This window comes from Megascapheus bottae, chromosome 16 (genome assembly GCF_031878675.1).
Source record: "Megascapheus bottae isolate mThoBot1 chromosome 16, mThoBot2.hap1, whole genome shotgun sequence".
Lineage (NCBI taxonomy): Eukaryota > Metazoa > Chordata > Mammalia > Rodentia > Geomyidae > Megascapheus > Megascapheus bottae.
In genome coordinates this window covers 11319903-11391991 of record NC_143524.1, presented here as the reverse complement: position 1 = coordinate 11391991, position 72089 = coordinate 11319903, and the positions used below count along the sequence as shown (strand labels likewise).

At 35.9% G+C, this 72089-nt stretch overlaps 8 protein-coding genes across 8 annotated transcripts; 7 read left to right on the top strand and 1 right to left on the bottom strand.

Annotated features, from left to right (window-relative positions):
* Positions 1–8184: 8184 nt before the first annotated feature.
* On the top strand, positions 8185–9117 carry LOC150052828 (olfactory receptor 4C11-like). Its single transcript, XM_090348881.1, has one exon. It carries the CDS (start codon positions 8185–8187, stop codon positions 9115–9117), a length of 933 nt encoding a protein of 310 aa, XP_090205007.1.
* An 8447-nt stretch (positions 9118–17564) lies between these two features.
* Positions 17565–20034, top strand: LOC150052827 (olfactory receptor 4C13-like). The gene is made up of 2 exons (XM_090349232.1): positions 17565–18465; positions 20003–20034. Exons 1-2 carry the CDS (start codon positions 17565–17567, stop codon positions 20032–20034), a joined length of 933 nt encoding a protein of 310 aa, XP_090205358.1.
* Positions 20035–23382: 3348 nt separating this feature from the next.
* On the top strand, positions 23383–24312 carry LOC150052826 (olfactory receptor 4C46-like). The gene has a single exon (XM_090348880.1). It carries the CDS (start codon positions 23383–23385, stop codon positions 24310–24312), a length of 930 nt encoding a protein of 309 aa, XP_090205006.1.
* Positions 24313–32229: 7917 nt separating this feature from the next.
* Positions 32230–33153, top strand: LOC150052825 (olfactory receptor 4C11-like). The gene has a single exon (XM_090349231.1). It carries the CDS (start codon positions 32230–32232, stop codon positions 33151–33153), a length of 924 nt encoding a protein of 307 aa, XP_090205357.1.
* Positions 33154–37911: 4758 nt separating this feature from the next.
* LOC150052824 (olfactory receptor 4P4-like) lies at positions 37912–38874 on the bottom strand. Its single transcript, XM_090349230.1, has one exon. The coding sequence runs from the start codon at positions 38872–38874 to the stop codon at positions 37912–37914; it is 963 nt and encodes a 320-aa protein (XP_090205356.1).
* A 12407-nt stretch (positions 38875–51281) lies between these two features.
* On the top strand, positions 51282–52217 carry LOC150052823 (olfactory receptor 4C13-like). The gene has a single exon (XM_090347676.1). The coding sequence runs from the start codon at positions 51288–51290 to the stop codon at positions 52215–52217; it is 930 nt and encodes a 309-aa protein (XP_090203802.1). The 5' UTR covers positions 51282–51287.
* A 6064-nt stretch (positions 52218–58281) lies between these two features.
* LOC150052822 (olfactory receptor 4C11-like) lies at positions 58282–59205 on the top strand. Its single transcript, XM_090348878.1, has one exon. It carries the CDS (start codon positions 58282–58284, stop codon positions 59203–59205), a length of 924 nt encoding a protein of 307 aa, XP_090205004.1.
* A 7588-nt stretch (positions 59206–66793) lies between these two features.
* On the top strand, positions 66794–67726 carry LOC150052821 (olfactory receptor 4C16-like). Its single transcript, XM_090348877.1, has one exon. The coding sequence runs from the start codon at positions 66794–66796 to the stop codon at positions 67724–67726; it is 933 nt and encodes a 310-aa protein (XP_090205003.1).
* Positions 67727–72089: the final 4363 nt, after the last annotated feature.

The window sequence follows — 72089 nt, the reverse complement described above, 5'->3', positions numbered from 1 at the left end:
TTATTCTCCCATCTTATGAAAAACATATAGAAGAGAATTGGTTTTAAAGTTTTCACTTTTAGTGAAGGCAAGATATGGAATGAATAAGTATTAGAATGAAATTTTTTGTTTTTTTGTTTGAAGTCAACAAATATTAACCACCAAGGATATGAAAAGTCATCATTGTTAAGTCAAAAGAGAAGAATGCATTTCATATACAGCACTGTCAAAATTTCTTGAGATGAAATTGAGTAGAAAAACTCTCAAATGCCTTTCATGTAGGTCATCTTGGCAGGAGAAGTCTCATGGAGAGCTCTTGGTAAGAGATTATGTATGAGAAACAGTGAGAGAAAAGGTTAATGGAAACTAATGACTTTGGCAAATCCTATGAAGGATACCAGATTTTTTTTCATCTCCAGCTAAAAAGAATCCGAAAAGCTATTCATCCCAATTTGTGCCAATAACAACATAGAAATACAAAGAATATGAAAAAGAATTGCCATATGGCTCCTCCAAAAGTTCATAATATGTCAGAAACTAAATCTAAAAATACTGATATAGTCAAGTACCAGACGAAAACTTAAAAAGTGTGCTTGTGCAAATCAGTGATTTTTTTTACCAGGTTCTACATACTCATGACAATAATGCTACTTCTGAGGACAATTTGAAGGAAAGCCAGGCAGAAAAAAATATCCATGAGTCTCTCATCTCCAATTGACTACCCCAAACTTGGAAGTGTAGATTCAAGTGATAGAATGCTATCCTTAAGCATAAAAACCTAAGGACCTGAGATCAAACCTATTACCAGCACACACTCACCTATAAAATAAATGAATTTAATAGGCTGGAAGCCAATAGTTAAATGAAGGAAGACATTTAATTCAAGATATATCAGCAATATGGAGGAGAAATTCATGAAAAATATTGAGGTCTAAGGAAATCTCAGAAATAGTGGAAATAAAAAACTCAATGAAACAAATTAAGAAAATCCTAGATGTTACAGTATATGTGTTTAATCCCAGTTATTCAGAAGACAAAGATGAAGCAGGAGGCAGGAGGTCTTTCCTCTAGGCTAGTTCAAATACACGTGGGCAAAAGCCAGCTGGGAGTGTTATTAGGAGCTTTATTCTAATGATAGGACTACTTAGATGGGGGAGGGGAAAGGGAGGAAGAGGGTGTGTAATATTGGAATACACTAAAATTATGCATGAAGACAGAATCTAAATGAAGTTTACCAATAAGGGTGGAGCAGAGAAAGAAAAAAATATAGAAGGTTATTCTGAGCAAAACATAATGCATAGATAAAGTATAGTAAAAGCCCTTTGGCTGGTTCAAATAAACACTAAAAAATGAATGACAGGAATCGGAAAGAATCTATGCTGGGTGGGGTGGGTGAATGCATTCAGGAGTGGGATGGGATAAGAAGGGTAGTGAATGATGCTAAGTATGTTTGTCAATATAAAAGTAGAATAATGAAACACGCATGATTACCCAGAAGTGAGCAGTTTAAAGTGCTGATGTTCATAGGCAGTAATTATAATAAAGGTGATGTACAAAGGAGTCATGGTTAAATAAAGCATCTCCCATTCTGTGGACCATTTCTCTTATTCGCCATTTCCTTTGCCAAGAGTACATTTCTCTTTGAACAATCCCACACCTTCCCTGACTCTCCCAAAGTTCCTTCCCATCCCCACTCACAAGATGTATAGATCATTTTCAACATCCTGTTTAGTGAGTATCACTGGTGCATTTGTTCTTTTGTCCTTCCACTTCTGAGCCCTTTCCTCAAACAAATAATTGAACAAATAAGACAAAAGGAAAAGAAAACAAAACAAGAAACAAAAAAATTCTCTTGTTTCCATTTCATGGAATTCATTTTGAGAAATATTATTTTGTATGATCAGACAAACATAGAAAGTATGATACCTCTATACCCCTCTCCTAAGAATATCCCTCCTTTGGCTTCCCTCTGTGTCAATGCCTAGAGATCTTTACACTCATGTCCCACTTTATTTTTCCTTTACAATCCAGTGTGTTTCTTGTCCACTGAGGGAATGTGGGTTGATTCCTTGATTATGGCAAACAATTTCGATAATGAATATGGTTGTCCTGGTGGCTTTAGTGTGGCTTGGTTTGTTTTTTACTAGAAAAATGCTGAGTGGAATTGCTAGGTCATGGGAAGTTCTATGTTTAGTCTTTTGAGGAACTTCCATACTGTTTTCCAGAGTGGTTGAACAAGTTTATATTCTCATCAACCAAATTCTCTTTTGGCTATATCCCCTTCAAGACTATTGTTAGTGTTCCTGATAATGGACATTCTAACTGGGGGTGAGGTGGAGTCTCAAAGTTATTTTGATTTGTATTTACTTTATGTCCAAAGGTGTTGACCATTTTTCATGTGTCTATTGGCCATTTTGAGAAACCTCTCTTTAAGTCTTTAGTCCATTTTTCAATTAATTGGGTTGTTTCTTTGGGGATTTTTTTTCTGATCTCTAAGTACATTTTTAAATAAGAGGCCCTTTTCTGATGTGTAGCTAGTAAAAATCTTCTCCCATTCTTTGGGCTTTCAGGTTGTCTTGTAGGCTATTTCCTTTCCCATGCAGAAACACTTCAGTTTGATGCAGTTCTACCTATCCAATATTTATTTGATTGACTGTGCTTCTGTATCTTTTCTTAGGATGTTTCAACTTGCATGGAGGAGCCCTAGTGTCTCCTAGTTTATTTCTAGTTGGTAAACTAAATATTTTTCCACATTTTTGTCCAATAAATTTTAATAATCTTTTGAATGCAGATAGTTACAAAAATAATTGAAATAATTTTATTCCAATTCTCACATTATATATTGGTGATTAAACATATGCATGGCATATGCTATTTTAGTAAAGTTTCATATTTGCTGACTAACTTAAGTTAGAAAGAGAAATTCAACAAATTTGAAAAATCTCATAGAGTTTAGAGCTTGCTTGGCTTCCATGTTATACCTGATATCACTTAGTAATTGCAAATCTTAGATTCAAGCAAATTACTTACCAATAATGTGGATAGCAAAATCTCTCCTTCTAGGATAGCGTACTGACTTTTCTGACTGGTATTCATAAATATATTACAAGAACCTGAAAAGCCTTCTTCAGAACACAGGGAGTGAAATGGCAGTTTAGTATACAGTGGAAGTAGAATTATTGCTTGATGATCCATTTTTTTCTGTCACCAATATTTTTTTCTGTTTTCCAAAAGGCTCTCCATTATACATATTACATATATATATATATATATATATATGTTTCTGGTATCTTTGATAGACCCTGAGGTACCTAATACATACTCACTCTTATTTCTGTCTGATCTCATCTATATGCATCATTATCTTGTTATTCTTATATGGACAACACCAAAAGATAACTTCCATGTAACCTCCAGGGCATTTCTTATTCTCTAAATGAAGGGAACTTTAGGGAATAATAATTTTTGGCATGTTAATATTTTACATCATGAAGTGTCACCAATTCCCTCTGGAATACAAATAGGACATTTCCCCTTGATTTTCATGGAAAGGTTGCATTCAAAAGGGATCCACATGGTAAGTGACAGATAATTTCTACTCTTGATTCCAGAGATTCACGAGTACAGGTAAACCCAATGTAATTTTTAATAGATTTCTATTTCTTTTAGCAATATCATTCTCTAATCCAATGATAAAGGCATGGGAAAGATAAATAATTCAATGTTTCTACCTTTATCTCTCCATAAAGCTTCCACTTTTGTTTAAGTAGTATTTGAAAAAATTAATTATAATACATTAATTTCATAACAGTTAAGGCATCCAGGTATCTAGGGCTTAAGTAATAGTATCAAGTTAGATGGAGACCTCAATTTCTTAGGCCAGTCTGCTTCCCAAGCTATTTCTTGACTAGATACTAGGAATTTTGGGATTGAGTTACAGATCAAGGAGCTTAAGGAAACTGGATTACATCTTGCTTTAATTTATTTGGGGGGAGATCAATTATTTTTAAAGTCTGTTTTCCTTTCCATGGAGAATAATAATTTCTATATAGATATAAAGTGAGTAAAGGTATTTTTTTCAAAGATATGTCTAATGTCTTTGAATTAGTGACACGTGGATTCTTTTCTTTTTAAACTCTGAGATTTTTTTTATTTTTATTTTGTTTTATTTTTCATTGTCAGGGTAATATATAGAAGGATTACAATTACATTTGCCAGATAGTAGGTGCATTACTTCTCACACATTGATATCCCTTCTCATGATGTTTTTGTCCCCATTTCCCTCCTTTCACCCCCTCCCAATCATCTTGTTTCCTCTTCCCCTTTCCTATTTCAAATTAGCAAATAAATGTATATATATATATATATATATATATATATATAACATACCAGGTAACAAAGTAAGATAGAGTAATGATATGAAATTAACCAAAGGACAACAATGGAGAAAAGAAAGTGCAGTACATTAAGAACAACAATCACACAAGATACAGCTCTTGTTTCCATATCCTGGAGGTCCTTTCATTTAGTCTCATCCTACTTGGCCTGATGTACCTAAGTTTACATGTGGATTTTTTAAAAGAGAGATTCGAAGGAGTAGTGATTCTTCTCACTGGGATCTCTATAATACAATGTAGAAGCACGGAAAGACCCACCTGATCCACTGTCATTGTCCTCTAATTGTGACCCTCCATGTAACTTTCATTCCATCCCTTCTCTCTTACCTCTTATGCCCAAAATAGTGTCTAGTTACTATTGTAAATTCTAACATTTCTTCATCTTCGAAGTTCAACCATTACTGAATGATGTTTTATATTCAGTATTCAGATCGTTGTAACCTATTTTTTGTATTTTTTTCTTTTTTTGATATTCGTTTGTTTTGACAGCCCAATGAAAGCTACAGCTATCCCAGGGAAGTGGAGAAATATATACGTAGACATCCACAAAACCATGCATCAGTAGTTGGAGGAAATGAAAAATGTCAAGGATGTCTTTGCAGTTCTTAATGGTCATGAGTCCCTGTAAAGCAACAAGTTCATACGGTGATCGTTTTGTAGGAATCAGACTCCAAAATTTTCATGACAATGCAGCACTATGTAGGGCAAATCTTTTACTCCAAGTCATGAAGCTGAGTCCCTAAGTTATTTAACTCTCAGATCTTTTGCTTACAATGAGAATCATATTTGTTTGTCTGCCATACCTAACACAGAGAAAGCTGCAGTAAATTAATACTGTGAATATGTTTTAATTAGAAGACTACTAAATAGCTATATAAATATTAGTTTATTTTTAAGGAAGAGAGAGAGCATTCACTTTAAAAATTCCTGACATATAGTACATTGGATGTAGTACAGTGGAGAATTATATACTTATAATTCATAGATTTAAAAGTCTTTTCCAGGAAAGAAACTGAGAAAAAGCATACTCATCATTGCATTTAAGCAATTGCACACAATAATTTAACAAAAGATATGAGGGAATTCCTTAAGGAATTGAAGAGATATTTTCTTTTTTAACAAGTATTTTGTGTTGTAATTAATAGAAGGTTTACATTATATTCGCCAGATAGAAGGCACATTAAGAAGAGATATTTTCTTTACCACAACACAATCACGTAAGGGCTTTTGGAGCAAGAGACCCTCTGCAGTTGATGCTTGAGTGGACGTGACTAGAAATAGAATTTCAAGGAGAATGAACCTATTAACTATGGATTAAAAGTGTTGATTAATGTTTGGTTTGAGAACTGTCAGTTTTACCAGGTTAATTAAATCACACATATTTATGACTCATTCATGTAAAAATATGTTTATAAGCAAAGATAAACAGGCCTTTTTCAACTTAATGGAAGTTTATATTATAACAATCAAAAGAATGACTGAAATAACCAAGTATTGAGATTCAAAGGTCTTCTGCATTATTATGTCACTACAAGTTTATAATATTCTTCTAATATGAATATTTTATGGTGGAAACAACAAAAAGGAAAGAATGAGATTTTTAAATGATTGCATTATCAACTAAGATTGCATGAGTTTAAGATTCTTGACAAATTGTGTCCGGGTAAAGGTGAATGTTAAACAATATTTTGATTTTGAGGAAAATAAAGGATTTTTCAATTCTATTGAGAAAAAAATTACCAAAATTAGGAAATATATATAAGGATAATTTTGTGCCTATTTTATCTATTTATCTTATTCTTTGACCAATTCACAACCTTGAACATAATATCCTGAAGATATGGGTGATACTTTGAAACAACAAAGTAAACTAAATAAGGCTTCCAGATTGCACTAAATCACACATCTGTTTGCATATTTACTTGCACTTATGTGGCTTCTAGAATCATTGTGATAAGAAGGATCTAAGTTTTGCTCTTGAAAATAAAACTCTTGATGATAGGATTGAACAAACTAGAAAATTGTTGATTAAAATAAATAAGTAAAAAATGAGTTAACATTGACTTTTTTGAGACAGTCACAAACAATGAAAAATGCATTTACTGTCTATTATTCCTCACTCCAAAACCACATCTCTTCCTTTCCTGAATTGCTACTCTGTCCCTAAATCCTGAGCTTTCCTGGTCCTCAGCTAACAAAACCACCTGTGGAGAGTACTGCAGTGGTCTGGTTCCATGTTAGCTGCCTGAGGACTTGCTGCCAAAGCAATCCAGTTCTAAGTCATGAAAACACAAAGAATTCAGTAGTAATAACCTCGCTGCCATTCAATTTAAAAGTAATCAAGGGATGCTAACTAGTGTAAAGAGTACTTCTATTAAAATTTAAAAAATTAGAGGGGCTGGGAATATGGCTTGGTGGTAGAGTGCTTGCCTAGCATGCACAAAGCCCTGGGTTCTATTCTTCAGTACCACATACACAGAAAGAGCCAGAAGTGGAGGCTGTGGCTCAAGTGGTAGAGTGTTAACCTTGAGCAAATGAAGCTCAGGGACAGTGCCCAGGCTCTGAGTTCAAAGCCTAGGACTAGCAAAAATAATTAGAAATGGTGATATTAACAATATTATCAGTACCAATTGCTTCTGTTCCTTTGTTTATGTTAAATACAAAATAAATTCATAGTACTATATGGCAAGCACAAATAATTTGGAGATTATAGTTTATTTTTTCCTTCTTTTCAAATTTGAATATCTTAGAGAAATTTTATGCAGCTTTATGTTTCTATAATCGTGCATGTAACTGCAGATATATATCATGAAAGCTCCAAAGTAGTAAGATAATTCTAAATATTGAATGATTTTGTAATCGAATTATTTATTGTTATGATAGAGGTGATGTGTAGAGGAGTTTCTGTTTCATAAATCAGGTAATGAGTAAGTACATATCTTTTTGGCCAATGCCACCTCTTCATTCTTTGATAAGTTTGTTTGTTTATTATTTTTTGCCCATCCTGGAGATTGAACTTCAGAGCCTGGACACTGTCCTTGAGCCTTTTAGTGCTAAGTGCTAGCACTTGAGCCACAGCTTCACTTCTGGCTTTTTCTGAGTTGTTTATTGGAGACAAGAGTCTTAACGACCTTTCTGGCTTGGCTGGCTTTAAACTATGATCCTCGATTCCCAGCCTCCTGAGTAGCTAGGATTACAGGCATGGGCCACCGGTGCCTGGCTTTGAGTGACATGTTTTTTAAGCATAATTTTTAATAATTGGTGAAGAAAAACATGAAGCTGCTATGAAAATATGTACAACTGCCAGGTTGTTGGTGGCTTATCTCTAATTAACCACCACAAATCCAGAAGCAGAGCTGCAGCTCCTGGGGTAGAGTGTTATGTATGAGCATAAAAACTGAGACAACACCTACCCAATGTCCTGAGTTCAGTCCTAGAAAAAGAAAGATACACATATTTTAATTTTCCATTTATTTATTTGGCAAAATTAAAGCAGAAAACAAAAAAGCTAAGAAAAGTTCGAATTTGAAGGGTGCTATTGGAAAGCATCATATTCTTAAGTATATCAGGGGCTCATGATAGCATAATGAATTAGTCATTAAAATTGAGCCACAGGGGTGAGGAGATTTATTAAGAAAGTAAACAGAAACACTTAATAGTCTCAAAATATCCCATAATAGGTCATGACCTACCATAAGTTAATTCCATTATTATTATTATTATTATTATCATCATTATCATGATTACTATTATTCTTATTTTGCAGATAGACGTTGCATACTTGTCCCCTCTCTTCTTTCATCTAAGGATGCAACTAAATAATAATGTGACTGAATTCATTCTGCTGGGGTTGACACAGGATCCACTTAGGAAGAAAATAGTGTTTGTTACTGTTTTGTTGTCGTATCTGGGGACGTTGCTGGGAAACTTGCTGATTATTACCACCATCAAGAGCAGCCAGACCCTTGGAAGTCCAATGTACTTCTTCCTTTTCTATTTATCCTTCTCAGATACCTGCTTCTGTACTTCCATAGCTCCTCGAATGATTGCGGATGCCCTTTTAAAGACGGCCATTATTTCTTTCAGTGAATGCATCATCCAAGTCTTTTCCTTCCATTTCTTTGGCTGCCTGGAGATCTTCATCCTCATCCTGATGGCTGCTGACCGCTATGTGGCCATCTGTAAGCCCCTGCACTATACAACCATCATGAGCCGCAGGGTCTGCGCTGTGTTGGTGGCTGTGGCCTGGGTGGGGTCCTGTGTGCATTCTCTAGCCCAGATTTTCCTGGCCTTGAGTTTGCCTTTCTGTGGTCCCAATGTGATCGATCACTATTTCTGTGACTTAGAGCCCTTGCTGAGCCTCGCCTGCTCAGATACTTATGTGGTCAATCTCCTTCTGGTGTCCAATAGTGGGGCCATTTGCACAGTGAGTTTTGTCATCCTGATGATTTCCTATGCCATCATCCTGTACTCCCTGCGGAACTACAGTGCGGAAGGCAGGAGAAAAGCCCTCTCCACCTGCATCTCCCACATCCTCGTGGTCATCTTATTTTTTGGACCGTGCATATTTATATACACGCGTCCTGCAACCACTTTCCCTATGGATAAGTTGATAGCTGTGTTTTATTCTCTTGGAACACCTCTGCTGAATCCTCTGATTTACACCCTGAGGAATGCAGAAGTGAAAAATGCCATGAAGAAGTTGTGGAGGAAGAAATTAGTCTCAGAGGCTCTAAGATGAATGTAGGCCTCCAGTCTATTATTCACCTCCAAGAAGTCATTATGGAACGCTCGATTTGGTTTTCACTCATTTGTTTTCATGAGATGGCATCGTAGGAACAATACCTCTCAGTTCTTTCAGGAAAACATTGTAAGCATATACACGAATTGAATTTGAGCCAGTTTTATGCAAAGAGAGTAAACAGGATTCTCTGAGCCCCTAATAGATATGGAAGACTTATTGGCATTGCTGTGGCTCATTGCGGCCTCTGTCTCTCTAGGCTGCCAAATGTGGTGTGATTCTTGTGCCTTTCTTCATGTTGGTACCTAGAGTTTTCTGATACTACTTGCCCATTTAATTAGCCACAGTTATATATCGAGAGGCCAAGGCTGGCATGCATCTCTCCTTCCAGTTTCTTTTGTTATGTACTCTGGTCTTATTGCAACTTATTATCAATTCAGCTGTTTTTCCTTATTCAGTGGGAGTTTCCAGATTCAAATCATTATAAAGCACAATGTACATATTTTAGGTCACTCCACTTCCAATTTTGATTTACTCTCTAAAATCTTATCATGTTTTCATTATCCAGATCTTTGAGAACAGCGATGGGACACAGAGAAAATTCAACCCATGCAAGTGTTTTCAGAGTTTACCAAATCCTTGACTACAAATGTAGTTCTGTAGCCATATTATGATTTTTGTGGGTGTAAAAAGTGCTTTTATTCTCCTAATTTAATCCATTCTTATATTTTAAGAATTTAAAACATACCTTTAATTATAGTGATTACAATTGTTTCTTTATAGTAAAATATAATTATGTTTGTAGTATATCCATCTCTAAAGTAGAAATAATTGTATGGGCTAGGAATGAGAACTCAGAAACCTAATAAATGTATTATAATTTGCCCACAAACAGCCAACTAGATTGAATAAAGGATATGGACAAAAATGGAAAATAATACAAAGCTATTTTTCTTTTCTTTTCTTTTTTGTTTGTCTGTAAGTCTTTGGGAGTGTAAGGGGAGGCACAGAAATGGAGGGACAGGCATTGGTACTCTAAACACTATGTTGAAAATCAACTCTACAATTTGCGTGTGGAATGTCAGAGAAAAATTGGGAGAGAGTGAGAGATGAGGTGGCACTGTGTAAAAGGAAATGTACTATTTGCCTGCCTTATGCAAACTGCAACTCTTCTATTGTTTAGCATTTCAAATAATAATAATAATAATGATAAATGAAAAGACAGTCTTTTGAAACAAATAGTGCAGGGAAAACAAGCAATCCATGTCTAGAAAATTCTAACTAGATCCCATTCATCACCATGTACAAAAACTAATTCCATACGATGAAAGTTCTCCATCTAAGACAACAACCTAATCTAGAAAAAAATTATCTTGTATGATTATCAAAGGGATATCATTTGGGTAGTGAGGTGGTAAAGCAAGGGAGGAAGAAGAAAGTGGTGGGAAGTGAATATAAGTAATTATATTTTTCTCTCTATCAATATAGATATCAATATTGATGTAGATTTTTTTGCATGTGAATTCACATGTATAATCTATATATCAATATAGATACTGATATATCTATATCAATATACAGATATTTGATTATTTTTTTGCCAGTCCTGGGGCTTGAACTCAGGGCTTGGGCCTTGACCCTGAAATTCTTTTGGTGAGGATAGTACTCTAACACTTGAGCCATAACACCATTTCTGGCTTTTTCTGTTTACATGGTACTGAGGACTCAAACCCAGGTAGGCAAGCACTCTATCATCAAGCCACATTCCAAGACCTTGAAAAATATTTTTGTATATGTGACCATAAAAAATTTGGCCTATACTTTTCTTTTTCTGCTGTGTTCTTATGCTCTTATCTGGTTTGTTTATTCATCAATTTCATGTTCCTGGAAATGAATTTGGAAGTATTTTTTATCTTTATCATATGAAACATCATAAGGAATTCCATGCTACTTCTTTAAAGTTCTGGTAGCATTCATCAGTGGATTCATCTGTTTGTTGTCAGACACTTTGTTACTGCTTCAACTCATTACTTATTGTATATCCAATTATATTATCTAAATCATTAGATAATAAAATTATCAGATGTCTTCTAATTACTATTATTTTCATTGGTATCTGTGTAATATTCTCCTTTTCAAATATAATTTTATTAATTTGAATCCTCCTATTCTTGCTTTTAGTTAGATCATCTAAGAGTCTGAAAATTTTACATATCTTTTAAAAAACCAATTCTTATTTCATTGATTATTTATATATTGGTCTTTAGTCTATTTATTTCAAATGTGTTCTTTATTATTTTTTAAAGTGAATTACCAAGTTATTTATTTGAAATCTGTCTAACTTTTTAAGTTGTAAACATTCATAGGACCTCTTTGTGTGCCTGTCCTGGGGCTTGAACTCAGGGCCTGGCAGCTGTCCTTGAGCTTTTTGCTGAAGGCTAGAATTCTACCACTTGAAGTGCAGTTTTACTTGCAGCCTTTTGAAGATTAATTGGGTCTCATGAATGCTCTGGCTCAGGCTTTGAGCCATGACCCCCGGATTTCAGCCTCCTGAGCAGATAGGATTACAAGCATAAGCTCTCCTGAACTGGCTCTACGTATGCTTTTGAGTTGTCCTTCTTGTACCTCACACATTATGGTCTTTACTGCTTTAAGTTCCATTTGTTTGTAGGAACTTAAACTTTTTCTCTTTAATTTCTTGTATGACCCACTGCACATTCAAATGTGTACTTTTCAATATCTACTTGTTTATATTATTTCTGCTATTATTTTTTGCTGGAGTTTTTCAAATATGATCTGGAAATATATAATAAATTATTTGCATTTTCTTGTATTTGCTAAGGATAAAATAAATGCATCAAACTATAAAATGGACACACATAGACTGGAAGGTTTGTTTTTGTGTGTGTATACATATATATTATATAATCAAAATACCTGTGTAAATATGTAAGGAGCTTTTAAGTCTCCAAATAAAAAAATCCAGAATAACTCCTTTTAAATTATGCTAAAATATATAATCAAAGATGAAACATTAGTAGGCAGTAAGATCATGAAAATTTCTCATCCTTGGCCATTGGAAAACATTAGATAAAAGGCACAATAATTTATGGTTTACTTTCTGAAATGTCTACATAGGATTGAGTAGCAATACCAAGTAACAGTTGTGGAGTGATTATAACTTGATGTGCTGTCCTTTAGTTGTTCTTGGTACTTTGAAACAAACTCTCACTATTTAATTCAGGCTGAATTCAACTCACCATAAAGCATAGGCTAGCCTCGAATTCATCACCCAAGTGCTGTGAAGTTATTCAACACTGTCCTTTTGAGTAATAATACTATTTTTTATTCCATATTGACCAGTCCACAAGTCTAAGAGGAAACTGTATTATGGAGATCTCTGGGGTTTCCAGTTGTGTTGTAAGTACTCTGAAATGTGTGCAAAGCTGCTTTTTGAATTAAATACATTAAAATGGCTCCCATTAATTTCATTCCTTCATTTATTTTATTCTTAGTCTTTTAGACATGGCTTTATATGGTGGGAGAAAAGAAGTTCCCACAGTGCTTACCTCATTGCACAGCATAAAAGTTACAAGACTATGCTATTTACATGAGATTTTAGTTTTTTTTCTCTTTTTTTATTAGAGAATTTATTAACGTTGATTTTTACATCATATGTTAAATGACAAGTTTGATAAACAAGTGTTCAAGGAGGGAATCTCTATTTACAATCACTGGCACTTAGTATTTAGAACTTAATCAAAATTAGGCTTAGGGTTTGTATGTCATAGACATCTTAATTTATGAAATAAAACATTATGTCTATAGAGTCATAGATTTTTATGTCTATATAGTTATGTTTATATTTCCATTACCATGTTCATAGCTTTGGGTATGCAGTTATTGAGTCCTCGCTCTTGTACTCTTTGGGTTTAATAGTCACATATTAAGGATACCATGTGCCTTTTGTTCCTTAGGTCTTGACTTGTCTCACTCAACATGATTTGCTCTAGATTCATCCACTTCCCTGCGAATGCCATTATTTTATCTTGTCTGTTGGCTATGGAAAATTCCATTGTGTATATATACCACATTTTCTGTATCCATTCATCTGCAGTAGGGCATCTGGATTGTTTCCATCGCCTGGCTATTGTGAATAGTGCAGAGATGAACATAGCTGAGTTGGTGTCCTTATATTATCCTGGATCATGATGTTCAGGATAGATGCCCAGAAGTGGTTTAGTTTTTTTTTCTTTTTTTTCCTTCCTTCCTTTCTTTCTTTGGGGGTGGGGCTTGAACTGAGGGCCTGGACACAGTACTTGAGCTCTTTTGCTCAAGGCTAGCACTCTACCACTTTGAGCCACATGCCACTGCCAGTTTTCTGGCGATTAATTAGGAGAGAAGAGTCTCAGGAGTTTCTTGGTAGGCTAGTTTGAATCTTGATCCTCAGATCTTGGCCTCCTGAGAAGCTAGGATTACATGCATGAGCTATTAGGGCCTGACAGCTTTTAGTGTTCTTAACAGCTAAATTCAGGAAGAGAAAAGAACTTTTACATGTTTGTATTTCAACTATAGGGAATACAATTCCCCGTTCAACAGTAGGATATTTTCAAACACAACTTTTGTAAAATGCCAAACACAATACATTTCCACCAAATGAGATAATGATTTACAGAAAAAGAGGAAATACAGTGGTTAAGCCAAGGTCCCTGTGTCTCTATTGAAACCTTTAAAAATCCTTGCAATTAGAAATGAAGGTATTTTGTGGTAGTTTACACATCCAGAGCATATCTTGAGCACAATGACAGTGGATTTCTTTAAGTCTTTTTCTTGCTTTGCAGTGTAAGAATCATGAATAGAAAACATTTTCCATAGTGCATAAATAGAAATCTATGCTAAATTCAAATTCCAGTTTTATTTTTAAAATATTTTAAGATTAGGAGAAGGAAACACTTCTACTTAGAAGATGCTGTTTTAAACAGGTGGGAGTAGATTTGTATTAAGTGGTCTGAAGAATCTTGTTGCGGTATACCCCAAGTTGCTTTTTCCTAGAGGGAGATATTATGAAGATGTGATTGACTTGAATACCCAAAACTGAATCATTCTTAAAGATTCTCTTTTAGAACACTAAAGTAAGTTTTATTTTTTTCAGCATCAATACTTGTTAAATAATGGACTATTTCATGTGTAGTTATTAGTATTCTCCAGTATGTATCTGTCATGTAAGTTTTTATTTTCATTTCAAGTTTTATTTTCAGTTCAAAAATACTTAGTATATATTAAGTTTTAATTTGTGCACTTGAGACTCAGAGGTAAAGCAATTTATGACACAGTTCTCTAGTAGCAGTAAACACAACACGGTAATAATATTGTTTAAATAAGTTAAATTGTTTTATTTTTGCTTGTGACTAAATCCAGCCAGGGCTTTGCATATGCTAGAAAAGCACTCTGTCACTTGAGCCATGCTCCAGTGGCTACAGTGATTTTAGATGCAGGCTAATTGAGTCACTTTGTGTTCAATATCTTCTATTGAAGGTACAAGTTAACGAGCCTGAGAAATGTTTGAACTACTCTGAAATGAAAGTTATTAAAATATTTTGTAAGTACACGTTAAGAATTATTCAGTTAAATATGAATATAGAGAAAGTAGTCTTATTATTAAAATGGCATATATATAGACTGATACCAATAGTTGATAGGTATTTTAGTTTTTAACATATATTTGAAAAGCCATAACTTACAAGATATATACATATATATATATTTATTATTACTTTTTTTTGCCAGTCTTGAGGCTTGAATTCAGGGCCTGGGCACTCTTAGATACTTTTGACTCAAGGCTAGTGCTCTGCCACTTGAACCACAGCACCTCTTCTTGCTATTTCTATGTATGTAGTACGGAGGAATTGAACCCAGGGCTTGGTGTGTACTAGGCAAGCCCTGTATCACTAGGCTATGTATCTAAGCCAAATATTCTATAATCAGACATGTTGTATTTCAACTTTATGAGTGCATAATATTTTTATACTAGGTGTGAAATTTGGAAGCTTGAAATCATTTATGATAGAGACATATTTATTTTCTAACACATCTAGTTTGATCAATAGTATATGTAAATAAAATTTTCTTGTAGTTTTTAAAAATAAAGATGGTTGGTTTTTGGAATGAAACTTAAATAACACTAATAACACAAGTTAATGAAAATAGTAAACAAGTAGTTACAAAATAAAACTATTGCTCAGAAGTTGGAAACAAAATTATTTAATAATTTAACAAAATTATTATAACTTGTTTTACATTGTCAACTAACCTGTTATGTTCCTGACTCAAGTAATAACTTCAGGAGAGTGAATAACCTGTTTAGTTTTTACCCTTCCTCAATTCTTTTATTTACCCCAGAATGGATGGCTAAGAATTGTTTGTTGATGGTTGTCTGTAAGTTCAAAGACCTTGACATATATAGTTTGTGAAGCATTAGATAGTTTAGCTGCACATTTGGGACTGAAATCATTCTAAATTGAAATCTATTTATACTAACATTTTGACTTGGCTAATCTGTGTTAAGAGAGAAAGCTTACTAAAAATGAATGTGTCCTACTGGTTTTAAAAAAAGAAAGAATGAGCTGGGCTCTGGTGGCTTATGCCATAGAAGTTTAAATCCAGCCTAACCAGAAAAGTTCATAAAACTCATATCCAATAAATTACTCAGTAAAAGCCAGAAGTTCCCCTGTAGATTGAGTGGTAGAGTGCTAGACTTGAGCAAAAAGAAGCTCAGAAAGCACCCAGCTCTGATTTCAGGTTCTAGGACTGACAAAAAAGTGGAGGATGAGGGAAGAGAGAGAGAGAAAAAGAGAGAGAGAGAGAGAGAGAGAGAGAGAGAGAGAGAGAGAGAGAGAGAGAGAGAGAGAGAGAGGTAGAGAGAGAAACCTTAATCTTTCTGTGATATATTACTGAAAAAATAACCTAGTAGAGCTAATGGATGGGTAAATACATATGCAAACACTGCGAACATTCTTTACTTCTGTAAAATTGATGAAATAATACAAATCCTCAGGTTATTTAAAGTGTTAAGAGGAGTTATAGTGTAAAGGTCATGATACCATGAAATTTACATAATACTTTAAAAGATTTCTTGTTCATTACAAAATTACATTTATTATTAAATATTACAAATTATATTAAAGTATCTCCTGTACATTTTCATTACATGTCCATCAGGACTAATCCGTCATCCATGTTTATTCTTCACATCAATAAATGACCAGATTCCTTTTTTTCTTTTCTTTTTTTTAATCTGTCATGGGGCTTGAACTCTGGGCCTGGATATTGTCCCTGAACTCTTCTTTCAGGTACTGCCCTATCCCTGGAGCCAAGTTCCACTTTGTTTTCTAGTGGCTGATTGGAGATAAGAGTCTCACAGACTTTAGTGCACGAACTGGCTTTGAATTGTGATCCTCAGATCTCAGCCTCCTGAGTAGCTAGCATTACAGGTATGAGCCACCATGCCCAGCCCTAAAGACTAGATTATTACTCTGGTTTCCATGGATTAACATAAATTTGCTTCATCCAAGACAAAGTCATTATTAATTAGCATCCTAGTTTCTACCTTATTCAAATTCTTTGTCATCCTTGAACTCAAAATATCAATATTTCATAGAAAAGGAGACAATGTTTAGTTTTCCACTGATTTTTGTTTCTCATTTCATTAGAATGAAAGACAAAATTATTTTGTTATCTCACATTTTTTTGTGCTTAACTGTCACCAGATCTGCAATTTACAAATTCTATTTAGTCTCTATGCCAGACTATTGATTACATTCAAATGGCTTCTGGGTTATGTGTATCCAAATTTTTCTCATGTGCACATTCTTGAACTCAGGGCCTGAGCATTGTCCTTGGGCTTTCTCAAGGCTAGAGCGCTACCACTTGAGCTACAGCACCACTTCAATTTTTTTCTATGTACATGGTACCAAGGAATTGAACTCAGGACCTTGTGCATGGTAGACAAGCACTCTACCACTAGGCCAAACTCTGGCCCCTCATGTACACATTCTTTACAAAACCTTCACCTAGGAAGAAAATTGACTAAACTTTACGAATCCATAGCACTTTTTTGTCAGTCATGGGACTTGAACTCAGGGCCTGAGCACTCTCCTTGGACTTTCTCAAGGCTAGAGCTCTACCACTTGAGCCACAGCACCACTTTGAGGAATCAAACCTGGGCCTTTGTGCATGCTAGGCAAGCACTCTACCAATAGGCTAAACTCCCAGCCCCTCCACAGCATTTTTAACATATATAATACTTCCCATGAACCTAACAGTACAACAGAATCTAGAAATTGATGACTGGAACAATTACTGCTAATAATAATGATTAGGAATAGTAATTAAATAATATCAATGTGCTATTTTTTTCAGGTGGCTTATTTGGCTTTCACTTGTAGTAGATGGAGCACAGGAGCAATGTTACAGAGTTTATTCTCCTGGGGCTCACCGAGGACCCGAAGCTGCAGAAAGTCATCTGTGTTTGCTTCGTGATAATCTACATCATCTCCATGACAGGAAATATACTCATCATGATCACTATCACCGGAAGCCCACTCTTGGGGTCTCCCATGTACTTTTTCCTAGACTATCTCTCCTTTATTGATGCATGCTACTCATCTGTCAATACCCCTAAACTGATCGCAGATTCACTGCGTGAAAAAAAGACCATTTTATTCAATGGATGTATGACCCAAGTCTTTGGTGAACATTTCTTTGGTGGTGCTGAGGTTATCTTGCTGACTGTGATGGCTTATGACCGCTATGTGGCTATCTGCAAGCCATTGCATTATGCAACCATCATGAATCGAAGAGTCTGTAGCTTATTAGTGGGTGTGTCCTGGGTGGGAGGTTTTCTGCATGGAACCATACAGATATTTTTTATCATTCCATTGCCCTTCTGTGGTCCTAATGTGATAGATCACTTTATGTGTGATCTGAATCCTTTGCTTGCTCTGGCCTGCACTGATACCTACACTTTAGGGCTCGTTGTTATTGCCAACAGTGGCTTCATCTGTATATTAAATTTCCTCCTTCTGCTGGGCTCTTATGTGGTCATCTTGCGCTCCCTGAAGAACCACAGCTCAGAGGCCAGGCGCAAAGCCCTCTCTACCTGTATCTCCCACATCACAGTAGTTGTGTTGTTCTTTGTGCCCTGTATAGTTGTGTATACGAGACCTCCTGTTACTTTTCCCATTGATAAAGCAGTTGCTGTCTTCTATACAATGTTAACTCCCATGTTAAATCCCTTAATCTATACTTTGAGAAATGATCAGATGAAGAAGGCCATTAGGAAAAGGTTTAGTAGGGAAGTGTTTATAGAAGGTTAATAAACAATGCATCAAATCCAGTATGGATTCAGCTGAAAAAACAGCAAAATCAGCCAATTACTGGGTAACAAACTTTCTTTTCTTCTTCCTTCCTTCGTTCCTTCCTTCGTTCCTTCCTTCATTCCTTTGTTCCTTCCTTCCTTCCTTCCTTCCTTCCTTCCTTCCTTCCTTCCTTCCTTCCTTCCTTTCTTCCTTCCTTCCTTCTTCCTTCCTAAGGCAGCAAGATCTTGTTTCCACATCTTGGCATTCGCATGCACACACACACACACACACACACACACACACACACAGACATACACACAAATTTTATATAAATATAGTCACATAGGCATTGGGCCTTTTTGATTTTCTCATAAAAATAGCCTCTTTTGGTCTCACTGTAGGTATAAGTTGTCATATTCCAGTGCATTTTAGTTCTAACTTTTACATATCAGTGAAAACATCCTTGGGTTGTCTCTCTGAGCTTGCCTTAGTCTCTCCCAGCTTCCCTTAATGTGATTTTTTTCTGGTTCTATACATTTCTCTGCAAATGACATTATTTTATTCTTTCTAATGGCTGTAAAAATACCATTGTATATCGGTACCACATGATTTTGATTCACTCATCTACTGGGGGGCATCTGGGTTGTTTCCATATCTTCGCTATTGTGAAAGGGCAGCAATGAACATGGCTTATCATATCCTGGCTTATTATGTTCATGGGAGATGTCTAGAGGTGGTATGGCTGGGTCATAGGGAAGGTCTATGTTTAGGTTTTTGAGGAACATCCAGACTGCTCTCCAGAGGGGTTATACTAGCTTATATTCCCACCAGCAGTGCAGTAGGGTTCATTTTCCCCCACATCCCCATTGACATTTGTTATTATTTGAATTTAAAATCTTGACCAATCTTCCTGGGGTGATATGGAATCTCAAATTGTTTTGATTTGTATATCCTTTATGGTCAGAGATGATGAGCATTTCCTTATGGGTTTCTTTGCCATTTTTTACCACTTCTGAGAAGTGTCTTCTTAACTCCCTTGCCCAATAAGTGAATGGTTTATTAGGTTTGGGAGGGATTAATTTCTTGAGTTCCTTGTATATATGGGATATTAGTCCTTTGATATATTGCTGATAATGGTCTTTCCCCAGTTTGTTGGCTTTCTAGTTTAGTAATTATGTCTTTAGCTATGCAGAAACTTTTAATTTTGTTGTAGTCCTACTTGTCAAGTCTCTCTTCTGTTTTCCCCTGGGGCCCTATTCAAGAACTATCTGCCTATAAGTTCTAAGGTTTCTCCTGCCTCTTGTTGTAGTTTCAAAGTTTTGGGTATGACATTGAGGTCTTTGATTCACTTTGAAATAAATTATTTGGGGAGAAAGAGTAGCTACAGACGATTTCCTCGAATCTTTCTGGAAAGTTTTTAAGATGCAAATGTTATTTTGTGAAATTTAGCATATTCAGAACAGATTCATTGTGAATGGACTGACCATTTATATGTATTTGCTGCAAACTTCCTACTTCCTGCCTTGTAGGAAAAAAAATCATGTCAAAGATAATTCCCTAAGTGAATCAAGATACACTTTTAAATTCAAATCTCAGTTCCTATAGAAACACTTTTTAAGCTTTAGAAAAGAAGGAAAAGAGATACACGGATGAAGATACAACCTTACCAACTGCTGATTTTGTATTGAGTTACCTTAGTAACCTTGTATGTGTATTATCACTTACATATGGAAATCTGTTTTTCTTATGCTGAAGATTGTATTGAAACAAATACGCATAGCCATCATCAAGATAATCTAAGAAAATAAGGTAAGCACTAGTTCAGTTCTGCTAGTTAAGAAGGATTATTTTCATGCACAGTAACTGTTACTATTCAATATCAGATATGGTCTTATAGTATTTCATCCTCATCCCCACTTTTCAAAAAAATAGTTGGTAAATATCTTAAACAAATGTATCCTTGGGCATTATGGAACTCATAAAAAGTGATGCAATATTTAAGATCCAGCTCTACTGATTAATTACCTAGAGATAACAATTTTAATATTTATGACTAATCATGGGGATGAAACCCAAATAAAAGTACATTTTAGGCACACAAATGACCTAAAAGTGAACAGTAGATGATATAAATGATTAGCTTTCTAGGATCAAGAGCTACTGATCATATAAACCACTGTTAATTTTTAAAGGATAAATATTGGGGAGGATTCTTTCTGCATTTAGTGCATAATTGAAGGTTCCTCTGTATGATTGCTCAAACTTTAGATGCTGAATGCATGCACAAGTACAAAAGCAAATGAATGTCTTATATGTGCTCACAGCACTGAAGTCCATAGTACTGATGAGTTTATATAATAATGGTCTCTCTGGTCGACACATACAGTGTTCTCACTTTATGAATAAATGACTTTGGTACCTGGTGTATTGTATATACATTTAGTTGTTTATTTGGAATAGGAAAGGACGGGGAAAAATAAGATGATTAGGAAGGTGTAGGGAAGGGAAAGTGGGAGCAAAACATGGGAAGGGATATCAAGTTCAAGTTCAAGAAGTAATGTACTCAATACCTGATACATCACCCTGACAATAAAATACAATAAAAATGTGCCAGAAATATACCCCAAATAAGAGCAGTTTTGAGCTGAACAAACAAGAAACAAATCAGAAGTTTCTGATTCTTAAGCCTCTACATCTAGCTATTGTTGTAGGTACTTTCAACAGTTTCAGTAGAGTCCAGGAGCTCAATAGATTCTAATCATTTTCCTCTGATGGACCAAGGAAGGCATGAAGATGCTTCCAAGAAGGCAGCAGTGGTATTTCTTTTCTTGATGATTCAGATGATTTCAGATATCGACATTCTTTGTATTGTTGAAAAATTTGACTACAAAGTCCTAGCAAGGAAAATGAAATTATTATGGGCACTTAGAATTAGGTATTCATTAGAATTAGATTACTAGTTCAATATTACTATACAGATGATAACACAGGTAGCTTAAAGTAATGATTTGAAAGACAACATATGGGGCTGGGAGTTTGACCTACTGGTAGAGTGCTTGCCTAGCATGCACGAAAACCAGTGTTTGATTCCTCGGTAGCCACATATATAGAAAAATAGCTGGAAGTGGTGCTGAGGCTCAAGTAGTAGAGCTCTAGCATTGAGAAAGTCCAAAGACAGTGCTCAGGCCCTGAGCTCAAGCCCAGTATTGCCCCCCCCAAAAAAAAAGAAAAAAAGAAAAACAATACATGTTCCCATTTCCTGAGACAAAAGTAAGTTAATATAAAGAATGACCAGAGAACTATTGTTGACACTGCCATTTTTCTATGTTTATCTGGAACAAGACTCTTCATTGTGCTTAAGCTACTCTTAAAATATGTAGGAAAGCAGAAATAAAAAGGGCAATATTAACCATCTAGTAGGTTCAAGAGGATTAGATCAACAAAATTTCCCAAAGCATGGAAACAGTACATTCTCAGTGAACAGTATTTAATATTGCCTTTGTTATTAAAATCATTAACAGTATAGTTCTAGAGGTCATTTCATGATTTATAAAGCATGAAATGATACCTATGACACAATGTAGTTAGCATGTCAAATGAAGCAAATGTGCCAAGCCCATAATACTATATAACCCATAGCAAAACATCATGTATTATTATTGTCTAAGACCAATATTATTACTCACTTTTCTGAAATCTTGAATCAATGTATAATAAATAACTCTTACATTCTTTTAATTCATTTACATAAAAATCACCTTGTAAAACTTTACATGACATATCACAAACCTTTCATAACTGAGGTTCTTGTCTCGGCCTTTCACTGTTAAGTGAATATGAATTCAATTATTCCAAGACCCAATTTCCATTTATTATATTAGTATCTACATTCACAAATACTTACTTTTCTTCAACTCATATTCTCAATTACTTTTCATAGGTCTCCATTTCAAATGAATGAATGTCAGAGTATATTTTAGTTTTACAAGAATGGCCATGACATCTAACTTTGTACACCCTTTGTGGGCTTACCTACAATATACCTGTTCTATTCACACTCTGTACCAACTCATATCCTGATCTGTGGGTTTATGAAAGTTCTCCATTTATGTGGTCTTTGTAGAATCATTACTGTTCAGTGGTTTGTGTACCTATTTCTTTTTTTAACATTTAGTTTTATGTTTATTTCTTCACATACAAAATGTTTTACAAAGTCCATTTTTTCAATGTTTTAGTTTTACAGCTCAAAGAAATCACATAAAATGCTGTCAGTCTTCAGTAGTCACAAAAATATTTTAAACTATATCAAGCTGAATAAGATCTCTATTCCCTTATTCACTTAGATTCTACTTAAATATACTTCTATAGTATTCTTTTGGGGGGTGGTTAATTAGAGCTGTGTTACAGACTGGAATCTTGTTTTCTTTTTCAGTATTTTAAAAATCTTTATATCGTTGCACAAGGGAGTAACCGTTTTAAAACCAGTGGATAAATACAATACATCTTGACAAAGGTCACCCATTTGAACGATCTCATCCATCACTGCCTTACTCCTTTTCCCTCAGTCTTCTTAATTTCGTGGGCTGTCAAGTTAATTCTTGATTGTATTCTTCCCATCTTCTCCTCTTCATTTGCCCATCCATTTCCCCTTGACTCCACCCCAACTCTTTGGAGTACCCACTGAACTCTGACTTAGCCTTTCTAAGGAATTACACTACTTGAGTTATCCCTGTGTAGTCATAAGAAAAATAATACCAGTGCTTATTGTACCACCAAAATCTTGAGAAGATTTCATAAGTCAATAAAATTTGTAATTTGCATGTGTCATTTGTTCCAAACAGAAACTTTAAATAAATCCAACTTTGTATCATTCTGATACAGGTAATGCAATTAATACTCACATGAGACAATGGAAATCAGAAACAACGTGACTGAGTTTGTCCTCCTGGGATTAACACAGAACCCGAAGACGCAGAAAATCCTATTTGTCCTGTTTTTGGTCATCTACATCACCACGATGGTGGGAAATGGACTCATCGTGATCACCATTACAAGCAGCACACTCTTGGGGTCCCCAATGTACTTTTTCTTAGACTATCTCTCTTTCATCGATGCCTGCTATTCCTCTGTTAACACTCCTAAGCTGATAGTAGATTCACTCAAGGAAAAGAAGACCATCCACTTCAGCGGTTGCATGACTCAAGTCTTTGGGGAACATTTCTTTTCAGGTGCTGAGGTCATCTTGCTGACTGTGATGGCCTATGACCGCTATGTGGCTATCTGTAAACCCTTGCACTATGCAACCATCATGAACTGGCAGATTTGTCTTTTGTTGGTGGGGGTTTCTTGGATGGGAGGCTTTCTTCATGCCACCATACAACTCATCTTCATTATCCAGTTACCCTTCTGTGGCCCTAACATCATAGACCACTTTATGTGTGATCTGAGCCCTTTGCTCAATCTTGTCTGTATGGATACACATATTCTGGGATTCTTTGTTGCTGCCAACAGTGGTTTCATCTGTGTGTTAATCTTCCTCCTTCTGCTGGCCTCCTATGTGGTCATTCTGCGCTCCCTGAGGAACCACAGCTCAGAGGCCAGGCGCAAAGCCCTCTCTACCTGCGGCTCCCACATCACTGTAGTTGTGCTATTCTTTTTGCCCTCCATATTTGTGTACATGAGACCAGCGGTGACTTTATCCATCGATAAAGCAGTTGCTGTCTTCTATATGACAATTACTCCCATGTTAAACCCTTTAATCTACACCATGAGAAATGACCAGATGAAGACTGCCATCATAAAAATGTTTGCTCGCAAAGTTCTGTCAGTGGAAAACTAAATGTGCAGGTTCAGTAGAGGACAGGGCTGACATGTATCTTGCATAAGTTCAGAGATGAATAGTTACAAAAAAAAAAGCAAGAGTGAACTCATCCATGGATTCTGCATGAAGAATTTCTCAAAGAGGTACTAAAACATGAAGACTGCAATCTCACTGATGTTTCAAAATTATGAAAGTAGTGGTTTTGGTTTGCTGTCTTGATCCATGAATTTAGCTGTATACTCATTCTTTTTAATACAAGTAGTTATAAAAATATGGATCTCAAACAGTAATTCCTTTAACATTAAGAGAGGGGAGCCCTGCTAATATCTTCACTTGACCTGTGAGGACACACATTGAAATGGGTTGTTCTCCAAGCAGATACATTGATGAGCCATTAGTCTAAACATGGCATTTTCTGGACAATATCCTTCAGTGTTATGATCTCAAAGATACACACTGATATGGTGACTCAAACCTGTAGCCCTGGTAAGTAGAAGAAGCAGGAACTAGAAGGATCAGTGTCAGAGACTAAAAGACATCTAGACCAAAACTAGAATTCAGGACCCTCCCTCAAAAACCAGACTAAAACACAACAGCTGTAATGTGGTCCAAGTGTTAGAGCTATTGTCTATAAGGCCCTGTTGCCCAGGAAACTCACTCTCTGCTAAAACCAAACAAAGCTAGCAAACAAAAAATCCTGTAGATGGTAGATCATTATGCTTTTTTTATTTTTGAGACAAATGTTTTTGCTGAAGCAGTGTATATATATGCCATGTGAGCATGCTTTTTTTCATTACTCTATCCTAACATCTTATAAGTTATTATTTATGGTCGTGTATTTTCAGTAATATTATGGAATGTAAGTGCTTTAGAGCTACAAGAATTTCTCCTTGGAACATTACGTGACTGTTTTAATTTTCTTGTCAGTGTCAAAAATAATCTGTATTTATAAGCAATCTGATATAATCATAATCATGAATCAAATAAAAAAAACCCTTCAATTATCAGTAAGAAACCTTGATACTTGTAGCCTTGGTAACAGCAGTTTCTTTAGGGCAGCACATCTATTATATGAATAAATGAATAAAGTCATGTAAATAAAGTCATCTAGTATATAATGGTATTAGGAAATAGGAAAGTGCTTTCTAACTCTATCTGTTTGAGAATCTCAGCATCCTTTCCCCTCAAAGAGAGAGCACAGTTTGTCTCTTCTTTCATTATAGAGGACTGAGGAAGAATTTGAAAATTACCTGAGCGCATGAAAAAATTATATGTTACCTTGACATTCTCTTACACGATTTCATTATCCTATGAGGCTTTCATTGTATTTTTCCATTACACCATACATTTCATTTTAGATTTTAATAATATACAGCTTTGGCGACCCACCGGTTTGAGCACTGAATATTTGTTCACTGAATTCTAGCTTCCCATATTCACAAGCAAATGGGTTTGAATATAAGGAATATTGACAGTTTGAAGATTTTCATGATGAATAAAGAGACACCTAGAGTCTTCCTCCATAACCCATGTGATCCATTTTGAAAGGGAACAGACAATCACTGTTGTCATGGGAACGCTGCTTTGAAGTTATATAAATGGACCATTCAACGACCTCAGGATGAGTTTCAGAAAAAAAGGCATAGATAGAGAGCTATAGAATGTCATAAAAATGACAAAGTGGGGTCAATAACATGAATAAGATGAGGAGAGGACACTGAATTCCTAGGAGACAAAAGTCAAGGTGATAAAAAAGACTACACAGCAGCGCTAATCAATTCATCATGGCTGTCATTACTAACATATCTTCAGTCACTAATTATTCATAAGGACCCCATAAGTTTTCGGCACCAATGGGAAAGTACTCATTAATTTAAGTAAATGGTTAGGCATGAGACTGAGGAGACACAGACAGGCAAGTTCAGTAAGAGTCTCATATTCTATTTAAGCTTTTGTGACAAAGGTCATGGGTAAAACACTGAAAGTATATTTAAACTAATGAGTGATACAATTAGATTTGAGTTATAGCATTAATCGTAATGCTGGATTCTGGTGGCTCATGGCTCTAATTCTATCTGCTCAGGCTGAGAGTTGAGGATCTTGGTTTGAAGTCTACCCAGGCAGGTAACTCCATGAGACTCTTGCCTCTAATTAAACACCAGAAAGCCAGGAGTGGAGCTGTGGCCCAATGGAAGAGTGCTAGCCTTGAGCAAAAATCTCAGAGATAACACATAGGCGCTGAGTTCAAGCCTAAGGACTGGCAAACACCCCCCCACACACACACACATAGAACTGATAATTCTTGCTGCAGCCTGAGAAATGGTGTGAAGAGAGCAATCAGCAGTGATCACTTCCCAACTGATATGCATTCTATCCAATTGGTTGACCCATCAGGTATTTCTGGGAATACCTGCATAAAATTAACGCTAATCTTGAAAATATAAATCAAATTCCTGATGGGGTATACCCCTCATGATGTTCATGATAAAAATAGGAAATTAAAATTGATGAGTATGAGGAATAATGAAACATTGGTATACTAGTCATTTAAATACAAAATAATAAAGCCACTAGAAGAAACAATATACTCAGCTCTTAAAAGTTGAGCATTGTACTACCACATGACTTAGATTTGTATTCCTGAATATATACTCAATTTATTTATATAGGTTATAAATATTTCTACCTTGTAGTCTTATCATTCAGCCTAGCCTCAAAATGTAATCAAGCCAAATGCCCATCAGTATACGAATGGATAAACAAAATGTGGTGTAAGAATGCTATAGAATGCCTTTGAATGATAAAAATAAGGAAATTCTGATAGCTGCTCAAACGTGAATGAGCCCTGAGAACATAAAGAGTAACATCAATCATTCAAAAAGAGTAAATGGCATGCAGATAGTGAAATTCATAGATGCAGGAAGTAATAGTTAGGGTTTGGGGATAAGAATAGTGGGGAATTATTGTTATATGAGTGGAGATTCTGTTTTGGAAGACAAAAGCATTCTGGAGATTGAAAGGGACAATGATAACAAACAATATGACTGAATTTAATAAAAAATAAACCACACACATAAAATAATTACAGTGGTTTAAGTTCTATAAAACTTCCCAAAATTTAAATAAGAGAAGTATAAAAAATGGCAGAGATATTTGCTTCAGTGTATAGTTTCATTAAATATGCATACATACATATACACATACATATATAAAACTTGTTAGGTGTTATATAAACTAAGAGAATTATTAAGATCATGGTATATATTTTTCTATCATTAAAAGTATATCCTATATACTTACGCATAGTTTCCAAACTATCACATATTTGTACATGCATTTGTCAAAATCATGACAAGATTATGAGAATTCTTTATTTTTCATTCAAGTTCCTATATTTATGTTTCTGGAAATAAATAGATTTATGCTCCTAGCATTTGATAACTTTCAAAGTTTTCACAAATGTAAGATTAAAAAAAATTACTCAGTTGTGGTTTGTCTTTGTCTCATTTTTCTTTTCATAATTGGCCTAGATTATGGGTTTAGAGGGAAATCTCATAAGTAGTTATATTGTGCCAATGGCCCTGGGGCTGTCACCAGGACTTCACTTTTTTTTTTTTGCCATTCCTGGGCCTTGAACTCAGAGCCTGAACACTGTCCTGGGGATTTCTCAAGGCTAGCACTCTACCACTTGAACTACAGTACCATTTCTAGCCTTTTCTTTCTGTGTATGTGGTACAGAGGAATTGAACCTAGGGCTTCATGCATGTTAGGCAAACCCTCTATAATTAGACCAAACTCCTCACCCAGGACTTAACTCTTTTGTTAAACACCCCTGTGTTGTTACTCTGTCTTCCCACATGATACTCGAGTATTTGGAAGAACGTTGTTATCTAATGTCTACATCTAAAGAGAAAAGAATTATCTTCCAAATTTTTGAGGCCACATCCACATAAAAATTTGGAGTGATAGCATTGAGAGATATTCTCCTCCACTTAATTATTTGTTCCATTATTTATGGCAATGCAGAACCTGGAATATGTGTCATATTTTATATGTCAGGACTGTGGTGTTGTTTTGCTTATCTTTTTTAGGGTAAATTCTGTTTAAAATATATTTTATTGTTGTAGTTATTGTGCAGGTGATATACACAGTGGTTACAGTTACATAAGTCAGGTAATGTGTACATTCATTTTTGGGGGGCCAGTCCTGGGCTTGAGCTCAGGTCCTGAGCACTGGACTTTCTCAAGAGAAAGTGGTAGAGCTCTACCATTTGAGCCTCAGCACCACTTCTGGCTTTTTTTTCTATGTATATGGTGCGGAGGAATCAAACCCAGGTCTTTGTGCATGCTAGGCAAGCACTCTATCATTAGGCCAAACTCACTGTACATTCATTTTTGAACCGTGTTACCCCTTCCCTTGTTTTCTCCCAGGTTTTCCCTCCCATCCCACCCATAAGTTGTAGAGTGCATTTTTTTACATGATATCTAATAAATACCATTGCTGTATTTGTATACCCTTTGGCCTACCTTTTCAGGGTGTTTTGCTTGTGTGTGTGTGTGTGTCTGTGTGTCTGTGTGTCTGTATGTGTGTGTGGTGTGTGTGTTGGTTCTGAGGCTTGAACTCAGGATTTAGGCCCTGTTCTTTTTTCTTTTTTCTTTTTCAACTTTCTTTTTTATTGTAATGTATAGAGAGGAGTTATAGTTATATTCTCCAGATAGTAGATGCATTACTTCTCACACATTGATACCTGTGTCCTGATCTTAAGCTTTTTTTGTTCAAGGCTAGTGCTCTACCATTTGAGCCACAGTTCTACTTTCAGCTTTTTGGTGCTTAATTGGAGATGAGACTCATAGACTTTCCTGTTCCTACCTGAGATAGCTTCGAATAATGATCCTTAGATATCAGACTTCTGAGTTGCTAGAATTACAGGTATGAGCCATTGGCACCTGACTTGCCTCAGAAGTGAATGCTACTACATTGATGGTGAGAATGTAAACCTGTTCAGTCACTCTGGAAAGCAGTGTGGTGGTTCCTCAAAAGACTAAACGTAGAGCTCCCCTATGACCCTGCAATCCCACTCCTGGGCATTTAAACAAATGACTACAAACTAGGCCATACTAAACATTCTTCACAAGTCCGACTATTCCAGTTTTTTCCCCATTACTCTGTAACCCATTGCATATTGCACCACTCTGTGGTGTGCATCTTTGTGCGTGTGTGTGTGTGTGTGTGTGTGTGTGTGTATGTGAGTCTATTTTAGTATTTTCTGTCACCATAAAATGATATGCCAGAGGTACTCAGCCAAGACCTAGAATTAGACATTTCTGAAAGAACCACGTTGATTTTATTGAATAATGTTATTTGCAAGAAAGACATGATTAATAGATGTTACTTTTTTAGTATCCCAAAGGAATTGTCATTTATTGTTAATTAACACTTTAAATTGAAATACTAACCTGTTTCTTTCCCCTTAACTCAAAGATAAACTGAAGGTGGTTTTTTTTCCTACGTCTGGATTATGTTTCTCAATTGAGAGAAAAGACATACTTCAGGGAATGACTTTCCCATATCCTGAATTTTGAATAAAAGGGGAGAAAATGTCAGTTGAAACCCAATATGAGAATGGACTTCAGAAAAGATTGAATGTGTTTGGAACCAAACTCAAAAGCATAAACTTTGTGAGATCAAAGCGATGCAGAAGCCCTTTGAAAATTCTCCTTTCAGTGAGCAGCCTCCAGTTCTTTTCAGAGGAAAAGAAGTCAGCAAGACTTTGAAGCTAAAGCTGGTACGATTTGTATTAATGTGCGCAAGCACATTTCTTGCAGAGTAATATTCAAATTAATGTTATAGATACGTTGAGCACACATCAGGCACTTGTGGGAGAGCAGCATGTTGAGGGAGTTTCTAGGACTGTTTCACATTCAAAATTGGGAGGATAGGAAGGAGACAGGCACAAATTGTTTCTGATAGAAAATGGCTAATAATTAAAGAATGATGACAGAGGGGGTGTGAAAGATAGTCAAGCAGAAATAATATCTGATTGAGGGTATTTCATGGCAGTAGTCCATAGAAGTGACAACATTCAACTGAACATAGGACATCAATATATCTCTAATTCCAGTGGCAATGGAGCAAAGAATAATAGTATGGAACATGATTTGTTAGCATTCATAGGAAATCATTTACTTCTATGATGCTACTCTGTGCCAGTAGGTAAGTATGCCATTCTTATGAATATAATTCAGACAAACTAAAAGCTATCTGTAGTATACAAACATGACAGTATGTATACTTGCCTGTATCTGTATATCTACAAAGATATGGATAAATGGTCAGAGATATAGCTATAGATAGATTAGGTTTATGTTACTTAATAACTCACATTCCTCTGTATCATCTATTTCTACAGCAAAGGAAGTTGTGTTGGTCAGTGATATGTAAATGTGGTTCATGATCATTTAAGTTAAGGCTTCAAAAAGCTTTATTTGCAATGTAGTATGACAACACATGTCACGTATTACAATATTCTATATCTGAAAAGGAATTTCCCATGTATAACTCTAAGAATTTAGTTTTCCTACTTAGAGACTACAAAATTATGCTTTGTTCATAGTTTTCGAAATACAAGTCACAAAGTATGTATGTGACTATATGAGGCACATTTTTTATTGTCTGGATAATGCATAGAGGGGTTACAGTTACATTTGTCAGGTAATAGGTCCATTATTTCTCACACATTGATACCCCCTATCATGTTTTGGTCCCCATTTCCCTCCCTCAGCTCCTCCTAATCATCTTGTTCCCCCTTCCCTTTCCTATTTCAAATAAACAAATAAAAGTATATACAATATACCAGCTAACAAAGTCAGATACAGTAACAATATGAGATTAACCAGAAGGGCAAAAAAAAAGAAGAGAAATAACATAGTACATTAAGAACAGCAATCACACAAGATAAAGCTCTTGTTTCCACATCCTAGAGATCCTTTCATTTAGTCTCACCCTACATGACCTGATGAGCTATTGTAATCCTCCACTAGGAGAGTCCTAGATGTGTACTAATTATTATGATGTACATTTTAATGAAAATTCATCTTAACATATGGCACTGAAATCTTGAACTTTGATTTGTAAAATATTTCAGATTACTTCATGCAAACTATACAATACATCTTTTTATATTTATGTTTTTTATTAAATTCCTTTGTTCAGTCACTCACTGTAATGCAATTGTTTCCATTGAGAGTTATAATGGCTGCATTTGTGGCTGTGTCAATAGGAAATAAAAATCTCTAGGCCAGCTGCTCTATATAAGTTTTGGAATCACTTCATATAAGATTGGAAACATTAGTACCTCCAGCAAAAACAGATGAATTTGTCTGTCCCTCACTTATCAGTATCACTTGTTAAAATAAATTTATGTAAAGGATTACTTCACTATTCTGATAGATGCAAAAGGGGTCTAACTTGAATTTCAGTGTTAATGTATGTAAATCTGAAGAAAGTGTGGAATCCTTCCATACTCTTACTTTTAAAAAGGGAAGAAGAATTTTAAAAATCAGGATTTGTCTGTTGTTCGTCTGTTGTATGTGTATATATGTTTGTGTTGATCTGAAAACTATTGTGATAGAAATTAGGCATTTAGCTCAAATATGAGTTGCATATGCATATATCTAAAACCATTTTACTTGCATCTTTTATCACTATGCTAATATCTAGAATATGTACATTATAGGGTAATGGCTTAGATATTAAATTTTTTCTGGGGAAAAAACTATAGGAATGGTAAGTGATAAATCACTGCTGAGATAGAATTTTATGACTGAGGACATGTGTTCTACATGACGATTCTTATTTACTTTCTATGATTTTCTTTTTTCCTCTGCAGATTTTCTTTTTGTTCTAATCTGTGATTTTCACACAATGAACAAAATGATGCAAGGAAGAAGCAATGTAACCGAGTTTATACTCTTAGGATTGACACAGGATCCTCAGAGCCAAAACATGGTGTTCGTCATCTTCTTACTTTTCTATGCAGTCACTGTCCTGGGGAATATGCTCATCCTTGTCACCATCATGTTCAGCTCAACACTTGGGACCCCCATGTACTTCTTCCTCTTTTATTTGTCCTGTGCAGATACCTTCTTTTCCACATCCATAGTCCCCAGACTCCTTGTGGATTCCCTCTCGGCAAAGAAAGTCATCTCCTACAACGAGTGCATGACTCAGATCTTTGCACTGCATCTATTTGGCAGCTTGGAAATCTTCGTCCTTGTCCTCATGGCCATCGATCGCTATGTGGCCATCTGTAAGCCCTTACGCTACCCAGCCATCATGAACAGGCAGGTCTGCGTCATCTCGATTGGGTTTGCCTGGTTCGGGTCCTTTGTACATGGCACTACCCAGATTATCCTGCTCTTGAGACTGCCCTTCTGTGGACCCAATTTGATTGACCATTACTGCTGTGATTTGCAGCCTTTGTTGAAGCTTGCCTGCACGGACACATATGTGGTCAACCTGCTGTTTGTGTCTAACAGTGGGGCCCTTTGCTCTGGAAGTTTCATTGTTTTGATGATCTCATACATCGTCATTTTGCGCTCGTTGAGAAATCACAGTGCAGAAGGGAGGAAGAAAGCTCTCTCCACTTGCACATCTCACATCATTGTAGTTGTACTATTTTTTGGCCCCTGTATATTCATATACACACGTCCCCCAACCACTTTGCCCATAGACAAGGTGGTGACAGTATTTTATACTGCCGGAACACCCTTTCTCAATCCACTTGTGTACACTCTGAGGAACGCAGAAGTGAAGAACGCCATGAGAAAATTGTGGTATGGTCTACTGGTGGGTGGATAAGTGCAGATAGTACCAACGGTTATCTCTGAGTTTTGTGGGCATGACTTATCAACATGAACAGATGTTTGAGTACTAAATGTTTTAAGGGATAGGGGTTATTGACTAAAAAACAGGATCTTTGTGACGTGGATGGTGAGAATGTAGATATTAACTCAGAAAATTGCGTGTCAATCTTATTTCTGCTTCAATACTTTTTCCTACCCGTGTATCTTTCAAGTTGCAAAAGAGAATATACTTTTCATTCATATTTAAGGAAACTGATTTCCTTTCTCGTTATGCTTTGGCCACAAGACTGATAGTTCCTATGGAATCTTGCTGGCCATTTCTCAATAGCTTAAATCTGAAATTATTTTCTGTATGTTTTATGTAAAAAATTCTGTCTAAATATTGTTCCGTGTGTGTGTGTGTGTGTGTGTGTGTGTGTGTGTGTGTGTGTGTGTGTGTGTGTGCATTCATGCCAATCCTGGGGTTTGAGTTTTAGTTTGCTTTTTTACTTATGACTGATGCTCTACTATATGATATATACCTTTTGTCCATCATGTGACTTGAACTCTGGGCCTGGGCACTGTCCCTGAGTTATTCAGCTCAAAGCTGCCAGCCTACCCCTTGAGCCACAGCATCACTTGCATTTTTCTGGTGGTTAATTGGAGATAAGAGTCTCATAGAATTTAGGGCCTGTGCTGGTTTTCAATTGCAATCCTCAGATCTCAGCCCCCTGAGTAGTTAGGATTACAGGTATGAGTCACCACGTCTGGCTCCAGTCCAGCTCTTTTGCTTGTTGAATATAAAACCTCATGGACTTTTCTGCTTGGCTTTGAACTGGGATTCTCAGATCTCAGCCTCTTCAGTAGACAGGACTTTAGGTGTGAGCCATCTGTGCCTGGAACACCTATTGGTTTGACAAGCAAAAAGACAGATATGTAGTCACATCTATTGAAATAGAGTGTAATTCTTGGCATTTGTTTTCTTATAGTAGATACTTTCTATTACACATAGTGTGTTGTTTCATCCTGATTTGGGAAGCAACTCTGCAACGGTGTAACAAGCACATTTAATTTAACCACGTTTGTAAGTAAATAGCTCTGTGTGTTTGAATTACAGGCTTTTCTTATAGATATATTTTCTAGTTACTTTTCTTCCCTATGAATACAACTGGTATTATAACATTATTCTAATATGTACTATCATAAAACATTAAAATGTTAACTATGTGTTTGTTCACTGCATTGAAACTAAAAGAACTCTGATACTCTTAAGAATTACAACAGCAAAGTAATAGATATTTCCAACCTAAGTTACAAAGGTAAATGTGCTGAATACATAGTACATTTTCTCAGAATGAACAGCAGAAATAAACTTTTTGGAAGCAAAAATATTATTTTTTACTATATACAAGTTGAAGAAATTGAATAAATACATGGAATGAACTAAAGGCCTATAGAAAACATTTGGATTTTTGGTTAGTAGGGTCAGCAAGCCATTTTTATGTCTTTGTGTTACGTTAATGAAGGGGTTCTATAAACTCACAGGTCATGTTTTCTAGCGCCCTCATCCAGCCAGGCACCTAGAACAACTTATCCTTGGTCTATATCTCCAAAGGTATCCATCCTCCTTTGGAGACTGGACTCGTGTTGGGGGTGCCTAGCTCACAGGAAGGGTGGTGGGATGGAGGGACAAGGTGTCACTGTGTGACTGGGGATTAGGTTATGTGAAGACATTTTGGGAAATGTTATTCTTAGTGACAGGAAAGTCTCTTTTCCTTCTTACCATAACCTTGGCGATATCCACCCAAGGTCTTCACCTTAGATAATTTCTCCACTGAGTTCTTGGACTCTTAGATGCTTTCCATCTTGACTGTCATTTGGCCTCTTCTTGCTAGTAGCCAGATGCTAGAATAGGTGTGCTATGCCATTTTTAACACAAAGCCTCAGGAGACTTTGCTTCTAAATTCTGTGATAAAGTGGCTTTAGAATGATTTTTTTGAGATACAGAAGCACAGAAACAGTGGGACAAATGATAAAGCAGTTCAGCAGAAACCCACTAGACACGAACATAGTGTCTCTGTTAGCGAAAAGAATGAAATAATTTGAGGGAGGGGGGTGGTAAAGGGAAATTAGGAGGGGAAAACCTGGGAGAATGAGGGAGGAGGTAATATTGTTCAGAAAGAAATGTACTCATTGCCTCTCATTACCTGACTGATGTAATTGTAACCTCCTTGTACATCAACTTTAGAGTAAAAATTTAAAAAAAGAATGATGCATTAAATCCAAATGTTATAAAGAAATTCAATAGCCACTTAAGAGTTATATGAGGAATTATATTATAAACTTTAAATATTCATCCCTGTCGGTGTACTGAAGTGTTTTCCCTCTTTAGTAACTGTTACTAGATGGAAACCCTCTCTCCCTCTCCCCCTTACCATTCCCCCTTTAGTGTTGTTCCTAATTAGCTCACAGATGTCCATACCCCAGAACATATAAAGTGTATTTTGCTACCCCTCATTGAATCTCCCATTATCTACCTGCAGCAAACGTTATCCATATGCCAGAGCTAGGAGAATATAATGTGTATTGATATCAATTAATGATGATAAAAAGGAAATCTTTAAGAAGCACATCCCCTCTGGAAAGAGAGGAGAAAGAAGAGAGGAGCACTCCTTTGGTATGAACGTGTGAAGGGTTATTATACAGTGAGCACAAGAGTGATCTGTCTAAATTGGCATCTCCCCACCTTTTTTTTTTTTGGCTAAGCCTGGGGCTTCAACTCAGGGTCTGGGCACGGTCCTTGAGTTTTATCGAGGCTAGCACTCTACCACTTAAGCCACAGCACTACTTCTGGCTTTCTGTGTATGTGGTACGAAGGAATTGAACCCAGGTCTTCATGCATTCTAGGCGAGCACTCTACCACTAGGCCAAACTCCTGGTCCCTGGCATTTCACTTTTAACTGTGGTGTGACAAGAGAGGAGTTATATTATCTCACCCAGGAGAGGTGCAAATCCCATAAAACTTACCACTCACACCCACATTTCTTTCTCAAATATTTGTTTTTGTGGAGTGGTGGAAGGAGGTGAAAGAGAAGATTGGGTACTTATGTAAATTGAACCCTCGTAAGCACAGTCTTAATTAATGAATTGCAGCACTGGCTAGTATACCCAGCCATTTAACCACTGACAACAAGAGAACTTCTCTTGTCTATTCATAAATGTCCATGTAAGGAGAGCAACGGGACCCACTGGGGACCCATTTAAGACAGGAGAATCCAGCCTCACATCAGGATGGGCTGGGTGCTCACTTCATGAGTAACATCCTCCATGTCTCAAGAGATTGAAACTGGGGTCAGTGCTGCTGGATTGATTGTTAGGCTATGGGAAAGAGTCTGGTGCTGAGTTAAAACTGAATGCCGGTACCATGGAACAGAATTGGGAAAGCATTGCAGTGGTCTTCCTGGTGCTGGGGAAAGCTTGACATTTCAGTTTGTGGGTTCTAATTTGGATCCTGTATCTGCAAGAATTTGTTTGGAAATCGTGTTAGCCTTCTACCATTATGATTAGATTTGTATAGAACCTCCTTTGGCTCATGATTTAAGAGGTTTTGGCTTATGGTTGTTTGGCTTTGGGGCCATGAAAGACGGAACAACATTATCTTTTTTCTACATACTGTAAAATCTACAGTCCAAACAGTATTGGATTCCATGACAGTATTGGACTCCAAAGCAAAATAATGTGCTTCCTTCCCTTTTCTTTCCCCTCCCTGGAGAAAGAATCCCTGTCTATGACTGACATCTGGGAAATTTTTTTTTGCCAGTCCCGGGCTTGAGCTCAGGGCCTGAGCACTGTCCTTACACTTTCTCAAGGTTAGAGCTCTACCACTTGAGCCTCAGCACCACTTATGGCTTTTTTCTATGTATGTGGTACCTAGGAATTGAACCCGGGTCTTTGTGCATGCTAGGCAAGCACTCTACCACTAGGCCAAACTCCTGGCCAATCTGGGGAAATTTTAACACAGGTAAAATAAAATTGTTCTTTTACTTATTTCAATGGTTCTTTACTTATTTCTGTGATATAACCAAGTGCTAAAACATGAGTTTCCTAAACTTGTGAAGGTATGTTTATGTGTGGCTACTTGTTAAAATGAAAGAGTTTGGATGAATGGTTGCTGGAAATTCTTATTTCATTATTTTGCTGTTTCCCTTAGTCTAACATATAACTCTTGTTTATAGGAATACACCATCAAGAATATATAACCAACAGGATGCTGAAGATAATTAACCATAATTTCTACCAATTATAATAGTTGCATATTTCTTAACATTTCTACCAATAGAATAATTGCATACATTTCTTAACATAACTAATCTAGTTTGTTAAATAGTTAAGATATACACCAGCAGATTTCTTTTTCACATTTGCTAATTTTATTTAATTCAATAAAAAAATCTCACAAAAGATATTTATTATGTCTGTCTATGACAGGTGTCTTAGGCCATGTAATCTATTTACTAAGGCAGGTCATAAACCATATAGCCATCTTAATTTCCCCCAATAATTACTATGAAACACTCATCATGTACAGGATTGAGAATACCGTAAGTTCCAAAATACCATCAATGGAAAAATCCTGGAGACTGATTGTTGTTCACACTCAGAGAAACAAAGTAATATCAAAGGGTATATAGCAGTGTTCTCATTTCTTCAAAAGTTGAAGCTTTTGGTGGAAGCTCACCTTGGTTCTGGACCTGCTGGGTAGGTTCACATTGATTCAGTGTTGAGATCGAGGAACTCCAGCACCTGAAGATTTAATTCCCTTGAAGCATTTGTCTTGGCACCAGACTTTCCTCATGGCATTCTTCATGTCTGCGTTCCTCAGGGTGTAGATGAGAGGGTTGAACAAGGGGGCGATCACAGTGTAGAACAGAGCGAACACCTTGTCGTCACTGACAGAACCAGCCATCGGGACGTAAGTGAGGATGAGGGGCAGGAAGAACATGAGCACCACGGTGATGTGTGAGCCACAGGTGGACAAGGCTTTGCGGCGACCCTCCGAGGAGCGAGTCCTCAAGGTGGCCAGGATGATGACATAAGATACCAACAGGGCAACAAAGGTCAGAATAGATAAGACCCCCGTGGTGGTAATGACAGCAATCATCAAAAGCCTGGTGTCTGTGCAGGCCAGCTTCAACAGGGGAAAGATATCACAGAAATAGTGATCGATCTGATTGGGGCCACAGAATGGAAGTTCGATAATGATCAATACCTGCATGAGTGAATGGATAAAAGCTCCCAAAACAGAGGCCATCAGGAGAAAATAGCACACCTGTCTGCTCATGAAGACCATGTAATGAAGGGGTCTGCAGATGGCTACATAGCGATCATAGGCCATGGCCACCAAGACAAAGATTTCTGTGGCACCAAAGAAGTGGGCATAAAACATCTGGGCTATGCAGCCACCGAAGGAGACAGTCCTCCATTGTGTCAGTAAGTTCAGGATCAATTTGGGGGCCACTGTGGAAGTGAAACAGACATCCATGAAGGACAAGTAGCTGAGAAAAAAGTACATGGGCTGCTCACCGAGGTGGCTGCCCTTGAGGGTGAGAAGAACGACCAGGTTTCCCAAGATAATTGCAAGGTAGCACACGGAGAAGAGCACAGCACATGGAGCATTCACCGCCTCATCACTAAACAGTCCCAAGAGGATAAACTCTGTGACGTTCCCATGTACCATTGCTTCCGTGTGTTTGCTCGTTTTGACAGAGAAGGTGATACACTTGAAGCATTGATCTCTCAGAATTGTGATTTATTTTCACTATCACTTATTTCCTTATTAAACAGATATTGAGTATTAATAATGATTCATTTAGCACAGTCGAGCCTAGGAGGATATCAATGAATGGCACGCGTCCAGTACTTTACACAATAAATACATATCAAGTACTTCTAGTATATCCCTAAGCAGATCTGGATCAACAAGGACAACAATGAATGAGATATATTTAGCATTTGCAAGTAGAGTGTCATTAGTTTTTTTTTTTAGAATAAATACATGATTGTAATAATAGTACAGGTTATCCATCAACTTCTATTGTGATGAATTCCAGAATTTCACACCTGTCATGAACAGGAGAGTGACTACTTTAAACATGGAAATCATACTTGCAGCTTGTTCTCATTATTGTAGCTTAAGGGAGGATTTTATATACCAGTGATTATGTAACAGCCATGTGATTATTCTTCAATGGCAGGCTACTATAATTCTCAGTTCTTCCAAAGACACGTAAGTATGCTCATTATTTCAATCATTGAACCTAGCAGTCTCAGAAGGTATCTTCAGAATCTGTCAGGAGATTGGATGCAAAAGGAAAACCTTTGGAAAATATGATTATTTGATTATATAGTCCTTCCCACAGCTATGGCTTCCTATACTGATGCTATACCTTATTTCTCAGTTCATTTTCCATTCCATTTTGGAGTTCTCATCATTTAAACCCATCAAACATTTTCTTTTAGCATTTCCTTTTATAGTAGTCTACATGTAGAGACCAGTTAAGCACAAAGAATAATCTTCAGTCTGCTGTTTTCCCACTATGTCATTCTGAATTGATGCAAAATACTTTCCTTAGTACTTAATACTTTTTCCTTTGTCTTCATGACATGAAATCCTGGAATCTGTCACTGAAAAGGGAAAAGAAATATTTTTGGTGCCATACATTATCATTCTTTATTTGGAAGTAACCTAATCTAAAATCTTGACATATAACTGTGAATGCAAGATTCAGCTTTTTTATATATTTTTATTATAATTAATAGAAGGGTTACATTATATTCACCAGATAGAAGGTGCATTACTTCACAAACATTGACACTCTTTCTCATGTTGTAGTCCCCATTTTCCTTTCCTCACCCCTGCCCCTCATCTTGTTTTCCCCCCTTCCCTATCCTATTTCAAATAACGAAATACTGTAACCATATGAGATAACCAAGGGACAGCAAAAGAGATGAGAGATAACATAGTACATTAAGGACAACAATCACTCATTATATGGCTTTTGTTTCTATATCCTGGAGGTCCTTTCATTTAGCGTCATTCTATATGGCCTATGCATCTAGGTTTTGTTCTATTGTAAATCTCTGCTAGGAGGGCCCAAGGTTTCTACTGATTATGACAAATGAGGGAAACCATTGAGCCTATGTTCCTTTGAAGACTCATCTTTATAGTGAGAAAATAAACTGATGAAGAAAATTTGTCATCATGTTTGCACAGATTAGAACAGCAGGGTGGGTAACTTTGCTTCTTGTATTGTGTATGTTCCTCGGAGAAATTTAAGGCAAAACACAGCTGACAAAGAGATTTGGAATAGGATTTTAGAGCTTGGTGTGAATTCCATACATGGACCTTTATTTTGGTCTAATAAATTTCACTTGAAATAGACATGAGCTGGGTGTGAATTCTGTAAGGAAAAAACTTTGAAAAATATTTGAATTTTCAGGTTCATATGCCTTACAATAAACACTTTGCCTCAAGAATGTTAAATCATTAAAAATTAAAATTGGTAAAGCTATTTCTATACTTTATGGATTATGGTTAGGAAAGGCAAAAATAGCACTGTAGTTAATACTTTACAAGTTAATACATTTAGCAGTAAAAATGAAAAATAGTATAAAAGATTTAGTAACACTTAAAAAGCACATCTTAACCTTTATGGTTAGTATCCATTAAAGTTTTTCTAACTTTACAAAGAAAATCCATGAAAGCTATGATTCTAATTGTCACAAAAGCTTCCATTTCCCAATGCTGACAAATAGTGACACATATTGAGATATGGGCTGGAGTGCAGTCAGTGGCAAAGCATTTGCCTAGCACATGCAATGTCCTGAGTTTGATCCTCAGTACCAAAACAAAAGACACAAAAAAAAACATTTGAAGATATAGTGAAGACCCAATTACTGGAATTCATTTATATTTTAGGACAGGTACAATTATAAGTAAAGAGCATATTCATATGAATAGATATAATGCATGCTTTAAAATGAAAGTATTTTAAAAGGTGGCAAGACAGTAATTAATATAACTCCTAGAAATGTATATGAACATAACTCACTTGATACTTTGCAAAAAACAAAACACTAAAACTGGAAATATACAGAAAAATTGCAACTAGAATATCACACATGTATACTTTCTTAAATGTATGAGAATAATGAGAGTGAGAATTAAGTGAAAATGATATATTAGTCTCTCTCACTCATTAGATTCATAAAATTAAACATCTTCCTCCTCAAAATTGGTGTTACTGTAGACTAGAGATTAAGTATGATATATTAAGTACAACCTCAAAGCATTTGCAAGAATTGTATTTCTTCATATTAAAATTCAGGAAATGATCTTTATAAATATATCACCTGAATAAAGTTGGAATTAGAAGTGAGGTGATATGTTTTTATAACTCTTTTTGTTTAGCATAAATGCATCCACAGGACACACTTACATGTGGATAAAATATTAAGACAAATACCAAATAAAAAGGAACATCAACATGATCAAGACATGATGATTGTGTTAACAAATACCACAATTAGACTTGCATGCAGTTTCTATCATACCTGTGCAATTACAAATGAATAGAAAATTTTTGGAAAGGAAATGAATCTGTAGAATAAGGCTTCAACCTCAGTGGATATAATAATCTAAATGTAATACTTTGTGATTTCTTTGTCAAGAAGAAAAATAATAAATTTAGTTTTTTGCTGACTTAAAATTAAAACATTTAATCTGATATGAGTTGAGGCAAGTATTTTCTATAAAAAGAAATTTATATCAACAAGACAAAACCCATGCTCTTTCATCGAAGTTCAGCAAGCCCTTATATAACTTGTTCCTAGTAGCATTAATATTTGTCCATTACTTAAACAAATGTGGATGCAGATGTGATTCTAGCATTTCTTCCACAGATTGCAGTAAAAATGTAAACAAAATGGAAACATCTCTGTTCCTACAGTGCTACAAGACATACTTGGAATAAGGAAAAGGAAAAAGACCATTATGTCTGCCTCTACATTTATACCAATATCTACCTCTCTTTTTACTTACACACAAACAAAATGAAGCACCAGTCATAATGGGGATTTCCCAATTTGAGTATGAATAAATGTCATAGTCTTTTGAATATAATTGCTGACATTGTGTACTCAATTGTATACTCAATTTATAATCTGATTTTTCTCGGCTTATTTTAGTTAAACTTATACTAGCTATGTAGCTGGTGTAGTTCTGAAAGAAGGAAGTAGAAAACACATTTTCAATAGGTCAGTAAGGCACACAAGTAAAAGAGGAAAATGAAGACACTAAGAAATAATAACTCACATGTGCTGTTTCAATCCATTCCAATCAGTGCTTGTCATAAAAATCTTTGTGCCTCAATCCATCACAAAAGAAAAAAATAGATATTCCAACTCCAAATAATGAATTGATATCTTTAGGGAAAAATAACAACAAAACCCTTAGGCTTTGCACGTGCCTTTCAAATCGTATAAAATAAATATATCTTAACAACTTCATATTACTCAGGGCAAGAAAGGGAAGCTCACCACAAAGTTGCAAAGCAGGTTCTGGATGTATCAGGGCATTTTGCTTCTGTCTTCCTTGGTGCCATGGTAAGAATTCATGCTCACTTCTTTAAATGCACCAGGCCTGGAGGCCCTGGAGGAGCTGTGAATGAACTTCACAGGATTATTTAAAGAGCACTGGAGGGATTGGAGTCTAACCCCACTGCCAATCCCTGTGGTATCCCTTGGACAAATATAGCAAAAAGAAACTCTCACAAGGTTAACTAGCTAATATTTGGCTTTTCAAACTTTTGCTTTTAATCAATGCAGATGGCTTACCTATATAATGTTAAGTGTGAAGGATGTTTCAAGGTTACTAATTAAAAATTTGAAGGGTTTTTTTCTTTCTTTCTAAGTATGTTTGAATCTTTTTATTTTTAAAAAATTTTATTGTAATTAGTAGAGGGGTTACAGTTATATTTGCCAATAGAAGAAGCATTACTTCACATATATTGATACCCCTTCTCATGGTTTTGTCCCCATTTCCCTTCCCGCACTCTTTCCCCTCCTCTTGTTTATTTTTATTTTTAATAATTGTATTTTATTGTCGGGGTGATGTACAGAGAGGTTAAAGTTACATTCTTCAGGTAGTGGGTACATTACTTCTTGAACATTGATACCCCTTCCCATGTTTTCCTCCCACTTTCCCTCCCTGCACCCCTTCCAATCATCTTGCTTTTCCCCTTTCCTTCCCTATTTCAAACAAATAATTTCTTATGAGTGTATTATAGGCATGAAAAAAATCCATGTTTGCCAGTCACTAAGAAGGCTTGCCCTTGATTAGTGTTGTAAGAATTTGTGTTTCACTTAACATTGTTAAGAGAAAACTTAAATGTCTCCATTTCTTAACATCAGCCCTACAACTTATTTCACACCCTAGTGCCTAAATTATCCAAGATTGCTGGGTCTCCTTTCATGGTGTGATTTTTTTTGTTAGTTTTAGTGTAATAAAACTGTGCTCTGATATTTTCAACAATATGATCAATAATGAAATTAGGGTCCATGCCTTGTCATCTTTCATCCAATAAATTAAATTTTATGATAAGAGGAATAGCAGTAATCCTTTTATCATCATTTTTACTCCACATTTATATCATCTTTGAACTTCACATTTTTTCAAATATTTTTATTGAAATTAATAGAAGAGTTACACTCATCAGATAGAAGGTATATTACTTCACAAACATTGGTACCCTTTCTCATGTCGTGGTCCCCATTTCCCCCCCCACCCCTGCCCCTCACCTTGTTTTCCCCCCTTCCCTATCCAATTTCAAATAACCAAATAAACATATATACAATATATCAGATAACAAAGTGAGATACTGTAGCAACATGAGATAACTAAGGGACAGCAAAAGAGATGAGAGATAACATAGTACCTTAAGGACAACAATCACTCATTATCTAGCTTTTGTTTCTATATTCTGGAGGTCCTTTCATTTAGGGTCATACTATATGGCCTTATGTATCTATGTTTTGCTCTATTGTGAATCTCTGCTATGAGAGTCCAAGGTTTCTACTGATTATGAGAAATGAGAGAAACCATTGAGCCTATGTTCCTTTGAGTCTGGCTTACTTCACTTAATATGATTTTTTCCTAAGTCTTTCCATTTCCTTAAAAATGGGGCGATGCCGTTCTTCCGGACAGCAGCATAAAATTTCATTTTGTATAAAGACCACATCTTGTTGATCTACTCATCAACTGAGGTATACTCCACATTTTTGTCAATATAAATTCATTGCACAAAGGGGATTCATTTTGTCTTCTTATATGCATATCACGTACCTCTTCCATCAGACTCACACCAATATCAGCCACAGATGCATTGCTCCAGCTTCATGGTAGAGTATTTTGACCATAAGCGTCCACTTTCATCCACTCTGATCACCTTTATCTTCCAACTACGAACCATACTCTGGAGGGGAACTGTCATAAATACTTGTCATTTATTTTATTATGTGTACATTATTTATTTCAGAGTTTCACCCTTGCATACAGATCATTTTTAATCAGATCAAACCATTATTATATGCATTTTCACAGAGATTAATTACATTGTGACATAACTGGGCTAAGTATCTTTAAATGATTTCTAATTTGATGCATGGATTTTAATTTGATGCATGCTTCTTATTATTTTTCCCACAGACACATGGGGTATTTGTTAAGGCTAGTAATTTAAAAACAAACACATAGGAACTTTCCTTCACTCATACCACAACCAGTACCCATAATACAACTCTCCTTTAAGCACAGTGGGCACAATAAAGAAGTATTTTTGTGAAATGCCCATGCAAAATTGGATGATGAAATAGTAATATGAACATTTCAAATTCATGCTTAAATGGTAAATTAGAGAAGTCAAGTGAAGCCAGAGAAAGCAAAGAAATGGTTCTGTGGTTCAAGTGGTAAAGCGCTAGCCTTGAGCACAAAGAAGCTCAGAGACAGTGTAGGTTCTGATTTCAAGCCCAGGACCAGCCACAAAACCCCCAGGAATCTTAAATTCCCTACCAATAAATATTTAAGGAAACATATTTTCTCCAGCATTCCCTCTATCCTTCCCTCCTCTAATTTTTGTGGTAACGATATTGTTTTCATATTTGTGTTCGCTATAATGATTTAGGTGAAGGCAGAAATGGAATCCAGTTTATTAATGAGTATTATTACAGAGATATGATTAATTAATGATTAATCACACACATTAGCTAAAACCACTTTTTTTTCTGGCTAGTGAACAGAAGAGGACATCAGTGATTCAGTGTACAAGGATCATTTTTCCTTAAAGAAAAAAGGCTCTCACCAATAGGCTCTTCGAGTGGATAAGAGCAAGCCTGGGAGCTTGGCCTAATGGTTAAAGTGCTTGCCTAGCATGCATGAACACCCGGGTTCGATTCCTTGGTCCCACATACATAGAAAAAAGCCGGAAGTCTTGCTGAGGCTCAAGTGGTAGAGCTCTAGCCTTGAGAAAGTCCAAGGACATTGCTCAGGCTCTGAGCTCAAGCCCAGGACTGGCAAAAAAAAAATAAATAAATAGAAAAGAAAGCATAATATATGTATATCTCAAATGCCATGGTGAAAACTCTTAGTAAAATAAGTACACACTGAAAATAAAACAAATAACAGGAAAGTAAAGCAGGGTCTGCTGTGGGCTGAGAGGTTGAGTGTTAGTGTTTCATTGGCATATATGAAAGTAGAATAAGGAAACCTGTTTCTTTAGAAAGAGGAATTTGTTATTCACCTGTTTGAATTGTTTCTTCTATTGTGTTTATGTTAGTTTGCTTAGTAGACATGCTTTCATTTGTGTTTTTATTTTGCCTGTTTAAAAATGTAAAATAAAACAAAAGGTAGGAATGTTTAACCCTGTAATTTAGGCTGCTGATGATTTGGAGATAGGAGGATGGGGGGCTATGGTGAACCAGCATAAAGGTCCAAGACAGTATCTGAAAAGCAAACGAAAGGAAAAAGGATGGGAGTATGGTTCAGGTTGTAGGATATGTGCCTAGCAAGCCAGAGCCCTAGGTTCAATTTTTAGCACTTACAAATCATTGAATAAATAAATAAATAATAAACAAATAAATAAATTAATTTACAAAGCCATCAGCCAAGGGATGCAGCTTCTTGAAACTAAAAAATGAAAGAAAGTGTATGATTCTCCAGAAGAATCAGAAAGCAAATAGTTCTGGTGTCATCCCCTTTTCACATTTATATTTCCCGTGTTTTCCAGAGCACTTTTTATAAAAGTATTATTGGTACTTAAAAAACAATGCAAAACTCCATCCCATGATTTTTGTGATTTTTTTCCTCTTTCAAGTCCTTATCCATGGCATGCATGTAGTTCATGAGACTGAATTTTTACTATTATATCATTTTATATTGTTACAGTAATCATTCCTATGTGGTTATACTCTTTATAGATTAAAAATGAAATGAAGAAGAATTATCTGGTTGATCATGACTTCATTGAGATATTCCTTTTGTTTCCAGTTTTCAATATAATAAATTGACAAACAAATTCATAACAACAGCATAAGTGTGATATTGCTAGCTAAATTAAGATGGCATTGATATTGATTCTATTAACATTATTTCAGTACTGTATGCTTCATTTATAAACCATATAGTCATTATAAAGTATTTATATTTTATAATATTAATGTTTATATATTTTTAGTAGAGGTTGCAGACAAATGGGCAAGGGTACAGTGGATGAACACAGCTATGACTTATACATAAGAATCTTATATGATAGACTTCAAAAAGCCAGAATGATTTTGACTCTTACATTCATAAAAGTTGTAAATGTATGTGGCAAAGTACATTTTTTCATCTGATTTGCACAATTTGCCATGGATACACATACATACATACACACACATTCAGTATCCTGTTGCAGTACACAATTTTAGCTTGTGTGTAAAAGTTGTATTATGATAAATAAGTGCATAGACAAGTAACAAATTGGACAATGACTGGAATTTTTTATTTATTTATTTTTGCTGTTTGCAAGATTTTACTACAGAGCTCAAGGCTGTGTAGACTCATAGTTATGCCTAGGGTGAGTTTGCACTCACAGCCCAAGTTCTAGAGTTACCACTGTGTGTATCCATACCCAATTTAGAAAACTCTTCTTAGTTTTAAATATGTCCACACTTGTAATAGATCCTATTATTTCATATTGATTTCGATTTGAGTCTGATAGAATGTGACAAAATGGATCATTAAGAAGTTTTTGGTACTAGGAGCATGGCTTAGTGCTAGAGTGCTTGCCTTGTGTGCATGAATCCCTGAGCTCAAAAAAAGAAAAGAAAAGAACAGAAAGAAGTTTCTGGATGAATCTGAAGCAACCTGAGAAAAAATAAAATAGCAGCATTCATAGTTAAACACTTTAAAATGTCTACAGTTAATTGTATTCTTTCCTATATTTAGCTTTCAAATGATCAAGAACAAGTTTAATTAACTCTTTAATACTGGTTAGAAGAAAGTTGCCTCAGTATCCCTCTTCTTCAGGAAAATTCAATCACCAGTCATTATGTTGGAGTCACCAACCCTGCCACTTGCATGGCATTTAGTTCTTTTTTTTTTTTTGCCAGTCCTGTCTTGAGCTCAGGGCCTCAGCAATGTCCTTGGGCTCTCTCAAGGCTAGAGTTCTACCACTTGAGCCATAGCATCACTTCTGGCTTTTTTTTTTTAATGTGTGTGGTGCTGAGGAATAAAACCCAGGTCTTCATGCTTGCTAGGCAAGCACTCTACCTAGATCAAACTCCTGGCCCCTAGCATTTCATTCTTTAGCAATCGTATTTAGACAGAGGGGACTCTCACATACTAAAGTCCTGACTACAGGGCAATCCGTTCTTGAACACTTGCTCTAAAGGCAAAAACTTTCCATCAAGGGAGATAAGGAATTCCTGGGAGAGAAAATAAAACTATAAAGACAAGGTCTGTGAATGTTTATGAAAACCTCTTTAAATATCCTTGAACTACAGTCCCCATATTCAGAGCTAGGCTCCTGGCAAATGGGGAGGCCAATCAAAAAGCCTTGCCTCACAACTTCAGTGCCTCTTGCTTTATAGGACTAGAATCAAGGACAAAATAATTTCTCCAAGACTATCAAGGAAATCCTTTAAAAATTCCAACTGGGTTTCTGTGAAGACGTGCTAGGCCTTCAGCGAGAATGGAAGATTTACACTGGTGATGACATTGTTGAGCCAGTTATTGATTTGATATGGAATTATCTGAAGAGTCTTTTTGGGAAGTCCATCACATGTTTAATAGTGAAAATTATATATTACTAGATGATGGGATTGAAATAATTTCCCACAGCTCTCATTAGGATCAGTGAACATTCTAAGGTAAGTAACTAGATAATATTAATACTAAATATTATTTTCATATGTAGCAATCAATATATATCAAACAGTGCACTGTATATTTCATCTGTGCCACATTTTCTTCAAAAGATTGGTAGCAGATATACGACTTTAAACTGGAAGGTAGAAATCGCATTAGTTGAAACAATTGATAGGGTTCAACCCTGTAAACTCCAGGAATGAAAAATAAAATGAAGTAAAATAAAATGTAAATAAATAAATACTTAAATAAATAAAGTATCTGTCTGAGGAAGGTCGGTGCTGCCAGAAAAGTGCACTGTTAGATCTAACCAGAGTGTTATGAGAGCTGCCTATTAGTCCTTTTCCAGGCATTAACTAAATGGAAAAAAGAGGAATAGTGGAGATGTTTCTCACATTATTTAATTTCAGGGCCAAATATTTCTCAAAAATGTATTTTATTGTTATTTCAGAGGTGATATACAGTGGGTCCATAGTTACATGTCAGGTTATAAGTACATTTCTTTATAAACCATGTCACCTCTCTTGCCTCTCTTTTTCTCTCCCATCCCCATCCAAAAGATGCACAGTTCATTTTCCAGTGTCTAATGAGTACCACTTAGTATTCAGTCAGTCTTTGGCCCACTTTTTCTGTCTCCTCTGACCCCCCAAAGACAAAACTAACAAGAAATAAAAAGAGACAATAATACCAGCAACAACAATAGCAACAGCAACAACAATTTTGTTTGCATTTCTTGGAGTTCATTTGGATAAATATCACTTTACATGATCATTTGCACATAACTATTGAGCCTCTATGATCTGCTGCTATGAGTAGCCTCCTTTGGTCTTATTGTATGAATGTCTAGAAATCTGTATAAGTTATCATGGCCCGGAGTAATTTCTATTTAACCATCCAGTGTACTTACTTACAGATTTATGGGAATGTTCCATTGTTTCCTATGCTGTCAGTTCTGTGTAGCTTCTGAGAGCACACATAGTTATGACAATAAATGAAAGCTTCTGTGTATGTGATTCTAACTCTATCTTGCATGTGTTCAGATAACAAATTTCACAGTAATCCTTGAGGCTCCAATCTAATCTTTATGAATAGATGTTAAAAATGGAATGTGAACTGCCAAGAAATATGCCCAAATTAAGAGATGACATAACTGGAGTCTAATCTATTATTTTTGATTCTCAGAATTATATAAATCAACACTACTGACCTTGCTTTCAGTTAGCAGCGGAGTCCAGAAGCCTATACTTTATAAAGTATTAAGAATAGAAAACTTGAGTCTATCAGGGATGGAAAATCGAGGGCAGACAATAATAAAGGAACTCTTCCAAGTAGGCATATTTTTATTTTCTATTTGTACAATGATAAGTTACCTCCTAAAATATTGCCTCTGAGAAATTAAGGCAATTTAATTTATTATGATTATGTAAAAATCAGATTTTATTTGTCCTAAAATTTTTCAACATAATTTAAGTGTAGACATGAAGGCAAATGATCTAGATGTCAATAAAGTTTGAGAATCCAAATGAGGAAAATAAGTGAGAATTAAAAATAACTTTATTTGTATCTTCATTATGGCAGTTGCCATTCAGGGCAGGATCCTTAACTTCTCTGGGCTTGTGTAATTAATTAAATGTCCAAAAGTGATACCATTAATGACATACCCTTTTCAGTGAGGGTAAACTCAGCAAGGGTCTGTGGTAACTCAGAACATCATCAGTGTTAAGGGAATGACTAATATTAATACATCATTCGCTTAGTTCATTCTCTCAACTGTGTGAATTATTTCTCATTTTTTAAAGGAAAGGATTTGGTATCATCCCATAATAAGAAAAAAAACCTGTCATTTTTTAATGGTTGGGTATTATAAAGCCACCTCATAGAGTCCTCATGTATTGTGAATTATGTAGAGTGCCTTTTTGATTGTTTCAATATATTCTCCTTGCTATTGTCCTGGCATTTTTTATATTGCTTCCTATAAACACTTCCCAGCAGGTGTCTTGGCTTCTACATTTCATAAACCTTACTACTTCAGTCAAGACACAGAAAACTGTTCACTCAAGGGTTTTCCAGGAGTCTTTTCCCCTCATATATGTTATATGTATATATAGACATATATATGTATATAACACATAATATACGTATACATACATACACATGTACATGTATGTATAGATATGTAGATATACTGTCTGTAGTTATTGACGGTTGCATTTTTTGACTCCCGATTTCCTAATAATAAAGGGCAACTTTCTTTAACTATGAAATGATGGCTGTCCTTACTTGTTTCTGATGACTTAGCTGCAGTGGGGTGGGGGTGGGGGTTGCAGGGGTGTGGCATCTCCTGCTTCAAATTTAGTTCTGGATCTCCAGTACTCAGACAACAAAGTGTGCTCAAATTGGCCTGAACCTTGCATAACTCAGAAGTTCCTCCAATATATTCTCTTGGTAGAATCCTCTTCATCCAAGAGACAGTTGGTGCAATCTTTAAGAATTCAGAAGATGAACCTTTTTGCCTCTCAAAATAATAAGCCAAAGATGAGTAAAGTCCCTTACTTAGATTTCACCACCTAGTGAAATGCAGGCATTTCTTAGTTATTAGAATGGAGATGCCAAATAAATTCAAAATTATATATATATATATGTATGTATGTTTTTCAGGTACTGTAAATGCCTTCCTCATTAAATACATGGAGAACAGGAACAATGTGACCGAGTTTTTTCTCCTGGGCCTCACAGAAAACCCAAAGATGCAGAAGACCATCTTTGTTCTCTTTCTGCTCATCTACGTTGTCTCTGTGGCGGGAAATGTGCTGATCGTGGTGACCATCACCACAAGCCCACTGCTGGAGTCTCCTATGTACTTCTTCCTGGCTTACCTCTCTTTCATCGATGCTTGCTATTCTTCTGTCAGTACCCCTAAACTGATTGTAGACTCCCTCCACGACACGAAGACCATCTTATTCGCTGGATGCATGATTCAAGTCTTTGGGGAACATTTTTTTGGAGGAGCTGAGGTCATCCTGCTCACGGTCATGGCCTACGACCGCTATGTGGCCATCTGCAAGCCCCTGCACTACACCAGCATCATGAGCCGGCACCTGTGCAGTCTTCTGATAGGTGTGTCCTGGGGGGGAGGCTTTCTTCACGGAGCCATACAGCTCCTGTTCATCGTCTGGTTGCCCTTCTGTGGTCCAAATGTCATCGATCACTTCATGTGTGATCTGAACCCTTTGCTCAGTCTGGTCTGCATGGATACTCACACGCTGGGACTCTTCGTGGCTGCCAACAGTGGCTTCATCTGTCTGTTAAATTTCCTCCTTCTGCTGGTCTCCTACGTGGTCATCCTGCGCTCCGTGAGGAACCACAGCTCGGAGGGGAGGCGCAAAGCCCTCTCCACCTGTATCTCCCACATCACAGTGGTTGTCTTGTACTTCGTGCCCTGTGTGTTTGTGTACCTGAGACCCGCCACTACTTTAGCCATTGATAAGGCAGTAGCTGTCTTCTACACCATGATAACGCCCATGCTAAATCCCTTGATCTATACCTTGAGGAACGACCAGATGAAAAATGCCATTAAGAAAATGCTTCAGACCAAAGTTCTCCCCGCTAAACAATGAGTGTGTCAAATGTCAAACACTCACACAACTGAGTAAAGGATTAAAAACATAGTTGAGATGATCTTATCAAAGAATAGTTGTGTACCAAAGGGAATGAAACTACAATTGTAATTCTGCATAGATTAGATCCTATATACATAGATTCCATATTGAAAGAGGCAGAAGGGATGCAGATCTTGAACACCCTGCATGACAATTGCTATCTTGGAAAATTCTAAAAATTCATGAATTACTTTTGCCAGTTTATCGATGCATGTGGACTCATATGCTTTTCTATCGGTAAATTATCTATTAAATGTTGATATTGAGTAACCGTCTCTTTAATGGTCCAAATATGTAAGTACTGTGCATATCCTACTACATCATCTTACCTGGGAAAAACACATTGAGGGGAAATTATCAAAACAGAGACAGTTATGAGCTGTGAGGGACATTATGACTGATTTTGACATGATTTTGGTTACAACTGATTATGACAGAACCCAGCACTCCTCATATTTTTGCCAAATGATTATATGCAAATAAAACTGTACTCATTTTCATTGCTTTTGGCATAAGGACTGTACTAGGCACATTATATAGGCTAGTTGATTGTTTATATCCAAAATTCAATAAACTTTATTATCTATTATTATTTTATAGCTCAAAATAGATGATCATAATTTACAGTAATATGAAAATGCCAATGTACCAACTTGTCATGTAACCTTTGCTCAGCAAATAACAACTGTGTTGATTTTACTAAAATTAATGTTATATTTGCCATGTTCATTCTCTATCTAATCAATAGAGTACACTTTTTTGTCAGTTGTGGCATGAACTCTGTACTTGGGCACTATCCCTGAGCAGAAAGATCCTGTAGGTATTATGATATATGAAATGAGTAAGGCAAGCATAGAGCAATACTATCTGATCTAGTGCAATAAAAAGATGTCAGATCAGACAGCCATGCCCACTCATTCTTTTCTAGGAGACACTAAGTCAAAAGTAATACATATCATAACTCTGGTTGTGAAACCACCATAATAAGTTAAGAAGCACCTGCATGAAGTCACATAGAAGCCAGTAGGTAAATTGATACCACCCACTCTCCATAGTGTCTTCTCTGATGTAACAGAGTGAAATCCTTAGAAAACTCTTGGAATCATTCTACTCTCTGGGAACAGGAAGAAAAAACTAGAATCCATATCCAAGGGGAATATGGTGGGGAAAATTTCCCAAAGGAATACATTCTGTTTTTTTAAAAAATATAATTTAATTTACGGAAATAGTACCGTATTGGGTTGCTCTGTTACCATCTATCATATTGCATCTGTGTGGAACAGACAGAAGAGGAGCCCAATCTTGCAAATTCCCTCTAGAGGAAAACTTTATAAAGCATTACTCCAAATACAAGGGCTTAGAAGGCTTCTGGGACTCTGGGTCCTAACCCATCTGAGAACACAGAGGAATCATCATATTCCGGGGCAATGAAAAATGAACAGAGAAGTGTGAACACGCAAAGAATGGAATACTTTGCATAAAGGAAGGGATCAATGAATCATTAGTTCAATAATATGACTTTTCACAGGGGTTCTAAAAAGAATGATTTTTATGTGCAGGGGAGGAAAACACACACACACACACACACACACACACACACATACACACACACACACACACACACACACTCCATAGACAGTTGAGGCATTCCGCAAAACTCAAATCGAGGTAATCACTAACAATCTTCCATTAATTTCAAGGCAGAACAGATGGCTTAGAGAAATGTCTGCTTTGTCAAGTGCAAAGATTTCAAGAAAAGAAAAATTCACCCCATTTGTTAGGAAATGGAAAGACTTAGAAAAAAATCACATTAAGTGAAGTAAGCCAGACTCAAAGGAACTTAGGCTCAATGGTTTCTATCCTTTGTCATAATCAGTAGAAACCTTGGGCTCTCATAGCAGAGATTTGCAATAGAGCAAAACCTAGATACATAAGGCCATATAGTATGATGCTAAATGAAAGGACCTCTAGGATATAGAAATAAAAGCCATATAATGAGTGATTGTTGTCCTTAATGTACTGTTATCTCTCATCTCTTTTGCTGTTCCTTAGTTATCACATATTGTTACAGTATCTCACTTTGTTATCTGATATATTGGATATATTTGTATTTGGTTATTTGAAATTGGATAGGGAATGGGGGAAAACAGGACGAGGGGTGGGGGCTGGGGGGAGGGAAGTGGGGACCAAGACATGAGAAAGGGTATCAATGTATGTGAATTAATGCACTTTCTATCTGGCGAATATAATGTAACCCTTCTATTAATCACAATAAAAATATATGAAAAAAGGCATACAGTAAGTTGTATGTATCCATGTATCCACGGATGCACAGTCCAATGATAGGAACAAAATAATGTTTCAACAAACTGATACTATGCAGAGATAGGACAAAATCAAGAAATTCAAAAGAAGCACCCTAAAGGTATTCAAAGTGATCAGGTACATGGTACATGAAAAAAAGAGAGACTTTTAAGAGAGAGTTAGAAAATATTAAAGGACTAAAGAAAAAATGCTGTAAATATGACCATGGTATCTGAATTGAAAGCTTTATTAGTGGGGTTCAACATACTTGAATATTGCAGAAGAGTCAGACAACCTCAAAATAGTCCACTTAATTATCCAGTCAGAGAGAAAATGTTGAAAAAATGAATTAAAGGGGTAAAGAAATTATTAGAAAATTATGGCAGAAGATGCCAGAATAAACAATAGTTTTAGAAAAAGAATTACACAGTGTGGACAAAAGCATGAGAAGAGGCAGCAATGTCTGTTAAGTAATGCACCTTCTATCTGGTGAATATAATGTTACCCTTCTATTAATTATAATAAAAATATATTTTAAAGGAATAGTTACACAATGTATATTTCAACAACTAGACAAATTTTATATATAGTAACTCACTGAATATGTGACAAACTAAATTGAATTACCAATATTATACTATAAGTTCTCAGGAACATACAAAGTAAGTTTTATGTTTAGAACATTTGTGATAGAGCAATAGTGCTCCGACTTTAGTTCCAAAATAACTGTCTTATATTAGCATAATTAGCTGTCATATTGAGTGTACTTTATTCTGACTTCTTATCTTTTAAATAATTGAGTGTATTCTTCCAGGAATTCTAAATCACAATGACCTAGTAATCTGTCTGACATTCAGACAGTTGAATTAAAGTTCTCAGTTAGTTTGACATTTTTCTCAACAGTAGCATAAAATTATAGCAGGGGCAAAATATTAAAGAGATACAATGCCAGTATTTTCATATCTAATCAATGGACACATGGAATATCAATATGACTTTAGACTGTGGATTTAAACATAGATCTATTACCTCATTCAATGTTTTTCATATTCTCTTGCCTCACACAATGTTTTTCATATTTCCGATCTGTATTTTTTCACTTTCATGTGTTATTGTAATCTTTGGGATGAAGTCATGTGAAACAATTCACATTAGAAGACAGGTAATGTTCCTCTAATCTTGTTGCATAGTTAGTTTTGTTGCTCACATTCTGATTTGTTGTTGTTGTTTTTGTTTTTTGCTTTGTCTGTCCGGGTGCTTGTATTCAGGGTTTGGGCTAGCGCTTTACAAATTGAGCTACAGAACCACTTCTGTTATTTGAATTGTTTTTATTTTTCTTAAAATTTTCAGAGTTGTTTATTGGAGATAAGAGTCTCATAAACATTTCTTCCCTTGTCTAGCTTCAAACTGTGATCCTTAGATCTCAGCCTCCTGTGTAGGCATGTGCCTCATTCTCTTCTGCTTTGGCCTTCCCAGGTCCTTTCAGTAGACCTGTTTCCCATTGCATAATGCTTATCACTGTGTGTGTGTGTGTGTGTGTGTGTGTGTGTGTGTGTGTGTGTGTGTGTGTATGTGTGTGTGTGTGTTTGTGTGTGTTTTAGTACTGCTTTTCTTTGTCTCATTAGAAGATGATCTAATTTAATCTTGCAATTCTTATCCAATGCTCATTATTTTATTAGGCAAAGTTATTAGTAAAAAGATCTCTTTCCTATGTGCTTTTTCTTTCTAGTCACTTAATGTTCAAATTAAACCTTTTAGTTGAAATAATTGCCTGCCTCTGCCCTTCAATAAAGGCAAATTGAAAATAATATTCTCACATCCCACACATGCTTCTCAATTGGGAAAGATGACATACTTTAGGGAATGACTTGTTTAAACTCCCGCAGTTGACATCATTCTCATTAAATATACCTCTGAGGAAAGTGAAAAGAAAAGAAAAGCCAGTCAAAAACCCCTCGAGGATGGATTTCAGATGATGATGAATGGATCTTGAACCAACTGAAATCAAACTTCTGGATAAGATAAAAACGATTCAGATCTCAGAATACTCATATCTCAACTTAGGAGCATTCTCGTCATGTTCAATTGAGTAAGTGTCTTGAATTACTTTTGGGAGGAAAATGGGCAGTTGAATATCTTATCCCTTCATACGCTGGTGATATCACATTATGGTTCTCATAGTTGCATGCTGTTGATGGGATTCATGTTATAATGTGTATCGGGTTGAGGTGTGCATGCATTACAGCCCAACCTGAGAAAGTAGAAGTAAAAGCTATGCAAAAGCTATGCAAAGTAGCTCCTGAAGCTCATGGACCCAGCTAGGTAAGGACTCTGATACAGAGAGATATTAGAGAGAATGAAATAGAATAATATTCTACTTAGTGGTCATCCAAGAGATGCTTCATGGGATACTGATGTTGCCATGAACATAAATAGGAGGCAGACATCTTATTTCTACAGCAGTTAGGTATAGAATAGTATGGGGGCATGGTTGGCGTGGAATGATAGGAAGTTTCTTGATTCTGTGATGTTGCTTCATGTTACTGTGTATATCACATATACCTTGATCAATGCCACCCCTTTCAATATTCTCACCCATCCCTTCCCTCCTATCCATTTCCTCATGCCTTTTCATTTTGTAGGACATACATATGATTCTTGACTGCATTATTATTTTGTTTGCTAGAACCTTCTCAAAGTATTTACTTGGAAAACATCCAACTCAGCAAGTGTACCTTTAAGTTGTTGGCAGTGTGATGGTGTATTAATTATTTAAAGAGTGCTGAGTTCCACCACTATGTCTAGAGCTGACTCATCCTTCCATTTAAACCTTTGTTTTATGCTGCCTCAAAAATATTACTATGCCTCCTGTTCTTAGCAAAAGAGAGTTGTGATGGCTCAGTGATATGACAAGATGAATTATACTCTCCTGAGATAAAGGTTTTACAACTTTATTTTTAATGTACCATGCCAACAAAAACCTTGCAAATATTTGTCCATGTGTATTCTTGGCCAGATCAGATCTTCCATGTTTTTTGCCAAGAAACAGTTTGCCTTTTTAAAGGATATAAATATTATATTTTGAATATTTAGTCTTCTAAATACAATTCATTTATATGCATATGTCTGTGACATATGGGTTTTTGGTAATGGATATTTTATGTAAGCATACAGAATTCAAATCCAACTTACATCTTAGAGGAAATTGTATATGCTTCATGTTAACTAATATTTCATTAAATTAACTAATGTCTTTATTTTCCATGATAGAATTTCTGATTGCTTTCTAAGTATTGTTGGCATTATCTGATTATGATGGACCCATGAGAGACTGAATTGGCGGATTCAATGTCTACCTGCAGGTATTCTAGATTTTTGAAATCACTCTGTAAAACATTGAAGGCACTCAAAAATCCCACAAAAATATGTGAAATATATTCTTCAATGGAATTAGTTGAAGAATTTCATCTTAATTCAATAGGTACAAAAGCTATCCAACTGGAATTTAAATGTGTGTATGGAAATATGCAAAAATCAAGCATATTTCTATACACTTACTCATTTAATAAGAATTCTAAAAGATCAGCTATTTTGCTTCGTTCCATGACTAAAGATATATAATCAAGCACCAACTTTGGTATTCTTTTAGCATTTTGTTCTTCTTTTCTCATTGACAGGTTATTCCCAGCTTACGATTTTTCCAATCTTAAATGAAAGGATGCCTCAAAACCATAGTGTCACTGAGTTTATATTGCTGGGGTTGACACAGGATCCCCTGAGACAGAAGTTGGTGGTACTCATTTTCTTCGTTTTCTACGGAGGGACTATCGTGGGAAATGCACTCATTATGGTGACCATCACGTTCAGCCCAGCACTTGGCAGCCCCATGTACTTTTTCTTGTTCTACCTGTCTCTCTCTGACTCCTGCTTTTCAACAACCATGGCCCCGAGACTCATCATAGATTCCCTCTCTGCAAAGAAAGTCATCTCCTACAACGAGTGCATGACCCAAGTCTTTTCACTGCATCTATTTGGCAGCTTGGAGATCTTTGTCCTCATCTTCATGGCTGCGGATCGCTATGTGGCCATCTGTAAGCCCTTGCACTATCCAGCCATCATGAGAAGGCAGGTCTGCGTCATCTTGATGGTCTTTGCCTGGATCGGGTCTTTTGTACATGGCACTACCCAGATTATCCTGCTCTTGAGACTGCCCTTTTGTGGACCCAGTTTGATTGACCATTACTGCTGTGATTTGCAGCCCTTGTTGAAGCTTGCCTGCACGGATACATACGTGGTCAACCTGCTGTTTGTGTCTAATAGTGGGGCCCTTTGCTCCTTCAGTTTCATTGTTTTGATGATCTCATACATTGTCATCTTGCGCTCATTGAGAAATCACAGTGCAGAAGGGAGGAAGAAAGCTCTGTCCACTTGCACGTCTCACATCATTGTAGCAGTACTATTATTTGGCCCCTGTATATTCATATACACACGTCCTCCAACTACTTTGCCCATAGACAAGATGGTGTCAGTGTTTTATACCATCGGAACACCCTTTCTTAACCCACTTGTGTACACTCTGAGGAATGCAGAAGTGAAGAATGCCATGAGAAGGATCTGGTATAGTAAAACAATGACTAAGTAAGTGTATGTATCAATTATAATTATGACAAATCTGTGTTTATTCCAAGCTATCCTACACAACTTCTGAGGAATGGATGCATGCACAGTGAATTTTACCAAAAGGGCTAGGAAAGAAATAGCATACATTTATGATGATACATTTATGATGATCTCTTTCAGAAGACTAAATTATTTTTGACATAAAAATTCAATTGATGGACTGGGCCAGTGGTAGAATGCTTGTAGCATGCATGAAGACCTGGATTTAACTCTTCTGTACCACACACACAGAAAAAGCCAGAAGTGGTGCTCTGGCTCAAATGGTAAAGTGCTAGCCTTGAGAAAGCTCAAGGACAGTGCTCAGACCCTGAGTTCAAACTTCAGGACTGGCATTTTGAAAAAATTCTATTGATTAATTCTGAAAGACTAGAATTCTGAAAGACTAATATACAAATAGTCACAAAGTTATTCTATAAGAGATAATTAGATGAAGGTCTGATGAATACAAATGAAAAACACCCCTCCAAAATATCAGTAAATTCAAACCCTCAGCATTGAAAAATTATATAATAATATTAAGTTATGTGTATATATACAAAACTAGTTCAATATTTTAAAAACTCAAATGTAATTACTTGTAGAAAATGACAAGGCTTTATAATGCAAATTCTGATTAAACTCATAATAGATGGGTGCTTTGCCAAAGAGAAATGCAAGTAGAATGGGATAAAAATAATTTTCTTCAAATAGTGCTGCAACAAGTGGACTTCCACAAGCAAAAGAAATATATTCTAGAGAGAAACTACATTCTTTGCAAAAAGTTAACTGAATTTGTGCCATAGAATTTAATGTACAGTTTAAAACGTGGCACTAGAATATAGGAAAATTTCTATATTTCTTTTTTCCACATATTTTTTATTATAGTTAAAAGAAGGGTTACATTTATTCACCAAATAGAAGGTGCATTACTTAAAAAACATGGATCCCCTTTCTCATGTCTTGGTCCCCATTTCCCTTCCCCCACCATTGCTCCTCATCTTGTTTTCCCCCCTTCCCTATCCTATTTCAAATAACCAAATAAGCATATATACAATATATCAGATAACAAGGTGAAATACTGTAACAATATGAGATAACCAAGGGACAGCAAAAGAGATGAGAAATAACATAGTTAATTAAGGACAACAATCACACATTATATGGCTTTTGTTCTCTATATCCTGTTGAGTGTCATACTATGGCCTATGTATCTAGGTTTTGTTTCCTATATTTCTTTCTATAGGATTTGGATATCTTAGACAAAACACACAGGGTAAAAAAATCTATGAAAGGAATAGTTTGTAAGCTTGATTTCATTACAAGTAAAATATGTTTTTCTCCTGTGAAAAGTTGTAAGAATGTAAGAAGAAAATGAGGTATTAATTAGAAGTAATATTTGAAGATGGCCGGTAAAGAACTATTACCATACACACATGAAAAAGTCTTGAAGCTCAACATTAAAGAAATAATCAGTCTGATTAAAAATGGCCTAAACTGTGAATAGACACCCCACTGAAGAAGAGAAACACAGGAAAATGATGTTTAAAGAGTCTTAGTAATTGTTCCCCCACAGAAAAACAATTTTCCTTCTAAAGTGAACTTGTATTAGTTGAATGTGTTTAGACTGCTTAGTCTCTTTTTATTTCATCTTTGTTATCTCAGTTTTAGTATTTTCTCTCAGGACAATGAGGTAAAGACAAAGTCCCTTAGGTTCTGTATTTCTGTATTCCTAATCATCTGTTGGCTCTGTAAAAATTGGTTTTTCCAGATGGAGAACTCCTGATTGAGATTCCCAAACCCCCTCACCTATATTTTGAATGGCTTACAACTTTCTTCTCACCTACAGTTCTTCTACTGACTAATTCTTCCATAGCCTCATGGAGGGTCCTTAAGTATGCAGTATATCACTTTTGTTTTAGTGCTGTCAATGTTTTCTCTTTGTCTTTAAATTTTGGCAACACGATTTTCATAAAATTTAGTAGATATTTCTTGGTTGGCTAAAAGCCAGTGACTCTACCTCATGGAGTTTTGCAACTCATGGAACTTCTGACTCTGCTCTGCTCTTGATAGATACTCTAAGATGAAGTAGGAGCCATATGCTTAGTAAATGCTTTCAATTCTGGGATGCATTATTCATACTCTTGTTTGCTCATTAGAGAAATCTGCTTGAGAGATTCTCTCTTGGTACAGAGCTTACAAAGAGGGAGGAGAAGGAATCAAGGGCAAGGTGAGATGGCTTTTCCTGCTCATTTCAGTGGAGGCATTGAAATGAAATTAAACTAAATTATTCAATGCAATTAAATTATTTAGTGGGTGCTACAATTTCTCTAATGGAGTCTGAAGTTCTCATGACAGTATTTAACTGTGAATATCATTTTTCTTATGAAATTAAGTGGACTGGAACCATCAAATATATTTCTGTATAATCTAGCATTTTGCAGTTTGATAATTTTCTTGGCTTTTTATTCCCTTTTGGGAGATTTTTATTAATGTACATTATTTGTACAAGGTTTGGTTTCATGGTCAAATTTCCATATAGGCCCCTCTTGATTCTCAGTGGACTTTACTCAACCTTACTATTTTAATTACTACTTCTTAGTAAATTTTCTTATTATACTCATCACCTAATTTATGTAACTGTAACCAACTCTGCAATAAAACCAGTTCTATATACAATTCACATGTCAGAAAATTATATTCTGTACTAGACATTTTAGTTTGTCTGTTTCACAGTTCATTGAATTCCAAATAGACTTCACCACATCATTATTAGTTCTAAACTTCTCAGTCTGTGACCACTTCTCAGCCAATTGAATTATATTTCAACATCACCACTTCTTAGTTGTTCTTGGTTCAGTTTTGGCTAGTGTAAGGAAAATGTGTGGCAGAGCGCTAAGAAGCCTACAATAACATACATTAATTCAGACCTTGTTGAACTCGAAGTACATAATCTGAAAAATCTGCTTAAGTTTTTGAATTTGTTTTCTCTTATGTGTGATGGCATGGCCAATATGTAACTAGTCAAATATTTATATGAATTAAAATATTAGTTATGTAACATTATAAACAGAATCTAGTGCATAAAATAGACAACAGAAAAATAAAAAATTATTTCAACAAAAATATATTCCTAAAATAAGGGAAGGGGTAACACTTCAAAAACAAATGTACTTATCATCTGAAATATGGAACTGTAACTCCTTTGTACAGCACCCTTGAAGTAAAATTTAAATTAAAAATGACTTTTGAAAAATGAATATCATGGGGCCAGGAGTTTGGCCTAGTGGTAGAGTGCTTGCCTATTATGCACAAAGACCCAGGTTCGATTCCTTGGTACAACATACATAGAAAGCCAGAAGTGGTGCTGTGGCTCAAGTGGTAGATTGCCTACCTTGAAAAGGCCCAAGGAAAGTCAGGCACAGTGGCTCACACCTGTAATCCTAGCTACTCAGGAGACTAAGACGATGATGGTTCAAAGCCAGCTGGGGCACTAAAGACTGTGAGATTCTTATCTCCAATTAATCACTAGAAATGGGGAAATGGGGCTCTTGCTAAGAAATAGGGTGGTAGCCTTGAGCCGAAGAACTAAAGGGCAGCTCCCAGGCCCACGGTTCAAGCACCATGTCCTACACAAAAAAGAAAAAGAAAAAGAAAAAGTTCAAGGACAGTGCTCAGCCCCTGAATTCAAGCCTCAGGACTTATGCTTACTTTTGTAGAGTGGGTTGTTTAAATCCCAGAAAGCAAAGCCTCCTGTTTTAGAATACAAAAGCTTCCAATAGGCCTGCCATTGAGGGCCCTAGGAAATTATGTTTCCTGGTATAGAATGGGCTGCCATGCAGACCATTCATTAGAATTGCTAATGATTTATTTCCTTTTTTCCAAAGGACGTTATTTTTCCCCCTTATCTTTGTTCTCTTCCAATCTCTTGATTGTCAATGTATCTGTCAAGTGTCTGAGACACCCTCTTTAAGAGTTTTGGTTGTTTCAAGGAAGATGGATCTGCTGTTTTCTTGGAGTTGCCATGTTAGTGACTTCCATATTAGTAAAGGGAAAATAGTAGGGAATAATACTGTCTAGGATTCTAATAACCTTCTATCATTATGTCTTAAAATATTCCCCCTGGAAAAGAGAGAGAGAGACAGAGAGAGATTTAGTGCTCTGTGAAGAGGGCGCTAAGATAAAGGCACAGGCATACATGACATTTATGCACAGTCTTCGGACAGGTAAGGGAGAGATTACTGCTCTTATTGTAGACAAAGAGGCCTCACTATTGAGTTTCTCTAGTTCATTTCTGTAAATTGTGTCTCATCATTATACTATTCCATGCATTCCTGAAAGGCATAGAACAAAGGCTTGAGATCACTGCTAGCATCAGAAATAAATGAGAGTAAAACACTGTCTTCTTGGACTTCACTTAATGCTGTATGAGCAGCAAGGGTATGAATGCATTGATTGTTGTGTGGGAAAGGAAGGGTTCATTTGTTACTTTAGACCTACTTAACATGTAGTTGGATGGCAAGAGTACTTTGTATAACAGGATGACAAGATTAATTCACATTAAAACTGTGAATTTGGGAGTTAATTCCTCACCAAGTGATGGGAACTTGAGAAAAGGGAAGATTCTGGCTGTGTTAGGAGAGAAAAGGTCGATGTAGGTAAGGCTTTTCACAAAGCTTTGGGGGAACACAAGCTTGACATCTAAGTGACAGCTTTGAGTCAAATATGGTGCTTCATAGCCTACAATGACTACTTCTTAAACATTTCCTAACTGGTATTGTAAGAGAAGTATATAACTGAAAGCCACTATAACACCTACCTGAATGGTTATTTTTCCCCAAATTCCCAGAACACCAATAATGGTAATCTTTTAGGCTGCAGCCTTTTTTTGAGAAATATGAGGGTTAAACACAACAGATGCAGGAAAAGAGTTCCTGAAACAAAGTTTGTATGTAACTTCTCCTTCCCTCATCATTTTCTCTGATCCATACATTTGTCTTGTCCCTCTTACACAATGCTCCTCCTCTGTAGTGCCCATTTACAGAAAAGAGTACCAGAAGAGACATTTTGTGACTGTTTGGAGATGCCAGGTAATGAGAGGCTCTGTGATGACACTGGATGGGCTGCAGATTCTTCTGGGGAAGATTACGGTATTGAGTTGCATGGACTGAAGGAGGGTAGATAATGTTGCCTTAATTTTGACATTAAGGGCTAAAACTGTGTGAGACACATGTTGACCTTCCCTTAGAATATAGTAAACTCTGCATTGACGTAAGTGACCCTTTGAGAACAAAGTCTTAGTTAGGTCATGGTAATATATATAAAAGATGGTCAGTAAGGAACAAGGTTGATTCCCACTGTGGTCTCGATAAAGCTGCATGAAACACCAAAGAAGCCTCCTAGATCCTTATCTCTCAATCTTGTCTACTTTAGCCCTACATGATTTTTTTTTAGCATTTCTCTGTCTTGACTATACAAACATAATATTGATGTTCAAAGTGTAATTATTCTAACACTGTGAACATTGTCTAAAGAATTGAGTGAATCATATCTGTTCTTCGATGACTGTTATATTTCTAGAACTAATCTGTTCAGCAGACAACTCTGACTCATATTACTGTCAGAAGCCTTTGAGAAAGGAGTGAAGGTGTTTTCTCGTTGGAGGGTGGAAATGGACATGGGACTGCATAAGAGTGTGCACATGTATAGTGAATGAATAAAATCCATAGTGAATCACTCTGGATTCAAACATATTCCATTAAGTATTTGATTAAAAAATATGCCCCTTCTTTTCCAGATCATAGGATATTGCAAATGACAAAATAGATTTTACTTAAAGGAAAAAATTCCTTCACATTTTATTAGATCCCTTGTATCTTCAATCTTTATTCAAGTCCATGAAGTACAATGAAGTTATTATTATTGTTGTTGTTTTGATAAGATGAATTCTTTGTTTCTTTAGCGCCTCAAAAATACGTAACTCCACCAGGGATTACCTTTCCCAGTAATGGATTGGAAGTGAAATGAGATTAAAATTTACCAGAAAAAGGGGAAAATTTGTATATATGAGAGAAAAAAGTGGGAGAATAGTGTTAAGAATCCAGTGTATACCCTACACAATAAAGAGCAGTCAAGGAAGGCATGGAGAGGGGAGGAATGGGTAAGGATGTCACAAAGAAGTAACATTGAACAAGATATATTGTATTCATAAACTTGCTTTGCTAAATGGTAACTCCTTCATGCAACTACTTGTAGATAATAATTTTTAAAGCACTTCAAAAATTACAAATATTTTTCCATTTAGTCTCAAATGTGAGTTAACAAAAGATCATTCAAAATAGTTGACCGAATTTCTGAAAAGTATATGGAGCAATGTAATAGAATGAGACTTCTATGTCATAGAAGTTGCCTAGTGTTCTTTCAAACATCATCTTGACCAAAAGGAAAAGGTTTTTCAATTTAGAAATTTATGATTATACTCCTTTCTTTAACTGAAGAAATAAATTTGTTAAAGGACTAAAATGTTACACTTGAATGATCATACATTTTGTCAGGAATAAAAGTTAGTTGAATGAGTTCAGTTACTGACTAGTATAATTATTACCTTAAAAAACTTTTCATTTATGATTTCCTGGTACACTCCAGTAATGTTTGCATTTGCCAGCTGCCTGATATTCATAATGCACAGATCCACCAGAAATCTTACAGAAATTGAAAAAATAAAAACTATTAAGTATTACAGACACCTCTGTTATTTGAAAATATATTCTTGGTACTTGGATTTGCTTGGATTCTTGCTTTTTATAGGAAAGAGAAAGGGAATGTTCCTTGGGGATTTCTGAAATACTATGAACTATAGAAGAGTACTTACTTACGTCAATTAGTAAATGTCTTAAAGATACTTTAAAGGTTGGAAAATATTAGTGAATGAATGAATCCATTGCAGTTCCTCTTTGCAACTAACATACATGTTGGAAAGGGTGAAGAAAAATGGAATGTGGAATCTGGTTAAAATAATATACAGTTGTGAAAATAATTATAGTAAGTGTGTGATATAGAACAGAAAAAAGTGATTTATGGAATTGACCTTGCATTTGTATTATGAACCTAAACAACCGAACAAATTATAGATGGTACATAAATGAGAAGCAAGCAATTTAGTGCTATGAGATGTTTTTTTTCTGAAAAATGAAGAAACTTCAAGAAAATTTTCAGACGAACTCAAGCTACTAAATTTTATATCAGTTAAAGGGGAAATGAATCTGACTCATATCACAGTAAAGAATGGATTTTCTTTGTAGAGATTATTCAGAGAGTAACACAGTCATAACCTCACTCAAGATGCACAAATAACACAAATGGGCTATGAATTATAGACAAAGAAAAGGTGACTTATTATGAAACTACAACAAAGACCTACTCAATGACATTTTTTTGCCCTTAAACATTCCATCATTTCACAGAACATCATGAATTAATTTACTTAAGGTATTCTAGATTGTCATAGGCAAATAAGATCTATTATCTTTTTCAGGTAAACCATTTCAGACTAACGGCATCTCATTCATGAAACCATGTACCTGCAGAACAATGTGACTGAATTTATTCTACTTGGATTGACCCAGGATCTATTTAGAAAAAAAGTCGTATTTGCAATTTTCCTGATTTTTTATTTGGGAACACTATTGGGTAACTTGTTGATTATTGCCACCATCAAAACCAGCCGGGCACTTCGGAGTCCAATGTACTTCTTCCTTTTCTATTTGTCCTTCTCAGATACCTGCTTCTCCACTTCCATAGCTCCTAGAACAATCGTGGATGCTCTTTTAAAGACAGCCACTATTTCTTTTAGTGAATGCATCATCCAAGTCTTTTCTCTGCATTTCTTTGGCTGCCTGGAGATCTTCATCCTTATCCTGATGGCTGCTGACCGCTATGTGGCCATCTGTAAGCCCCTGCACTATACAACCATCATGAACCGAAAGGTTTGTGCTGTGTTGGTGGCTGTGGCCTGGGTGGGGTCCTGTGTGCATTCTCTAGTGCAGATTTTCCTGGCCTTGAGTTTGCCTTTCTGTGGTCCCAATGAGATCGATCACTTTTTCTGTGACTTAGAGCCCTTGCTGAGCCTCGCCTGCTCAGATACTTATGTGGTCAATCTCCTTTTGGTGTCTAATAGTGGGGCCATTTGCACAGTGAGTTTTGTAATACTGATATTTTCCTATATAATCATCCTGCACTCCCTGAGGAACCACAGCGCGGAAGGCAGGAGAAAAGCCCTCTCCACCTGCATCTCCCACATCCTCGTGGTCATCTTGTTTTTCGTACCTTGCATATTCATATACACGCGGCCTGCAACCACTTTTCCCATGGATAAGATGATATCTGTGTTTTATACAATTGGGACACCTTTGCTCAATCCTCTGATTTATACACTTAGGAATAAAGAAGTGAAAAATGCTATGAAAAAGTTGTGGAGCAAGAATTTTGTTTCAGATGATGTCAGATGAAGAGTTTTGAAATAACTTTTTAGAAACTTATTAATCTAGAAGTCGTCAGTTTAGTACATCTTTTTATAGTGCCCTTTAGTGTAAGGTTTGATAGCTAGGAGAGTGGATACTTACACCCACCACTTTCTTCAGTTCTATGTAGAAGAATTAGCATGTGGCCAAACATTGATCGATAAGAGCTATTACCTTAAATGTCGTTCACTGCTGTGGCTCTGGTTACTTGTTTTTCACTTGGGCTATTTATTTTCTATTTTGTCATTTGTAGTTTATACCAGAAATTTTCCTTATTTTGATAAATATGATTTTATATGGTCAGATGCCTATAACTATGGTACCTACGACCCTCTCTTAAGAATATCCTTCTTGGGGCCGGGAGTTTGGCCTAGTGGTTAATTACTTGCCTAGCATGCATGAAGACCCGGGTTCGATTCCTCGGTACCACATACATAGAAAAAAGCCAGAAGTGGTGCTGAGGCTCCAAGGCCAGTGTTCAGGCCCTGAGCTCAAGCCCAGGACTGGCAAAAAAAAAAAAAAAGAAAAAAAAGAATATCCTTCTTTAGTCTCACTGTGACTGTCTAGAGTCTTGTGTAGTCTATCATGTCTGAGTGTAATTTTTGTCTTTTACCATCCAGTGGGTACTTGTAGATTTATGGGCACATTCTAGTTACCACAAATGAGGAAAACTGTGCAACCTACGTCTTTCTGGGCCTGCTTACTTCACTGAATATTTTTCCAAGTCTTTCCATTTCCAAATGAAAGGCACAGTATCATTCTTTCTGATGGATATGCAGAATTCCATTGTCATTTTTTTCTCCTTTGTTCATTTTTTTCAGTTCCTTCCTTTTGTCTTGTTTGTTTGTCTGTCTTTGGGGATAGTAAAGGGAGCTGCAGATATAGTGGGGCAAAAGGTGAACAAATGCAGCAATAATACTGGAACCTAAGTTATAGAAAATGAGCGATATAACTCATGGATGGGCATGGCAGGTAAAAACCATGAGAAAGTGAGGGAAGGGGTGACTTTCTCCAAAAAGAAATGTACTCTTTGTCTATGTGACTTATGTAACCATAATCTCTCTGTACATCACCTTCACAATAACAATACAGTCTTTAAAAAGCTTCTAGGAGGTAGTGAAAATTAAATAAAATCAATATCTAGTATAAATATGTATTTTTCAATGGATAATATGTAAGTATAAAATATAGAGAACCATATATGTGTACCCACAATTGAATTTTGCTCATCTATTGGAGGAATCATTTGCAAAATAATGGATGGACCAGAAAAAATACGATAAGTCAACTAAGTCAGGCCCAAAGAAATAAAGGTTGTATGTTTTCTCTTATGTGGAAGTTAGATATAATATATGTAAACAAACACATATGTACACAAACAAATTAGCTAAAGTACAGCATATGCATGGAAGTATTCCAATGCTGTGACTCCTTCAAGAATTCACTTACAGTCTAAACTGCCAAGAAGTTGGTAATTGGAGTGTCATGGAAGGATGCAAGAATGAAGAGAGGAAGGAGAGGAGAATGAAGTCATAATATTCAATATATGCATGTGAAAATTAAACTAAGAAAATGGAGGGGATGATGTGTTGGGTAAGATGGAGAAGTATGATAAAAGGATTGACAATGATCAAGATGTATTGTATTCATAAATTGGCATGTTGAACTGAAACCCCTTTGTATAACCACTTAAAATAAGTTATTATAATAATAATAATAATAATGAAAATAAAATCATTACTTACCACATCCCTTGCTATAAAATAGTGCCAAGAGGAAAGTTTATAGTTCTGAGGACTTCCATCAGGATCCCAAAAGGGGAGGAGGAGAAAAGGAGAGGAACAAGAGTTTGAGTGTGAACAAGAGACGCTGTATGTATAATGGGCATAACTGAATGAAACTCCCTGGAAAACCTATTTGGTGGGAATAAATATGTGGAAAACCCCCCAAATCTCTGAATGCTTCTGTGTGGATGACTAGTCTTTTGTTATGTTCTATCTGCATAGAATGGCTGCTTTTTCCTCTGAACAAATTGTTTTTTATTAGCAGATAATTGAGTCTCTAATATTTTATCATATTTGTTCTTCCTGACACTTCTATATTTCAACAATTGCTATATAGCACAACATAAAGAAGCTAGGTTATCTCCTCTTCAGTACTTTGAATAAACTCTGGACTTTTATGAAATGTATGTGTTCTTGCCAGAAAGAACAGTGACAGAACATAGAAAATTCATCCTTTGGGAAGAGCCCTTTGGTCTTAGAAAGACATTGTAGACTTTTTTGTTACTATTAGTACTCTTTTCCTAAAATATACTTTAGAATTCTAAGTTTGAGGATATGACAATAATCCTACAAATTTACTACTTTTATATATAACATGGAATTATTACAGTTGTACTTGTGAGACCCAAATGTGGCATAATACACTTATTATACTGAGTTTATGTTCATAAAATTTAAAAGTTAAGTAATAAAATGGTTCACAGGAGATTATCAAGGGTTTGTTATAAATATGTAAAACATATATGGATTAAGAATGTCTTTATTTTATTTTTGTTTTTCACCAGTCCTGTCTTTGAACTCAGTCCTGGGCACTGTCCGTGAGCTTCTTTTGCTCGACTAGAACTCTACCACTTGAGCTCCACTTCTGGCTTTTTCTGTTTATGTGGTACTGAAGAATTGAACCCAGCTCTTCATGCATGCTAGGCAAACACTCTATCACTTAGCCACATTCCCAGCCTGGATTAAGAATTTCTAGGGAGGCACCAGTGGCTCACGCCTGCAGTCCTAGCTTCTCAGAAGGCTGAAATCTATGGATCACTGTTCAAAGCCAGCCCAGGCAAGAAAGTACATGAGACATCTCTAATCACTATAAAAAAATCATAAGTGGAACTATGGCTCAAGGTGGTGGAGTTCTAGTCTTTAGCAAAAATACTTGGTTATAGTCCTGAATTCAGGTCCTATAACTGAAAAAGAACAACAACAAGCAAAACAAATGAAAAACAAAAAAAGTCTTCTTGGAAATGTGCAACACTAGACAGTGTATAAAAATTAGTATTTTTGTGTTTTTCATGAATCCATTGGGAGTATAAATAGATGAATGACACTCAAACGTGGTGAAACAGCTCTCTGTTGTACTGTAAGAGAAGATACATGACTCAACGTTTTTGTTAAAAGCTCCAAACTATACAAAGAAAAGCCTTAATATAATATAAACATCAATAAAATTGTAGTAGGATTCATCAGTTATAACCAACATACCCCACTCATGCAAGATGTTTTTCTAAGGCAAACTGTGAAGGGCACATATAGATATTCAAATATTTTTTACACATTTGTTTTCATGTGAACTTAAAAAAACTTGTCTAAAAATAAAGTCTGTTCTAGAACGCTAAACAATATTATCTTTTAAAATGTGTTATTTGAAATGTATTATACGAATTTCCATACATTTTTTATTACTAAGTGAGATACTAATGTTCTGAGACTTGACAGTTTACTCTGTGCTGTCATTAATAAATACATACTTGTATGTGGTCTGTATGCTGATTACTTTTAGAAACTGAGAATTATTAAATAGCCATCACAATGGATTTCAATTTTGCTGTTGATAATAATTTGCATTAACATGTTAGCTATATTCTGTAGGAAATTGTTTCGTACTTTTATGTATATAGATTTGAAAGTGTCTTCACTGATTTGCAGAGACACATGAATAGAGCACTTTAGAAACTAAGAACTGCCAGGCACTAGTGGCTCATGCATGTAATCCTAGTTACTCAGAAGGCTGAGATCTGAAGACGGCAGTTTGAAAGCTAGCCCAGGCAGGAAAGTTGATGAGACTCTTATCTCCAATTAAACACCAAAAAACCAGACGTGGTGCTGTGGCTCAAAGTGGTAGAGCACCAGCCTTGAGGGAAAGAGCTTAGGGACAGCACCTAGGCCCTATCACTGCCACTAATAATAAATAATAATAGTAATAATCATAATAAAAAACCTAAGAACTATCATTTGTATAACTTCTTCCCTTTGGCATCTTATGGACACTTTTCAACTTCTCTTTCTGAGGAGATTATGACAAAACAAAGCTAAACAGAAACACAAATGAATGAAAAAATTATTTATTGTGACATTTTCCAAATTCTAGTCAGTACGCTACTACTAATTGATAACTACTTATGATACTAAATACATATCAATGGTACTTATGGCTGCTAATTTCCAATAGTCATACTTAAATAACAAGGAAGTATTTTCAAATTCTAGGGAAACATTCTACTACTAGGCCATGCTCTCACCCCACATTTTCAATAATTCTGAGGGTAAATATCAATGAGTATAGCGTTGAT

Bases quoted from the DNA above. Each gene is read 5' to 3' on its own strand.
- LOC150052828 (XM_090348881.1), top strand. From the start codon at position 8,185: ATGCAACTAAATAATAATGTGACTGAATTCATTCTGCTGGGGTTGACA.
- LOC150052827 (XM_090349232.1), top strand. From the start codon at position 17,565: ATGGAGCACAGGAGCAATGTTACAGAGTTTATTCTCCTGGGGCTCACC. The intron at 18,466-20,002 runs GTAGGGAAGTGT...CCTGCCTTGTAG, and splicing joins GGCCATTAGGAAAAGGTTTA to GAAAAAAAATCATGTCAAAG.
- LOC150052826 (XM_090348880.1), top strand. From the start codon at position 23,383: ATGGAAATCAGAAACAACGTGACTGAGTTTGTCCTCCTGGGATTAACA.
- LOC150052825 (XM_090349231.1), top strand. From the start codon at position 32,230: ATGCAAGGAAGAAGCAATGTAACCGAGTTTATACTCTTAGGATTGACA.
- LOC150052824 (XM_090349230.1), bottom strand. From the start codon at position 38,874: ATGGTACATGGGAACGTCACAGAGTTTATCCTCTTGGGACTGTTTAGT.
- LOC150052823 (XM_090347676.1), top strand. From the start codon at position 51,288: ATGGAGAACAGGAACAATGTGACCGAGTTTTTTCTCCTGGGCCTCACA.
- LOC150052822 (XM_090348878.1), top strand. From the start codon at position 58,282: ATGCCTCAAAACCATAGTGTCACTGAGTTTATATTGCTGGGGTTGACA.
- LOC150052821 (XM_090348877.1), top strand. From the start codon at position 66,794: ATGTACCTGCAGAACAATGTGACTGAATTTATTCTACTTGGATTGACC.